General features: G+C 37.3%; 5 protein-coding genes across 6 annotated transcripts; 2 read left to right on the top strand and 3 right to left on the bottom strand.

Moving 5' to 3' along the window:
• Window positions 1-15548: 15548 nt before the first annotated feature.
• On the bottom strand, window positions 15549-17771 carry LOC141633129 (uncharacterized). Its single transcript, XM_074445606.1, has one exon. It carries the CDS (start codon window positions 17769-17771, stop codon window positions 15549-15551), a length of 2223 nt encoding a protein of 740 aa, XP_074301707.1.
• A 7307-nt stretch (window positions 17772-25078) lies between these two features.
• Window positions 25079-32914, bottom strand: LOC141642180 (telomere repeat-binding factor 1). Its single transcript, XM_074450895.1, has 7 exons — window positions 32759-32914; window positions 32106-32262; window positions 31280-31512; window positions 31047-31164; window positions 26917-27000; window positions 26397-26753; window positions 25079-25407 (listed from the first exon to the last, which is right to left on the bottom strand). Exons 2-7 carry the CDS (start codon window positions 32253-32255, stop codon window positions 25396-25398), a joined length of 954 nt encoding a protein of 317 aa, XP_074306996.1. The 5' UTR covers window positions 32256-32262; window positions 32759-32914; the 3' UTR covers window positions 25079-25395.
• Window positions 32915-39300: 6386 nt separating this feature from the next.
• On the top strand, window positions 39301-45464 carry LOC141642174 (bZIP transcription factor TGA10). The gene is made up of 11 exons (XM_074450890.1): window positions 39301-39433; window positions 39642-39760; window positions 40224-40348; window positions 40630-40746; window positions 40876-40944; window positions 41286-41345; window positions 41625-41705; window positions 41939-42011; window positions 42491-42762; window positions 42975-43214; window positions 45175-45464. The coding sequence occupies exons 1-11, from the start codon at window positions 39384-39386 to the stop codon at window positions 45334-45336; spliced, it is 1368 nt and encodes a 455-aa protein (XP_074306991.1). The 5' UTR covers window positions 39301-39383; the 3' UTR covers window positions 45337-45464.
• Window positions 45465-47892: 2428 nt separating this feature from the next.
• Window positions 47893-49115, top strand: LOC141642179 (polygalacturonase inhibitor 1-like). Its single transcript, XM_074450894.1, has one exon. The coding sequence runs from the start codon at window positions 47911-47913 to the stop codon at window positions 48916-48918; it is 1008 nt and encodes a 335-aa protein (XP_074306995.1). The 5' UTR covers window positions 47893-47910; the 3' UTR covers window positions 48919-49115.
• A 3484-nt stretch (window positions 49116-52599) lies between these two features.
• LOC141642171 (RNA cytidine acetyltransferase 2-like) lies at window positions 52600-70092 on the bottom strand. 2 transcript variants are annotated; one of them, XM_074450884.1, is made up of 26 exons: window positions 69879-70092; window positions 69692-69783; window positions 68750-68921; window positions 68517-68639; window positions 68224-68397; window positions 67897-68007; window positions 67642-67775; window positions 67413-67506; window positions 67230-67328; window positions 64228-64364; window positions 63821-63915; window positions 62978-63101; window positions 62782-62869; window positions 62596-62695; window positions 62444-62496; window positions 60627-60803; window positions 60498-60535; window positions 58210-58294; window positions 56174-56353; window positions 55393-55501; window positions 55241-55310; window positions 55022-55160; window positions 53497-53625; window positions 53171-53296; window positions 52814-52849; window positions 52652-52735 (listed from the first exon to the last, which is right to left on the bottom strand). In XM_074450884.1, the coding sequence occupies exons 1-24, from the start codon at window positions 69981-69983 to the stop codon at window positions 53177-53179; spliced, it is 2748 nt and encodes a 915-aa protein (XP_074306985.1). In that variant the 5' UTR covers window positions 69984-70092; the 3' UTR covers window positions 52652-52735; window positions 52814-52849; window positions 53171-53176. The 2 variants fall into 2 exon arrangements, with proteins under 2 accessions (XP_074306986.1, XP_074306985.1); XM_074450885.1 differs by lacking the exon at window positions 52814-52849 and having other exon boundaries at window positions 52600-52735.
• Between the last annotated feature and the right edge of the window lie 1997 nt (window positions 70093-72089).

Raw genomic sequence — 72089 nt, 5'->3', positions numbered from 1 at the left:
AACTTGATAGACCCTGGGGGACCAAGCCCGCCCGGAGAAGTCGTACAATGGGTTGGTGCATGGGCTAAGGTCCGCAATTTTCGTGCCGAGCCCCGTAAAGCACTCCCTGAACATGATGTTCGTGTAAGCACCCGTGTCAATCAGGCATCTCATGACCAGGTGGTTGGCTATGTCTAAGTGGACTACGAGTGGGTCGCTATGCGGGGCGATGATTCCTTCGTAGTCCTTCTTCCCTATAGTTATGTTCGGGATATTGGAAGCGCGGGCCGCTGTAGTGGGCACGAAGTTGACGGCCTGATACAGTTCGTTCAGGTGCCGCTTGTGCCCGTGAGCGGATCCGCCGTTCTCGTTTCCCCCGATGACAACATGAATTGTTCCTATCCGTTGAAAGACGGATTTTTTATCTGAGCCACCGGTGTTAGTCTTTTGGCCTCCGGCAACATATTTGCCGAGGCTCCCTTTTCGGATCAGCTCCTCAATGGCATTCTTCAAATGCCGGCAGTCGTTGGTTAAGTGACCGGTGTGGCCGTGGTACTCACAAGACAAGAGCTCGTGTCACCGTCCCCCTAGGTTTGGGGGCCTTTCCCACTTCTCGCCCCTCGTTTCGCTCGGGAGAAAGACCTCGGCGGCCGATACAACCGGGGGTGTGATCTTTGTACTTCTTATGGTAGTACGGACCGAACTCCCCGGCGTCCGCTGGTTCTCGCTTCGGCGGGTGCTTCGGTCCGCGACCTATTATTGTCACGGCGCCCTTCATCCGGCTTGTCCTCCCGGTGGCTCTTTTTTCGAGTGCCGGCCTCGCCGTGGCCTACCCATATTTTGTGATAGTCTTCGACCTTAATGGCCTGGTCGGCCAATTTCCTGGCGGACTCAAGGCTCGTGCCACCGCACTTGATGAGCTCGTTTTTCAAGTCCCCTCCGGGGAGGCCTTTCATCGTGCGAAGGCCGCTAGTTCGCTGTTCGGCTCCCTAATCTCCGAACCCCGGCATCGAACCTCTTCGCATAGCTTCGGAGTGACTCGCCTCCCTCCTCGCTCGATGGTCGGGAGATCCGATGTCTCAACGGCTCTCCTTTTATTGGTAGAGCATCTTGGGCCAAAAACGCGTCTCTTAGGTCGGAATAGGAGTATACCGACCCATCGGGCGATCCCTTGTACCGGCTTTGCGCCATTCCAACCAAGGTCGTTGGGAAAACTCGGCACTGACCTCGTCAGTTGCTCCCACACCGACATGTGAGACTCGAAAGCCTCGGCATGATCGGTTGGGTCGCCCTCTCCTTTGTATGATATGGACGGTAGCTTTAGCTTTGGCGGCACCTGGGTTTCTAGGACGAGGCACCGAGGGGTGTCGACCACGTGTCTAATGACACGCGGCGATCGGCTCCTCGCATCCCTAGTCTGGCCCCTCTCCCCGTGGCGGGAAGGGCTTCTTCTCCGACTCTGGTGAGTCGGACTCCTTCTTCGACTCGGTGAGTCGGGCTCCTTCTCCGACTCGGTGAGTCGAACTCCTTTCGCTCGTCCGGGGCATGCCTCGTGGGTGTCGCGGCGACATCGTCCTTCCGCGAGTGCGGGAAGGGCTTAGTTCTACCACCGACACTGGGCTCCCCGGCGTCTTGGCGGTTCGCCTCTCTCTTAGTGCTTCGTTCGGGTTTCTGAGTCACCTTTTGGGCCCTAGCTTTCCCGGACGGTTTCCGCCGCTCTTATCGGTGTGAGTGTGGCCGTGCGCGCCGACAATCAGTCCGAAGCGCTTCACTTGGTGCATCAACCACACGCCCCATGACGGTGACTGGTCGGCGGGCGGCGGCGTATCTGGCATTATTGGCATCCCGAACTCCGGTTGAATTATCCACGGTGGTGGAGGGCCGCACAACTCGAATCGTGGACGGTATCACCCGGGTGGAGGGCTCTTCGATTTACGAACACCTCTTGTTCTTTTGACATCTTCTTAGCTTTTTTGGGTGGGTTTTCTTTTTTTTTTTTTTTTTTTTTTTTTTTTTTTTTTTTTTTTTTTTGGGAATGACTAGCTTCTAGTATATCTGTTTCCCCACGACGGCGCCAATTGTTCCGGGTAAGAATTCGAAGGGTTTGTTTACCACGCTAGCTTTGTCGAATAATGCCTCTTCTAAGCCTTGATCGCTCTCCTCGGCCTCTCCCGCAACAATGAGCAACCGAGGGCTTGGCTTTGTGCCAAGCGTACTCACTCCGACGCTCTAGTCAGTGAACTTACTGTGATTAAGTAGGATGTAGCTTGATGACGTGTATTGTAGAGAGATGAGAGAGATAATACCAATTTGAGTGGTTCTTAGGTTAGATTCTGGATCCCTTCCTCAATGAGGATTGAGGAGTATTTATAGACTTTCACCTTTTGTCATGCGGCAAAGGCCAAGTAGGCCAAGTGGCATAGCAGGTGGAAAGATCGATCTACCCTCGGCCGAGGGAGCTATGGCAGCCGGCGAGCCTGGTTGACTCCATGCCGAGGGTTCTTGGATATGAGTACGCGGGTATGTGCCCTACTGGTAGGTTGCCATGCCGAGACCAGTGGCCGGGCAGCCGAAAGGTCATCATCGGCTGGGATGTCTAAGTCATTGGCTTGCTGTGGATATCTTTGACCTCGTTCAATATGTTGACTTGGTCAGCGGTGCAGAATATGCCCCATCACACGCGTTGGTAAACGTGAAAAAAGAAAGTGGTAGAGTGGAGTTGAATGGAGGAAGTATGTATTAGTGTTTGGATTTGTTTTTATGTTGTTTTTCCATGCTATGATTCATTACAACATATTTATAATGAGTAAATTATTTTTCTATTACTCACCGTCTCATTCATTTGTTTGACTTTGATTAAAATACGCCTCATAAAAAATAAAAAAAGGCAAACATATTATTGGGACAAAAAAAATATTTGTTTGTGAGGTATCTTTAAAGGGAGTAATTAGCACTAATTAAGATTACTCACTATTTACAAATTCTCGTCCAAGACAACGTAATCGTTTTGAACAATAAAACAGGTTAAATAGATACATGAAAGTGTATGAAACCAAAAAAATTTATTAGGGAATGACAAACCCTTTAGTCATGTCCATCCACTTACTTGAGATATATTTGACCATTTAAAACTTAAGACAGATATACCATCTTCAAATAGACTAACTGTTCTTTATTAGTTTTTCTCTATTTTTTGTTCATTTTCTCGAATATTAATCTACACAAACTATTTCTCCCTCACATTGACATATCCATTACCTGTAATTGTAACTGATAAATGAGAAAAAGAAACATACATCGGATGTACGACCTCAGATTTATTTGTTTTTGAGCATATGTGTATTTTTTCTGAGCTTATGACCTCAAACTTTACTTGTTTTTGAGTATTTGTGTATTTTTTCTGAGTTTATCCTAGTTTATAAGTATTTTTTTTCCGTCAAAGCTTAAATTTAACTAGACTTATATGTAATTTTTTGAGTTTTGTTGTAATTTTTTGAGTTTAATGTTTAACTAAATGAACTCAGAAACTTTATTGTAAAACTCATAGTGTTTAAAACAAAACTCAAAAATTTTAATATAATGCTCAGAAACTATAAAATTGGTGGTAGTACATTGGATGTATGGTCTACTTACTGCCGATAAATCCTTTCACGATGAAAATTGAACCATCAAAAGAAAATAAAGAGGATTTAAATTGCTTTAATTTTGTTATGAGATTTCGCGTAAAATATCATCACTCTATTTTGTTACTTTTAGTTTTTAGTGTATGGTATAGTTATCTCACATCACATTAATATTAATACTCACTAGAATCAATTCAATATTACTAAAAATAAACTCGGATTTTTTTTTTATGAAGTTCAAATTCTCTATCTTAATTTTATGTATCATACTCTATCACAGTATATGTAACATGTGACATTTAAGGATTAACCATCAAAAAAGTTGTTTAAATATCATAAAAGAGTATTGAGTCACAAGATTAAGGTAACAATCTAATTAACGGGACAACACTAAAATAATGAGATAGAGAATCCGCTCGCTACTTTATGATTACCCAATGACAGAGGTATAGGTGATCATAAGAATGAACCAGACATGGTCCCTCCTTAGCGGGCCAGACTAGCTTTAAACGTGGGTTGCATGCCGGAGTTTAGGCCCACGTTAAGCTGCAGACGTAATTAGCTTTACAAGCAGGTTTCCGTCTGTTATCATTTATCACAGTCTTCTGTCATCGTTTATCAAAATCAACGGCCACTATCCTTGCATGCTTTACAAGTTTACAACTTACAAACTTGCTTTATTTTTTGTTTCACACTCAACTTTTTTTTTTTTTTTTTTTTGGACGAGGGGATTGAATCCTCCCGGGTCCATACATTCCCGCATTACCCCATGGACCATGTAAGCCACCCTCTTCGGGGGTTGTAGTGGTCAAGCGATCATCGCCCCAGCTAGTAGTCGAACCCGAGACCTCTCAACTCCTGCATTTCTGCAAGGTTCAAGGTTTAACCCGATTACAACTGAACTAACACCACTTAAATTGGTTAGTGATGGGGCATATTCTGCACCGCTGACCAAGTCAACATGATTGAGCAAGGTCAAAGATATCCACAGCAAGTCAACGACTTGGACAATCTAGCCGATCGGCCATCGGCTGATCGTCACAAGATGGGTCTCGGATGGTAACCCGCCAAACGTAGGGACACATATCCGCGTACTCATATCCAAGACCCTTCGGCGGCGAGTCAACAGGATCCGGCCACCATAGGCCCTCTACCGAGGGGTAGATCGGTCTTTCCACCGCTAGCCACTTGGCACACTGGCACTACGTGACAAAAGGTGAAAGCTCTATAAATACTCCTCAACCTTCATGAGGAAAGGATCCCAACTAATCCACAACTAAACCTAAATACACTATTCATCCTGCAGTAATATCTTCCTTATCTCTCTACAATACACATTCACCAAGTAACAACTTATCTCTTAAGTTTATCGACTTGAGCGTCGGAGTGAGTACGCTTGGCACAAAGCCAAGCCCTCGCCTGTTCATTGTTCAGTAGAGAGGCCGTGAGGAACGATTGAGACCAAAGGAGAATCCAACTCAAGACATCATTCAACAAGCCACGGGTGGTAACTATACTTGATCTGGAATTACACCCGGAACAATTGGCGCCGTCTGTGGGGAGAGACACTAGAAGCTAGTCACATTCATTCCCAAACAAAAAAAAAAAACAACAAAAACCCACCCAAAAAGCTAAAAAGATGTCAAAACAACAAGACGCAGTCGTGACCGACGAAACCGCATTCTACCACGATGACACTTTCAACAATTCTGGAGTCGTGCAGCCCTCCATCGGCGGAGTAATCCAACCGGAGTTCGGGATGCCGATAATGCCGGACACGTCACTGCCAGCCAACCAGGTCACCATCATGGGACATGTGGTTGACATAGCGAAACTGAAAATGGTCCTGGACCTAATTAGTAATTCGCCTGCTCACACTGTCACGCCGACAAGAGCGGCGGAAAACGCCCAGGAGACCAGGGCCCAAAACGTGACTCCGAGAAATTTGAACGGAGCATTGGGAGAAGCCGACCCAGCCAAGTCGCCGGGGGAGCCCAAAGTGGGCGTGGTAGACCTAAGTCCTTCCCGCACTCATGGGAGGACAGCGTCCCCGCAACACGAACGAGGCTTACCCCGGAGGAACTAGAGGAGCCCGACTCAGCAGAGTTGGAGAAGAAGTCCGAGTCGGAGAAGAAGTCCTTCCCGCTACGAGGAGAGGAGCCGGATTAGGAATGCAAGGAGCCGATCGCCGCGCGTCGTTCGATATGCGGTCAGACAGCCCCTCAACGCCTACGTCCTAGACGTCCAGGTGCCAACTAAGCTCAAGTTGCCACCTCTATCATACAAGGGAGACAGTGATCCAGCCGACCACGCTGAGGCTTTCGAGTCTTACATGTCGGTATGGAAACAGCCCGATGAGGTCTGGTGCCGAGTCTTCCCGACAACTTTGCGTGGGATGGCTCAAAGTTGGTACAAGGGGCTCCCCGACGGCTCGGTATACTATTACGCCGACCTAAGAGACGCCTTTCTAGCCCAGTACTCTTGCAACAAGAGAAGGGCCGTGGAGACATCGGACCTCCTAACTATCAAACAGGAGGGGGGCGAGTCTCTACGAAGCTATGTGAAGAGGTTCGACGGAAAGGTCCAGCAGATTCGAGAAATTAATCCCGAATTGGCGGCCTTCGCGCTGATGAAAGGCCTCCCAAGGGGAGACTTGAAAAATGAGCTCATCAAGTGCGGAGGCCTGAACTTGGACGCCGCTAGAAAAATGGCCGACCAGGCCATCAAGGTAGAGGACTATCACAAGACCTGGGTAGGCCTCAGCGAGGCCGAGCACTCAGAAAAGAAGAGTCACCGGGAGGACAACCCGGATGAGAGACGCCGTGACAACAACGGGTCACGGTCCGACGAAAGACGCCGTGAGAACAATAGGTCACGGTCGGACAAAACGCCGGGAGAGACAGGACTCGACGGGCGCCGGGTGGAGTTCGGGAACGTACCACCAGAGGCGGTATAGTGATAAAACCCCTCTCGTCGTATCAGCCGCCGAGGTCTTTGCCCTGAGCAAAAGCGAGGGCCAGAAGTGGGAGAGACCCCCCAAGCCAAAAAGTGACGGTGACACGAGCCAGTACTGTGAGTACCACGGCCACACCGGCCATTTAACCAACGACTGCCGGCATCTAAAGAATGCCATTGAAGAGCTGATCCGGAAGGGGAGCCTCGACAAGTACGTTGCCAAAGGCCAAAAGACTGACACCGACAGCTCAGGTAAGAAATCCGTCTTCGAACGGATAGGGGTGATCCATGTTGTCATCGGGGGCAACGAGAACGGAGGGTCCGCTCATGGGCACAAACGGCACCTGAACGAGCTATATCAGGCCATCAACTTTGTGCCCAACACAGCGATCCCCGCTTCCAACATCCCCGATATAACCATCGGAAGGAAGGACTACGAAGGAGTCATCGCTCCTCACAGCGACCCACTTGTAGTCAATTTGGACATATCCAACCACCTGGTCAAGAGGTGCCTGATTGACACAGGCGCGTACACGAACATCATGTTCAGGGAGTGCTTCCTCAGCCTCGGCCTGAAAGTCAAGGACTTGAGCCCCGCACCAACCCACTATACGGCTTCTCGGGGGGCCGGCTTAGTACCACCGGGATCAATCGAGACTCCGGTGACGTTCGGCGAAAAGAATGCGGCTAAAAATGTCCTAGCTGAGTTCGTGGTCATCGACGGCTCGTCCGCCTACAACGTTCTCATAGGCCGAGTCACCCTGAGCGAGGCTGACGCAGTGATGTCCATCCGGGCCCTAACACTGATGTATGTCTCGGACCGGGGGGAAGCGCATAAGCTCGTCTCTAAAGACGAGAACGACGAGGTGGTCAACGTCCAGATAGCCGCCAGAGGATGCAACATGCAATCCCTCAAAGTGGCAAAGAAATCAGAGAAAGGGAAAGGTCTATCCTTACAACAGGAGGGCGACCTCATGGATGTAACTAGCGGCTAACTAGGACGTTGTGCCTTCGACAGGCCATTAGGACGCTGATAATCTCGGGAATAACCTATGTAGCGGCGGAGGTGTCCAAAACAGCTGTGGGCACCCCGACGCATGTTTTTACCTAAATGAAAAATCATCCAAGTCTTCCATCAAAATGGTCACTCTTCCCATAGTCACTAGGAAGCAGCAGACGCCGACTCACACTGTCATGCCGACAAGAGCGGCAGTCTTTATCGGTAAGCAGATGTCGGCTCACACTGTCATACCGACAAGAGCGGCAGTCTCCTTGAAGAAGCAGGCGCCGTCGCAGTCACCCCAAGTAGTAGACGCCACGGCAGTCACCCCAAGAGGTTGGACGCCGTCGCAGTCACTCCAAGTGGTAGACGCCACTAGCCTCATGAAGAAATAGGCGCCGTCGCAGATCACCCCAAGTAGTAGACGCCACGGCGATCACCCCAAGAGGTTGGACGCCGTCGCAGATCACTCCAAGTGGTAGACGCCACGGCGAGCCTCATGAAGAAGCGGTGCGCCGTCGCAGTCACCCCAAGTAGTAGACGCCACGTCGTCACCCCAAGAGGTTGGACGCCGTCGATCACTCCAAGTGGTAGACGCCACGGCAATCTCATGAAGAAATAGGCGCCGTCGCAGTCACCCCAAGTAGTAGACGCCACGGCAGTCACCCCAAGAGGTTGGACGCCGTCGCAGTCACTCCAAGTGGTAGACGCCACGGCAGTCTCATGAAGAAATAGACGCCACGGCAGTCACCCCAAGAGGTTGGACGCCGTCGCAGTCACTCCAAGTGGTAGACGCCACGGCAGATCCATGAAGAAGTAGATGCCGGCTCACACTGTCACACCGACAAGAGCGGCAATCACGACCATCGCAGTTGATACTCGCAAAGCAATCAAAATGCCTTAGAAGCGTTAACACGATTGAGATACGCGCTCTAGACTGCCTCGGCCAAGCCGAGGCGGAAGCAAAAGAGACACTCAATTAATAACGTAAGAAGACAACCCAGACGAAGACAGAGGCGCTAAAAGTACAGTTGAGGCTCAAACACTAGCGCAAGAAAAAGAGGTAAGGTAAAAATCTCGGCCAGGCCGGAGGCAGAAGAAACGAGCTCTTATTAAAAAATGTTCAACGAATTACAAGAAATTACAAGGACAAACCAAAAGACAAAAGGCTACGGATATCATCTCCCTATGTCTGCCGTTGCTCGCCATCAGCAGCGGTAGCAGCACCTTCTTCGAGGGGCAACCGGCAGGCTCCTTAGCGCCTCGGCTTCAAAGCGGCCCCAGCCTTAGCCTCGGCAGCCTCAACTGCCCTTGCCCAATCGGCTTCCGCCTTGGCCTTCTCAGCGATAGCTGCCGCCTCCTCGGCCGCTTTTTGCTCTATCTTCACTCTCGCCGCCTCCTTGACCCTCTCCTCCACGGCTTTCTCCTTAGCCTCGAGCTTATCGTCAAACAGCTTGTCATATTTGTCCCACGTAAAGGAACCTTCAAGAGGAAAAAGCTCCTCAATTACTTCCCGGCAATTTGCTTCGGCCGGATCCGGGTCGGAACACAGTCGGGGAGCATTTTGGTTTGGAGCATCTCAATGTCGTCCTCCTTTTGCCTGATGATGGCCTCCTTGCTCCGGATCACCTTCCCCTGGATCCGAAATTTGCCCCTAAATTCATTCCTCTCTTTGGAGATAAAGGTCGGCATGCCTCGAACAAGGTCACACTTCTCCAACAACTTTGCAACTTCGGCCGCAGCAGCCTCGGCCTTGGCTCTCTCAAAGAAGGACCTCCTTTTCGGCGTCCTCCCTAAGCTTTCTCTCGCCCAAGAGCGCTTTCTCGACATCTCCCTAAGCCTTCGCTCATTAAGGAGATCCGGCCTCGCCTTCGCGGCCACCTTCTTAGTGACATCAAGCTCAAGAGCGGATCGAGCCACGGCCTTCTCTTGCTCTATAATGCGAGCAGCCGGCCGCTCGTTCCACCTCGCCGACTCCTCGACCAACCTCGCACCTCGCGCCACGAGCCGGGAGGGGAAACCTTCCGGGGGATGAAGACCCAATGGCGACGTCATGACCATCTGCGCGGGCTTCTCTTCCACTTGCCGCTCAAGAGGAGCGCGACGATGGGCGATCTACAAAATTTAAAGAAAGCATCGTATCAACATACATCGACATGCCGAAGAGCTGTCATCGGCGGCCGATGAACCGGCTAAATCGAGCCACCGGATAGATCGATCGTGCTTGGCCTTCTTGGCCGAAGGGCACATCTCCTCGTCGGCAGCGAAGGCAACGGCGGCGGTAAAGGTCGTCCGCTTTCTCTTAAGGACAAGGGGAGACCCCTCCTCCTCGTCAGAATCATCCCCATTAGAGATGTAAACGATCTCCACCGTCTCCTTCGAACGGGGGGATGGGGGGTGGAAGCGATGTCGGCGCCACCACCGCCGAGGACTTTGTTCTTCGCGTACGGCGCGGCACTTGACTAACGACCCTCGCATGGGCTTCCACCGCATTCAAGCGTCTCGTTGCTGGTCCATAAGCTCGTTCGGCGACGTCCTGCGGTCATGGGTAAGAGCCTTGGGATGCAATTTAGCAACGGTCTTATCTTTGTGCGGCCCATTCTCCGGAGGATATTCTCGACAGTCCGGCCCAAAGCGGTCCGCAAAGGAAACAAAGCGGGAGTTAGGTGGAAGAAATAAATCAAAGTTCGAAGAACAAGAACATTGAGAGCGATGATGGGCCTTGCACCGACCTCACTCACCCCGCGCTAGTAAGGTGTATGAGACCGACATAGCAAAGCGGCTCATCCCGAAGAATGATCTGCGTCGGGGAATCCATCTTCTCGGCACCCCACTCTCATCCGTCTCAAAGAGCCTCATCGCGCCTTCTCATCCGCGTTAAGGTAGACACACTGGCATCCATCTTGAGCTTCTTGTATGAAACCCACTTGTCACGCTCCGCCTTAGTCTCGCACCGCAAATTAAGGGTCTTTGGAAGGAGCGAGGCGGCGGATAGTCATCCAAGCACCTTAACGTACACCCACCGATCCCTCCAGTCCTTGCAGGAGGTAAGTTTGTCAACAGAAGCATAACCATGCTCCGTTTGCACACTGTACCATCCGACACGGTTAGGTACTGATGGCCGGAGATAATGAAGCCGGCGGAATAAATTCACTGTCGGGGCCTCTCCCTTGAAGAGACACAGCCAAACAAAAGCAACTATGGTCCTCATGGCCAACGGGTGTAGTTGGGCAACGGCCACGTTCATGGCTCTAATGATAGCCATAACGTACTCATTTAGCGGAAACCGGAGACCGTACTCCAAATGCCGCATGTATACACCAGTATGACCCGGTGGAGGACAACAGACCGCCTGACCCTCCCTAGGAATAACGATCTCGTACCCCTCGCCAAAGGAGAAATGGTCCTCGAAAAATCTCTCGCCGGAACAACGGGCAAGCTTATGGGTCCAAGCACAGTCAAGGCGGACCTTACAAGCGTCGCCGTGATCCATAACACGCTGCCTCTCCTCATTAGGGCGAGCCTTTTCAGCATCATCACCAAAATCGTCATCAACCTCATCGGAATCATCCCATTCCTCCAAAACTCGAGGATCAACTTCAGGAGAAGGAGACCTAGGACCCCCCGGTGCAGAAGTACTAGCCCCGGCGTCGACGTAAGACATGATAGCAATAGTTACTTAACAAAATAAGAAGGAAGTTTGTTTGTTTACCTTGAAAAAACGCTCACGGAGTAACAACTCAAGATTAGAAGACAAAGAAAACCCTTGAAAGTTTAGAGGAAAATTTTAGAGAATGAAATTGGTGGCCAATTTCACGGGATAATCGCCCTATTTATAGGGAAAACCCATGAAGAAGGACCAATCGAGAATGACCCATGAAGCGTCAACCAATCGGCGTGCGGACACGTGTCGGACATGCAACCACGGGATGTCAATCGTTGCAACGATTAGACGTCAATCAATGCAACAGTGACCAAGCGTCTTCAACACGCCTATTCATATCTCCTTGCCTATTCACCTTCCTCAACAAATTCCCAAGCATCCGCTCTCCGCCGCCACATAATCAACCAAGCTAAAAAGCGCGGCCGGGGCAATCAAAAACAACCTAAGCACTCTCAACCCTGGTCTCGGCCAGCGTCACTTTCTTTTCCACATCGGATGCCCTTTACGCATCCATGTGGAGGGGGGATATGGTACGGCCTAAGAAAGACCAGGCCGAGGTAAAAGAAGCCGCCGCAGAAGAAGCCGATGCAGAAAGCTTTTTACAAATTACTTGCGCAGAATATACGCTCAAACATACATCGGAGCCCATACCACGGCATAGACTACGCTGGGGGCAAATTGATGGGGCATATTTCGACCGCCGACCAAGTCAACATGATTGAGCAAGGTCAAAGATATCCACAGCAAGTCAACGACTTGGACAATCTAGCCGATGCAGCCCATCGGCCCGTCAGCATGGGTCTCGACATGGTAACCTGCCAGCCGGGACACATATCCGCGTACTCATATCCAAGACCCCTCGGCGGCGAGTCAACAGGATCCGCCGGCCAGCCATAGGCCCCTCGGCCGAGGGGTAGATCAGTCTTTCCACCTGCTAGCCACTTGGCCACTTGGCCACTACGTGACAAAAGGTGAAAGCCTATAAATACTCCTCAACCTTCATTGAGGAAAGGATCCCAACTAATCCACAACTAAACCTAAATACACTATTCATCTGGTAATATCTTCCTTATCTCTCTACAATACACATTCAGCCAAGTAACAACTTATCTCTTAAGTTTACTGACTTGAGCGTCGGAGTGAGTACGCTTGGCACAAAGCCAAGCCCTCAGTTCGTTCATTGTTGCAGGAGAGGCAGTGAGGAACGATTGAGACCAAAGGAGAATCCAACTCAAGACATCATTCAACAAGCCACGGGTGGTAACTATACTTGATCTGGAATTACACCCGGAACAGTTAGTTTTATAGTCTCACACTCAACTTCTCAACTTGTTCTAGATAATGTTTTATAGTCGTGGCGGAGTAGAGGAGGGCCGAAACGCTCGTCCTCGTTGAAGAATAAAAATTCAAAGTTTTTAGGCAAAATTTGCAAACCTTTTCTGTATTATAACCTATTTGGTTTATTCAGATTCAGAAAGTTATGATACGTACAACTACTCAGATGAGGCTTTGAGAATTTAATTATATAGTAGTATTTAAAACCTAATTACAAAAAGACATAGAAAGACCCAAAACAGAACCCTACAAGGCACAAATCCAACATAACTAACTCATGGACGGGTTATCTAGCTCAATATCGTTCGTCTATGAACCGGATTGAGTAGAAGAATAAAGGCAAGTAAATAAAGTGCAATAAAGAAAAGAAAGAGAACAACACAAGGGAAATCCTTAAATGGGAAGAAAATCACGGGCACAAGGCAGGATATGATATTTAGTAATATTTCGTATTTCAAAGATGAACAATTGTATAATTCTAAATAATTAGTATTGCTCCTTATTGTTGGAGTGTTATTCGGATTTAGAAAGTTATGATTCAAAGTGGTTTCTATTACGGAGTATTTAGGAACAAACCCCTAGCTCGTTGGTAACTTCCTTGTGACAACTTAGCTAGGGTTTGTGACTTTGTGTGGTGGTAACTTTTGTGTATTCAATTCAAATAGAGAGGTGAATTGAAGTCTCCCTTATAACCAAATAAAACATGCATGTGTTAGTTAATCATCAACTCACTCTTCATAAACAATATTTTCATAATAGTCGCCCTACGACATGAGCATCATTCCTAAACGCTTATCATAACCTGCAATGCGATCATAGGCAGTCCTGACCTTCGTGGTCAATCCTTAAAGTGGTGAACATTCGAGGCCTAACAATTGCATGAGCGCACAAAACATTTGAGCATTGACTTTCATAATGTGCGTGACAAACAATTAGAAGGGCCTTCATTTTTTTTTAAAAAAAAAAACGTCAAATTTGGTATATAATACCCGATATCATGATAAAGGAACTTGGAGGTGAGGAGCCAATGAGTCAATTAAGATCCTCTCCATTTTTTTAGGGAATGAAGAGTCCATATTCTCTCACAAACCCATTTAATATTGTTTTTCCCTTTAGACTGTATTAATCCTTTGTACAATCGTTTGATATTGACGAGATGCAATTTGGACCGTTGATTAGACTAGCAAATCAGTTATAGTTAGTTAGACTAGGCTATTAGCTAGTTATCTTAGTTACAAAGCCTAAGGTCGTTTTAAGACTCCCTCTGTCCCGATCAATAGTTATTACATTTAGACCACGTAAATCACATCTCTCACTTACACATTGAGAGACCTACAAAATCTGCTAAAAATAAAAAGATTATTATTGACTGATACACCCAAATAAAGAAATAAATAACTATTGACCGGGACGGAAGGAGTATAGTATGTTTGACCTAGTTTGCTTAAAATGAGTTTCTATTTTTTAAGCTTAATTTTCCAAAATTAGTTTAGAAACAGAAACATCAAATTGATGCTTCTATTTTTATGGGCAAAAACATGGTATTTGAGCTTTTGATGATAATCTATTAGCTTTTAAATTTATGATGATGTTTGGCCAAAAAATGTTTTTCAATTCAAATACACTTTAAAAAACAAGGCAAACACACAGTAAATATCATATCGGAAACCACTTTTAACAGACTACAAACATATTCTTCATCATCACATATTACAAATCATCATTGCAATCAAGCTCTTTAATATGTATTAGTGAACCGATATATTATGTAAATATTCGGTGAATCGTAGATATTGTATTTATTATATATTTTGTATTATGTTCACATTGTAACCGACACAGTATATATTCTAACGTAATGGAATAAAACCCTCAGGGATTCAATCACTTTCATGGTATCACTTTCAATATGAAATGAAGTAAAAATCTACAGTTTATAACTATAAACCATTATAAACAGAAAATAAAGAACTATACATACGTTTAGTCGTTTATGTATATAAATCGATTTTACATATAATAAAATGGTTCGTACAACATACAACGGCCACAACAATGATACAATTGTGGATGCTTCTTGGTAAGCTAGCTTCCTTGCTTGAATATGCCCGGCAGATTAACTATCGGATGGAAATTGCAGATGCGTCTTTGACACTCGACACTTTGAAGCCAATGTAGCACATGGTTAACAAATAACAACTTAATATCCCCTACACAACTCAAATGTTTGTATCTAATTCGTAATACACAAAAAAAATAATAAATTTGTTATTATTTAAAAGTTTTTAATGCATTGTTTAAGACTGAGCTATCGTGAGAATAAGTCACGGAGTTAATCCCCCTTCCCTCTATTTAAGACCATTTATGGAGTTGGTTTGTAAACCGGATCATTTTACAACTAGTTGCACGTAGATTAGTTCAATTTCCATAAATTTAGTTCAATTCAGGTTAAGTTTACTCTTCGCTTGAGCTCGATTAGTTTAGTCCAGAACAATTTATAAATCTATAAACTATATTCAGTTCAAAAAACTTCAGTCCAATATATAACAATAATAGCGTCAAAATAAAATTAAAATAGGTTGACAATTTATAAATCTAATGGGTTGATATATAATACTCCATACGAGATTAGTACAACCTTTCTTGAACATGCATGATCTGTTCTATAAGCTCGTACTTCTAAATCCTTGAGATCTATAGAAACGGGATAATATATGATATGACAACCTCTTACAAACGTGCACGTAGATCCATAATACAAGCTAGTTTCATGCAAACGTACGAGGATGGAACATAAATCCTACCACAAAGAAATTGTTGAATCAACCCAATTCTTTACAAGTATTAATTAAGTAATTTTTGTTCATTGGTGAACAAATTGTGATATCGTGTCGACTTTTGGTTGGACGATGATGCGAGTTTTCACACGTTCCATGTTATAAATTTTGTTTTGTGAATGATACCATCAAGTGTGACTAATTAATCTTTTACATCATATAGCATATAGCATCAAAGCCCTGGAGGTTTCAATGAGATGTCGGTGCTTCCTCTCCACTCGGCCATTTTGCTGAGGAGTATAAGGAGCACTACGTTGATGACAAATTCCCCTGGATAGAAATAATTGGGTACAGGTTTCTTGAAAAATTTCTGAACCATTATCACTTCTAATCACCTTAACCAGTTTGCCAAACTGAGTATGAACTTGTTGAAGAAAATGCTTAATGATAGAACTAACTTCAGTTTTGAATTTTAACAAAAATGTCCAGGTGACTCTAGAGTAGTCATCAACAATTGTGAGGAAATAGTGTGCACCAGTAAGAGAGGGTGTCTTATAATGACCCCACAAGTCAACGTGCACAAGATCAAAAAAACTTTGTGCCCTAGAAACACTTCTATTAAAAGGAAGCATATGCATTTTTGCCAAATTGCAAGTTTCACATTGATAACTTCTTAAACCAGTACAATTGACATCCTTTATATGATGCATCTTGGCTAAAGATGTATGGCCTAGACGTGCATGATACAAATCAATCTTAGCACAAGAATTATTAGCAAGATTATTACAATGACCAATTTCAGGTAAACTACTATGGTTCTGGAAACACTTATTCTGCTGATTGCCAAACTTCAATTTATAAAGACCAGCTTCTCTGTGACCGACTGCAACTGTCCTTTTAGAAGCAGGGTCCTGAATAATGCAAGAATCCACAGAGAAGTGAATTAGCATGTGAGAAGTAGACAATAGTTTTCCCACAGAGAGCAGATTGAGCTTAAAGTCAGGGATAAAAAGCACATCATGCAAAATCAATAAAGGATGTAACTGAATATCCCCTATAGAATGCACTAATTTCGTGGAACCATCAGGGAGACCAACCACAATAGGTTTGGATAAAATTCTCAGAGAAGAAAAATACGACTTATGAGCCGTCATATGGTCACTAGCACCAGAATCCACTATCCAATCACACTCAGTAATATTGCAAGTAGAATTAATAGCATTGGTAACTAATGTTGTACCTGCAAAATTAACTGATGCACTGGTGTGGTCTGCTGAACTGGTGCTGGCAGCTTGTTTATTTTGCAGCATTTGCATTACTTGCTGAAACACAAGTTGAGCAATGTCAGAATTAGAGGAAAAATGTCCTTGATGTTCTGTGTGAGAAGAACCTGGTGAACTTGGATGAATATCCATCTGCATATCAGGAATTGCAAGAGGATGCTCATCTTCATCATGAACCTGTGCATTACCAGAAAACCTGGCCAGATATTTAGCTTTCAGTTCAGGATGAAGAATAAAACACGTATCTCTGGTATGTCCAGACTTAACACAGTGTGTACACCACCGTTTATCAGCTTTAGGCTTCTTAAACTCCTTCTTTAAATTCCCTTGCTGATTGCTAGACTGATTCCCTTGTTGTCCCGAATAGGAACCTTGATTAGGAAACTGAGCACCTTGTCTATTGGAGAACAAAGCACTCATTTCATGAGTTGTATTCATGACATTAGAGATCTTCTTTTGAGATTCAATCTGCTGCACTATAGAATAAACCTTGTTAATAGGCGGCATAGGCTCCATGGACAAGATTTGTGACTTCAAGGTGTCATAACTGTCACTCAATCCCATCAAGAAGGTAAGGACTTTCTCAATTGAAGCTCTTTCAAGCATCTTCTTCAAAAGACTGCAAGTGCATTTTGCAAGGACTCCACACGTGCAATCAGGAAAATCTTCAATCTCTTCAATTTCATCCCAGTATCTCTTCAGCTTATTGAAGTATTCAGCAACCGAGCTTTTGTCCTGTACAACGTTCCTGAGATCTTTCTTGAGCTGAAATAATAACGGTCCATTCATCTGGCCATATCTCTCAAAGACTTCAGTCCAAAGTTGTTTAGCTGTTTTGCATGTCATGAAGCCTTCTCTGAACTCAGGTTCCATGCTATTAACAAGCCAACACCTTACTGTAGAGTCACACCGCCACCATAGACTGTAGCGAGATGAAGTAATCGCAGGAATAGCTGTCATCCCGGTCAGAAAACCTTCTTTATGTTTTGTAGACATTGCGAGCATCATACTCTTGCTCCAATGGCAGTAATTACGTCCATTGAACAGAGTATTAGCGAAATTGAGTCCAGCATGATCAGAATTTGCGAGAAAAAGAGGATCTTCAAAAGGATTGAGTAAAGTAGAAGTATTGCTAGCTACTGCAGAATCAGGCATTTTGAATTTTTATGTAAATTTGTTTATGTGAATGATGAATTTGATGAAAAAGGAAGAAATTTGTGTTTTGTAAAGAAAAAAGATGAAAAAGTAAGCTAAAATTTCAGAGTTATTGTAATGAATGCGGAAGAATGACGAGTATGCAGAGACAGGTTCAAAACCTGCTCTGATACCATGTAAAAATGTAAATTGAGCGACTTGAAGACGCCATTAATGGAAGCTTGAAGCTTTGATGAGTATTGTATTTGATTAAGAAATCAGAGAATTATGTAAACAAGCAAAAGGTAAATAAAAGTTGTGATTGAATTAATTACAAAAATGAACTATACAACCTATTTATATACAAATGTATTCTAGAAAGTTCTATGGAAAATATCTCTAACAACCTCTAACTACCTTCCTGAATTTATGGAATCAGTTACAAGATGTAACAGACTCCTAACAACCTGAATCCTACATGGAACAACAGACTATTCTAGACTGTTACTATTTACAGTGAAGAAATCATCCTGCAGATGCATTCATGCTTTGTAAGCGTCTGGTTTTGGCAGCTCTGTCTTGAGGCTCAGATGTGGCAGTTGTGTCAGCATCATTGAAGGAGGAGCTTGCCAACTCATAGTTTGTGACTTTGGCTCCGTTTGGCACGACATTTCAGGTAGCTTATTTGACCAAAGTAGCTTATTTGACCAAAATTTCAGCTACCTGTTTTTTTTTGCACGTGTTTGACAAGTAGCTTATTTAGTCAAATAAGCTACCTGAAATGAAATGCTACCTCAGGTAGCATTTGAGATTTCAGGTACCTGAAATGAGATATTTCCCATCTTTTACCCCTTTAATTTATAATATTACATAATTATTATATCCTTTTACGTCATTTTACCAAAATTAGCTACCTTTTCAGCTAGTTTGCCAAACACATTTTTATTTAATCAGTTACCTTATCAGCTCCTAATTTTCAGCTACCTTATCAGTTACCTTTTCAGGTTTCAGTTACCTTTTCAGTTTTCAGCTACCTTTTCAGGTTTCAGATACCTTTTCAGTTAGTTTTACCAAACAAAGCCTTTGTATGGTGGTAGCTTTTGTCTATTCAATTCAAATAGAGAGGTGAATTGAAGTCTCCCTTATAACCAAATAAAACATGCATGTGTTAATTAATCATCAACTCAGTCTTCATCAACAATATTTTCATAAAAGTCGCCCTACGACATGAGCATCATTCCTAAACGCTTATCATAACCTGCAATGCGATCATAGGCAGTCCTGACCTTCATGGTCAATCCTTAAAGTGGTGAACATTCGAGGCCTAATATTTGCATGAGCGCACAAAACATTTGAGCATTGACTTTCATAATGTGCGTGACAAACAATTAGAAGGGCCTTCATTTCTTTTTTTTTTTTTTTAAAACGTCAAATTTGGTATATAATACCCGATATCATGATAAAGGAACTTGGAGCTGAGGAGCCGATGAGCCAATTAGGATCCTCTCTATTTTTTTAGGGAATGAAGAGTCCGTATTCTCTCACAAACCCATTTAATATTGTTTTTCCCTTTAGACTGTATTAATCCTTTGTACAATCATTTGATATTGACGAGATGCAATTTGGACCGTTGATTAGACTAGCAAATCAGTTATAGTTAGTGAGACTAGGCTGTTAGCTAGTTATCTTAGTTACAAAGCCTAAGGCCATTTTAAGACTCCCTCCGTCCCGATCAATAGTTATTACATTTAGACCACATAAATCACATGTCTCCCTTACACATTGAGAGACCTACAAAATCTACTAAAAATAAAAAGATTATTATTGACTGATACACCCAAAAAAAGAAATAAATAACTATTGACCGGGACGGAAGGAGTATAGTATGTTTGACCTAGTTTGCTTAAAATGAGTTTCTATTTTTTAAGCTTAATTTTCCAAAATTAGTTTAGAAACAGAAACATCAAATTGATGCTTCTATTTTTATGGGCAAAAACATGGTATTTGAGCTTTTGATGATAATCTATTAGCTTTTAAATTTATGATGATGTTTGGCCAAAAAAATGTTTTTCAATTCAAATACACTTTAAAAAACAAGGCAAACACACAGTAAATATCATATCAGAAACCACTTTTAACAGACTACAAACATATTCTTCATCATCACATATTACAAATCATCATTGCAATCAAGCTCTTTAATATGAAATGAAGTAAAAATCAACAGTTTATAACTATAAACCATTATAAACAGAAAATAAAGAACTATACATACGTTTATGTATATAAAGCGATTTTACATATAATAAAATGGTTCGTACAACATACAACGACCACAACAATGATACAATTGTGGATGCTTCTTGGTAAGCTAGCTTCCTTGCTTGAATATGCCCGGCAGATTAACTATCGGATGGAAATTGCAGATGCGTCTTTGACACTCGACACTTTGAAGCCAATGTAGCACATGGTTAACAAATAACAACTTAACATCCCCTACACAACTCAAATGTTTGTATCTAATTCGTAATACACGAAAAAAATAATAAATTTGTTATTATTTAAAAGTTTTTAATGCATTGTTTAACACTGAGATATCGTGATAATAAGTCACGGAGTTAAATCCCCCTTCCCTCTATTTAAGACCATTTATGGAGTTGGTTTGTAAACCGGATCATATTACAACTAGTTGCACATAGATTAGTTCAAATTCCATAAATTTAGTTCAATTCAGGTTAAGTTTACTCTTCACTTGAGCTCGATTAGTTTAGCTCAGTTCAATTTATAAATTTATAAACTATATTCAGTTCAAAAAAGTTCAGTCCAATAACAATAATAGCGTCAAAATAAAATTAAAATAGGTTGACTATTTATAAATCTAATGGGTTGATAATACTCCATACGAGATGACTGATGAGTACAACCTTTCTTGAACATACATGATCTGTTCTATAAGCTCGTACTTCTAAATCCTTGAGATCTATAAAAACGGGATAATATATGATATGATAACCTCTTACAAACGTGCACGTAGATCCATAATACAAGCTAGTTTCATGCAAACGTACGACGATGGAACATAAATCCTACCACACAAAGAAATTGTTTAATCAACCCAATTCTTTACAAGTATTAAGTAATTTTTGTTCATTGGTGAACAAATTGTGATATCGTGTCGACATTTGGTTGGACGATGATGCGAGTTTTCACACGTTCCATGTTATAAAATTTGTTTTGTGAATGATACCATCAAGTGTGACTAATTAATCTTTTACATCATGTAATAACAAAGAAAGGGAGATGCTAATACCAACGATTAGTCGATAAGGATATCTTTTCTGAGAATCGATTATTGAAATGAGTACAACACAAACATATATACATGTGATAAACGCATTTTATAAGGTCGTTTTATACAAGAATCTGACGTAAAAGCAAGTTAAGGGTATACCATATACCGGGTCAATAGCGATATACTCTCTATTTTAAGTCCTAACACACATTTGTATTTTTACTCTTAGGCCACTTTTTAACCTGTAAAATCCGATAATCTATCAGGTAAATTCCATTTTTTTTAATTAAGCTTAGATGAGAAGATTAGAACGTACCTTCACATGAAAATCCCATTGTTAATGATCAAATGGCGGATACGTCTTTCGCACTCCACTATTTGAACCCAATATAACATAGCTCTAAACATCCCCATGCATAGAACCCTAATTTATGAATCACTATGAATAATTTTTATGTGAAACGGTTTCGTAGTAGTCTTAATATAAAGAATTAAAAAGTAAATCAAATCAAATTTACAAATAAATGTTCAATCTCAAATTCTCACGTTATGTTATGATATGTAGTGCAATAAGTAGAGAAGATTAGAACTAACTTACCTTCACGGCTTCACATGAAGATATTTAACGGGTAAATAATTAATCAAAATAGATCAAATATCGGATGCGTCATTAACACTAGACGATTTGAAGCCGATATAGCCCAAGCAAGGTTACGTAGTTACACTCTACATCAACTTAATGGATAGATCCGCTAATCACGAATCGAATTCTTAACCACTTATTTAAGAGATGATAATATTTTGGATGCAATAGGTAAAGAGAAAATTAGAAGTTACCTTGACATAAAAATTATTTTGACGAGTAAAAATATATTCAAAGCGTCTTTGGCACTCAACACTTGGAAACCAATAATATAGCACAGGTTTTAACAACCCCCATCAAACCCAAATTTCGATATTAGTCCTTATTAAGCTACATGTTATTCTACTAATTTTTATTAAGACGATTTTTCAATAATATTAATATAAAAAATAGTTACTTTTATTGTTATGAATTTATTTACTGAAGTAACAAGTAGTCTAATCTCAAATTTTCATCACTATATTAACATAAAACCGTCTTTTAAAATCAAAATTAATAGAAGCAAAGAGCAACATATATAACTATATACTTGGGTGATACACCAATGAGAAGTTGGTGCAATTAACTAAGTATTAAACGCTAGACTTGAATATTGGCTTCAAATTGTCGAGTGCAAAGGAGGCAACCTTGTCTTCATTAAGTTTTCATGCTTCCTTGCTAACCCTAATTCTACACATATATGCAGTAGTGTTTAGATTTGTTTTTAGTAGTAGTTGTTCCATGCTATGGTTCATTGCAACATACTCCCTATTTATAGTGAGGAAAATATTTTTTTATTACTCTATTAGTCCCGGTCATTTATTGTTGTACTATTCTATTTTTGGATTCTTGGTCAATTATTGTTCTTTTTATTAGGTTACTGATTACATTTAATGAACAATTTGATCATTCACACTCAATTTGGTCAACTTGTCATCTTATAATTGCCCTCATCCTCTTTCCTTGATCTTTGTGCCAAAATCAAGAACAACAATTAACCGGGATGGAGGGAGCATTATTTTTGAGAGGTTTACGAATTGAAGATTTTACATAAAATTTAGATCTTTTGTCTCACTTTTATGTCTTATTACATTTATTTTACAATAAATTATCCTTTTACAGAATTGGCAGCCATCTCTATTAAACTACACCAATGATACCAATTATATGTCATAAAGAGGTGGAATGTAACAAGAACCTGAAATGGGATATTTCTCTTCATTTCTAATTCATTTCTTCTAATAGTTTTAACTTCTAATTCACATTATCATCCATTACTTGAAATTAGTATGTAGATTATATCACTCGTTATACTAGAACGGGTGGTATAATTTATGAGTTTATTATAAAATTTAGTGTTTTCTTATTAGTGTATTGTATTGTTATATTACAACATTAATAAGACATATTCCCTCAAATTTCCTATTATCTTTCCTTTTTTCTTTTTTCATACAAGTTTGATTATCTTCCCTCTTTCCTTTTTTTTGATAAGTTTCATTCATTTTTTATTAATTTCTCTCTCCTAAAAAATCAACAACTCCCATTACTTTATTTATAAGTATTATTTATTCATTATTCATTCTTTATTATTTTCTCTACCCTATAAATTTCACAACTTACAATACTTTATTCTACTTTATTCCTTCTTTCTTTCCCTTTCTTAATTTTTGTGAAAAAAAAAAGGAGAAGATAAAAGAAAATTGGATGGAGTAGTATTTTATGAATCTAACTGTAACTCGATATTAGTATAAATATAAGCTTTTAGTGGAGTCTGGATACTCTATCTCATTTTCGTCTCCTATCTTATATCATAAAGTCTGTTCGTATGACACTTAAGCATTAATTATTAAAAAAGTCGTCGGACAATTGATTGAAACAAAATGTTTATTAGATATTGTATCAGAAATGTTTACCATGTTTTAAATATAAGAGCAAGCTTTCTACATATTTATTCAAAATTCTTTCATATAATTTAAGGGTAATGATAAATACAACCCAGTGGGTTGATTTGATTTCCCATAATTTCATCAAACTTTTGAAAATGGCTTAAATGGTTGAAGTACTCATATTTTAAAAATTAAAAACTACAAATATTTTGTGATGTAACCATGATACAAAAAAAACTGTTTTTCTAACGTAAATTAATTTATTGAACTTTTAGCCAGAGATTTTACAATAATTTTAACATATTCAAGTATGTCAGTCATGATCATAAAATATCAAAATAACGAAATAATTATAATGAAATATTATTAATATATTAAGTTATCTCTTGTCAAATTTTTCAATTTTAAAACAATACTCCCCGTCCAAGTCAATTGTTATCCTTTGGTTTTGGCACAAAGACCAAGAAAAGAGAAGAAAGTCAATTACTAAATGATAAGTAGAACAAATTGAATCTAAATGATCAAATTGGGCTCATCAAATTCATTTTTAAATAGAAAGGACAACAAATAAACACCCAAAAATAGAATAGAGCAACAAATAAGAGGAACAGATGGAGTATTACACAAAAATTCATGTTATCTTACCTCTTTTTTTTTTTTTTCTTTTTTAAAGTTATCTTTTCCTATAAAAAAAAGGTGAGATAAATCTTGACATCTAAAAAAGTCGACTGAACCAAAGATGGTCCATATTTAGCGGGCCAGAGTGCATGTAGACGTGGGTTGCATGCCGGAGTTTAAGCCCACGTTAAGCTGCAGACGTAGTTTGCTTTACAACCTTGGTTTCCGCAGTTCATCATCAGTCTTTGGTCATCATTTATCAACATCAACCGCCACTATCCTTGCATGCTTTACAAGTTTACAACTTACGAACTTGCTTTATTATTTGTCTTTCATTCAAATGATAATGTTTTATAGCCGGCGGAGCTAGAGAAGGGCTAATAGGGACACTCGTTCAGCTGAAGATAGAAAGTTCAAAGTTTTAGTTGAAATTTGTGAACTTTTTTCAAGTTTATCTTATACTATAACCCATTCGTCCTCGCTGAAAGTTTTCGCCGCTGCTAATTTCAAATCTTGGCTCGGCCACTGTTTCGTGTAAACTGTTATATCCGAGAGTTTATTTGAAACGAATTTTTGTAGGGGTGTTCAAGAATTGGCCCGGACTGACAAATCAGATTTTTTTTTTTACAAGAAGTTACAGAGTTGGTTGTTGTCATTTTCGCACAAATATCAATGTCCCAGGACGAAATGTTGGAAGTAAATCACGGTGACAATCACTAGTACCAGGGAGAGGAGAGCAGACGACGACTACCATCAAAAGCTTGAGGAACGGTGTATCGCAATACATGTTTTAATGGCGACAATAAAAAGATCCAAACATAAGCCTATTGCTCGGATTGTTTTAACATTATGAAAATACCAACAATTAGTCAATTATACCGTTCAGAACTCAGAAGCCTCTGTTCGAATCTTGCAAATAACAGTCTAGCCCACCATCAATGCGCAATATATAATTTACATCAGATAAGAGAATTTCACCGCCTCTGAAAAGATAAAACATACAGTAATTACTACTGAAGGACATATATCCATCGGAAACGCAGGTGATCACCTGCAAGTACTCCTTAGCTAGAAGAGGATCAGATAATTTCATACAAACGCAGTTGTACAAACTACAAACATACGCCAAAGGTGCATTTCTGACAGGTATTTACGACAACAAAATGTTGGTCACGAAGTTTATTGTGAAAGGAATGTCGGCCAATTTTAGCTCTCGAGAGCCTGGTATCATGCACGCATCTGCAGATAACATAATATATCAGACGTTAGCTTATGTATGCTTACGAAATTGACAAGCCTAATATTGTAGCCATAAGATTATATCAATAATTTGCTAATAGAAACATAAAACCTTGCAAGGATTCCCCTTAAGAAGCATAACTATAGGATCGGAAAGAAACACTAATCCAGTACGTGTTTAGATTGAAGGATACAATAAATCTGAAAGTTCATAGCAACAGTTTTGGTGCTTCGAGGATTGCGGCACAAACCCAGATGTTGGAATATAGGGTGACTACGAGGCTGTTGTCCTGTTGTTCTATGAGATGGAGTTTCCATCTTTGATAAATTTTTCACCGATGACATTGAACTAGGGCATGTTCCAACAACCATATAATCCGACTGCCTTAAAGGCTTCCGTCTAACTAGAGGTAAAAGGGGGTCAACGAAGTCTAACTTTATTAATGACACAAAAAGACTGACTAATAATGGAAACTGCATCGAGAATTATGACTAGCTTCTACTACACAACTATTCAAAATCAAACCTAGAAAAGAGGATGTTCGGGTTAAGTCATTTGGGAATGAACGTATGAGTCACTTCTGCTTCAAGTCATTTTGGGTGGACCAGATTGGGTTGTCGAGATTCTGGTTGTGCAGGGTCGTGATTAGAAAGGTTCCTTTCAAATTATTCATTTATAGTATTTTTTAATTTCATTAAGAATTGGGCCATTTTCGAGCCAGATTGTTTTGGATTGTGTCTACTTCTAGGTCGAGTCAATTTGCTAGGTCCACAATCTCACTAAAAGAAACCCTTAAGCGAGTAATTTCAATTCCGTCATATTCCTAGGCCAAATACTAATGTCTTTGGCTCCATCGAAAATGGAAGTAACATGAACCGCTTAAAAATAATGGAATTTGAAAAATCATGTTCAACTCTTCTCATTCTAAGATGGATGGCCTTAACACATTTCGATATGCAAAGTTTGTGTCTTAGGCATGTTCACTTACCATTTTAGGCATGCTTCTTCCTCTAAGCATCTTTGTAGCAGCTGCCGCAAATGATTGAGCTGCTTCAGCATCGGCTTCAGCTTCCTCAGCCTCCCTTGCGGCCTCTTCGGCTAATGCTATAGCTGATTCAGCCTCGGCAACTGCACGAGCTGCAGCTGCAGCAGCCTCTTGTGGGGTCATGCTCCTCATTTTAGCGAGTTCTAGATCAATCTGGGATTTAAGTATACTTAAATCCTCCCTATCAATCTTAGGGAAGCTCATCTGCCTGTTTTCATGAGTCATCATCGGAATCATGGGATTTCTCCTCTTCTCTGTAAATGCAGGATACGGAGGAATCTGATAATTTCTTTTATTAACCTGAAAGATAGCTTATAGGTTAAGGACGTCATCTACAGAAATCTCACATCAGCTCGATTCATGAAATTGGCTTGCATGTTAATTCATTAAACACCTGACCTAATCCATAAAAGGGTGGACACTAGATAGACTAGGTTCTGCATTATATCTACTTTCTACGTACCCTGACAAGCTTTCCACTTGACGTTAAAAACTTCAATTTTGCTGACAGTACCCGTTTGAAATCAGGAGGCGCCCAATATTGATCCTACAAAATTAAAACATCAGCATTAACCCTTCGTTTGAACAAGGGAGATTTGAAGGGAAGGGAGGGAGAGAAAGAGACAGGAGCGATTTCCTTTGTTTGTCTACAAAAACTGAGTTGAAGGGAATGGAAGGGAGGGAAAATGGATCTATCCATTTCCCTCTTAAGGGGTAAATTAAAATTCGTCTTTGGAGGCAAAATGACATTCGCTCCAGTCCCCGCCCCGTCCTTTCCTTCCTCTTTTTATATCCAAACAATAGGCAAGATTTATAAGTTTATAACCAAACAGGTCTCATCTCAAGCAAGTTAGGAAGCTGTAAAGATTATTAAAAAAAACACGGAAAATGGGCCTCAATAGAAAGAGGATGCAAATTTCAAGTCAAATGGAAATATTTGCCATTATCCGCAACAAAAAAAAATCCTGATCTAGTAACATCCGACTTCAACCCTTTAAGCATTTAGCACAATAAATTTTGTTCTGCAAATAAATAAATAATAATAATAATAATAATAACTCGGGATAGCAAGTACTATAATACATGGCCAGGAAGATAAGAGACAAGAAAACGCAGTAAACAAATCACATTTCACATAACTGAACGACAATCCCCACAAAGACCCCTGACAGTATCGACATTGGTATTTGCACTGGTCATTACTATTGTTGATTTTTAATTTTTTTTTTTTATCGGGATTAAGAATCAACTGGTCATCACAAGGCTGAAAGCTGAAACACGAGAAGTACTGTAATAACATATGTATATGACACTATGAGTATATGACCCTTTACTGTGAAAGTAAGGAGGACTTTGCATATAGGCATACATACCCAATTCTACAATCTCAAATTGAGGAAGATGCTGATAATCTCTAGGAGGAGAATAAACATGGCATACTACTACACCCAAAGAGTCAAAGACCCAATATTGATTACGTATCCTTGTTTGAAAGGTGAGATTATATGACAACTGAATAAGGATTAAGGCATTTGATAATTTGATAAAAGATGCTGAAAAATAGAAGTCGATATCATAAAACAGTCGCCATTATTTCAAAGTTGTTTTTAAAATTCAGGAAAAAAAACTTCTTCCATGACATTGCGCCGAATAGATGTTACTAGGACTCGACTACAACTGACGGACACACGGACACACTAGACTGTGATAAAGAATGGAAAAATGATCACCAAATTAGCAAGCAGTGTCAGAAAATCTGAAAAGGAAGTAATAGCAAAATTTTAGCAGAGTCGAAGTCTCAAGATGTAGTGCAATCAAGCTTAAAGAAAAGCACAAACCATGAAAATTAGTTAGAAAATGAGTTAAGGGATAACAAAAGATGCAACAAGCACCTCTACGACCCGTAGATTGTATGATATTAAAGATGCCATGCCAAAAGGCAAATTTACAATGTAAGAGAAACAGATGAGCTGCCTACAGGCATAATGCTCAGAGCAGCTAAAGAAATTAAAATTTTGTAGACCTCGAGAACACTCTTAAACCAGAATATCATTGTTTCAACTCCACCATTAAATTGTGTTGAGCTCCAAACATGTTCTTATCTTAGTTCAAATGGAGAAGTTTCCATAAAGATGACAGCCGAACACTAGGTGCATAAAGGTCAGCAAGCCAATAATTTTCATGGCAAATGGCTTCACCCATTGGCCATTGCTCAAAATCTACATTCCTACTACATTCGGAGTTCGGACTTCTGTAACACAAAGACAGAATTACTAATCTTTACATCTTACAAGAAGATCATCAAATATTTGGACTCCTCAACCACAGTTTGCTAGGAAAATGTATTTCCATTATCTCTCCTCCCGATCATCAAATATGTGAACTCTTTTCCTATATATTGATAAATTAGAAAGTTGGTTCAGTCTTAAAGGCTCTTTTACAGTTTTATACGAGAAACAGGCAAACCCAATTACTAAACCAGCCCTATGTGGAACCTTGGGAAACAAACTTCACTATAATTTTTTTCATTTAGTCACATCCATGCATCTTTCTCCCTCACCCACATATTCCTGAAAATAATACAACCACAATTGAGAAGAGTTCTTCCTAACAGTTGCAGGCGGAAAAAGACTAGTAATGCGGCCATTGCAATTTGGAAGAGATTAACAAGGTGTTTCCCAATTCCCAAGATACATCAAATGAGAACCCTGACAGCAATAATGCATCTAATTGATCCCCAAATTCATATAGCCACCTTCAATATCCAACTTGAGACAGAAGAGAAATGCTTTAAAAAAAATAAGTAGAGGTAGTGTGTTAATCCTGCTTATTGATATCCATAATCATTCAATATTGTCAAGGATGCCACGGTTAGGATGCAAAGCCGGAATTCCATACGTACCAGATTGTGCAATTAACAATACAACCACAACAACGTTACTACAATGCCTCAGAACTAAGGTAGGTCGAATGCACACAAACAAGTATGAAACATGAATTGTTCAGAATACTTCAAGCTGACATCAAGGAGTAGCATGGTACACAAGTGCCTCAGGGTTATCTACGAAGATAGAGATTTTAGCCTTTCACTATAATCCGAGGTCAGACCTACCATTTTCAAAAACCTTGGTATATACGGAGTAATATAGAAGAAATACACAACTAGCAGGGTTTGAATCTGACAAGAGAAGCACAGAGGGAGCAAGTGGTTTACCATCCTATCTTCCACTCAGATTTTTGAGTTCACTTTTCATTAGAGGATATTGTGTACTCTCATTCAATCATCTCAGTAGTATTAACTCCTAATGTGCAGAGCAACAGACAAAAAATCGTGTTCAACTCCAGTGAAGTCTCTTCCACTTAGAAGCGAAGGAAGACGTTCATTGACTTTATTTGACGGACAAAATTTGGCACCCACTAAAATTCTTGCTCCACCCAAATCCCTAGCAACAACCACGAAAATCTCGTCCCTGACATATGCTCCATACTAGGCCTTATTGAAGAAATAGGTTACTTAAGCAGCATTGTCCAGATTAAGGACAGTACCTTGGACATGTATAACTAGTGACGCAGACACCTTTGAGTCATTTCAGTGTTAAATAGGTGTTACCTCAGAAATTTCAGCTAATTTTGATTTTTAGTTCAACATCTACTAACCTGATGATACATCATACAGTCTCTATCATACCATGAATTGGTTATTTTATCGATGAAACACTGAATTATATAGAATATTAATTGATGCCTATGTTACTTCGACATTTTACTTGGGCTACGACCCTACGTGTAGTGAGTCCAACAAGCTGTCACTCTAACACGCTACCTCGACACTTCATTTTAGATAAAAGAAAAAAAAAACATGTACTCCAATACAAAATAGTAGTATATGACAATCTGACATTGTTGCACCAGCCACCATCTGAGTAACATAGACTAATGCAACATTTATACTCAATTTGCTAGCTAAACAAAGAATTTCACGTCACTCCCCATCCTTTTCTCTCCAAATCCCTCAATCCAAACACACCCTTAATATCAGGAAACATTTTATCCTCAGAATATGCCCCAGCATGCTACTCTATCGATCCTAAACTAGCACACTGCCAATAAACCAACTTTTTTTCCTATCTTACAAAGAGGAACAAAATTTCACCGTGGGAGTTTTTTAAATAACTCGAATTGGGCAGCCCAATGATAAGACCATCCAAACTGATGGGCTACAAAAATACATCAATGAGAAAAGACCACAGAAAACATGTAAAACCAGGGCCTGTTCAGTATGGTACATTATCCGCAAGAAATGAACCAGATTACCGAGGTGAGAGTGGTTTACCACCAAAACAAAAAGGTAAGTTTTGCTTAAAAGAAGTACCAGCTAAATTGTAGAAGCTTGAACTATATCAGTAAGGTAAGAGTTAGTTTCACTAGCGTACACAAAAGTATAGCCTGCGTCAAAGCTTTCAATATAAGCAACTGTTCTAGCATTAGTAAGCAACAACTTAAAAAGGTACCCTATCAACCATAGGACAAAATAACTCTATGAACAAATCAAGCAACATCATGGATCAAGCTGAAAGATAAGTGAAACTTTACCTCTATGTATGAGGCAATAGCAGTTTTATTAGAACCCTCGGGTTCCTTCAGGTTTGTTATAGCTTCCAGAATAAGGTTGTCCAACCTGCATAGACCCGACGGACTGACTGGATTGTCACTGGATAAACAACAACAAAAAAACATAACAAGTTATCTTCAGTGATAAAAACAGGGTGACCTTAAATATCCAAAGCCAATGTGGATAATGAAGCTCAATGAAGTGGGGGTCTAACCTTCCAACCGATCTTTTAGGGGCCGATGAAACCGGCACAGGAGGACTAGAAGCAGCCATAGGCTTGTCCACAGGAGACTCTTCATCACTCTGAGGTCCATCACTAGTACTAGTAGGGTTTTCTTCTTGCTTAACAACAATTGGGTGGGCCACTGGTACCCTTTTAAGAGGCGTCTTGGATTTTTCCCTGGACCCTGAAGTAGTCGGCATCACACACATGTTGCGCCACTTGTCCTGGACAATCAAAAACACAAAAGGAGCCTCAACTACAGGGGAAAAATACTTATCTTGACGACAATAATGACACTACCAAAGTCATGGTACTAAATATCTGGTCTTGACCCCTGAATTGTGACCGAGTTAGCAAATTTCTGAAGCTTATCTCATTCACATTTCTGAGGATGTATAGGCTACATTTATAGAAGACCTACCAAGGTCAGACCACGAAAACTAATCCCGAGCTCAAGTCCCAAAAAGAGACCTAATACCTTAGAGATAAATCATAATGCCTGAATGCCTCACGCAAATATTGGGTAAAGGGGAAGTCACATGTAAGTAGCCTTAGCCCGTGTTGTTCAATACAAAGAGTCTGTTCTCAATTGATTCATAAAAATGTGTTGAGAATGACTCCATGAGCCAAAACATTGAACCATGAGAACTAAACCCTTGATTACCACCGATATCCTCCTCTCATGCTCGGACACATAACTAGGGCGCATTAGAATTTGACTTATCGATTTATACTAATATGCAACAATAGACAATTCTAGCTGCATTACAACAACGCAGGTTCACCAAATCCTCATAAAAATGAAGAAAGGCATTACCTTTAAATCAACATTGGATCGTGAATACAAGATACCACTAAATTCAGGATCTTTAAGAATAGTGCGCCATTTTCCGGACCCATGTTTAATAACCCCAGCTTTCAAGGCGGCTTCTTCTTCCGCAGTCCACTTCTGCTTCGGAGCACCCATTGCCACTCTACCACAGAAAGTGACACATTCCCTTTAGTCTTATTATTATGTTTACCATACCATTAACCAACTCCTAACCCCATTAAATCAATATCAAACCTTTAACACACAAAATCTTAAATACTAATACACAAAATTAAAACTACCCATCAATTAGATTGCTTTAATCTACATTTACGACGAAACAATTACGAGATTTCATGGGAAGAGAGCATCAAAAGGACCACCTACAATCACTAATTCACTATAAAAACTTATACAGACCAAATAAAAGATGCCCAATTGATTCATACACGGTTTCATCAACATTCAAACATGAAATTCTTGAATTTATCAACAAAGGGTACAAAACAAATCAAAAAAGAGATGAAATTGGAACAATATCAAAAGCCCTAATCTTGAAGAATAATATATAGTCATGTGATAAGAATGTAAATGGATGTAATCAACATGAAAAACCTGAAAGCCCTAAAATAAAAAAAGAAAGGAAGAAGAAGTTTTACCAGGTGAATTAGCTCAGCAACGCATGCAGGAGATGATGAGGAGAAAAGGAAGAAAGGGCCAAGCAAAAGGGCAGAGATGTGTGAAGGTGATGAAGTTACGACTAGTTTTCTAACTACCGTTTTTCGTTTTTGTTAAACAAAAAAAACATGGGTGACTTTTTATTTTTTTTTTTCAAATTGACCGTCTTTATAGTCTACTAGTATTGGTGCCCGGCTTCGCCCGGGCTACCTCTACTTACCACTAAATTTTTTTTTCATTAAATAAAATTAGTTAAAGTTGCACAACGCATAAATTTATCATTAATATATTTTTCTATGACATATCCTAAAATTACGGTGAAATAAATTTTGAGACAAATTCACTACTCCCGCTATTAATATTTTACTCTTATTAATGAAACAATAGTAATAACATTTCACTTGCCCGTAATCATTGTTACTTTCACTATTCTCGCTGTAATTATTGTTATTGTCACTACTGCCACATTAATATTGGTAATTTCACTACTCCCACCGTAATAATTGTTATTTTCACTATTGCCGCATTAATATTGATTATTTCACTACTCCCGTTGTTGTTTCTACCGCTTTCACTAATCTCGCTGATAATATTGTGACTTTTACTATGCAAATGAGTGATTACCATCATATAACTATATCCAATGTTAATACAATTATTTTTTTTACTGACGAAATTACTTTTACTATTTAGGCATGCATGCAATTTTAAGAGGATTATATATTTATATAAATATATTACATATATGCATTAAATTAAATCGAAAGATTATGCAATATTATATATTATGGTATCTAACTTGAATTATTTATAACCTACCTATATTATATTTTTATATGTTAAATAATTAACATCTCTATACATCTAATAAACTATAAAGTTTAATAATAAAATTGCATATATTTTAAATTTAATATATAATTTTATGATGATAATAATTAATACCATAAGTGTGCATGTTTATACTAATTAACTATTTTATTTTCAGGAAATTTACCATCTTCTAGTTTTCTATAAATATTTAGGAAAATTACCAAGATTCTATATAATTTAATTTTAACCCAAACTATATAATATTTGCATTGAGATCCCTTAATCGGATCCATCACACGGTGCTAGTGATTTAAAACTATATAGTATAATTAATTTGTATAACTTTCTTTAATTACATTGAAGTCCCTTGGTTTCTGGAATTAATATATAGTATTGATTGATTGATATGTGATCCGTATAAGTAGACACGAGCAGATTGGTTGGGTTGGGGGGGGTGGGGGGTGAAGATAGGCCAATTGGGGTGAGTCGAACCTAACCCTAAACCGATTCCTGAAAAATGGCGAACTAATCCGGCTGCCGAGGCAGAACTGATTCAAAAAATGGTCGATCCAAAACCAACTCTTACGGCCTTAGCCGGTAAAGGGTCGGACGGGTCCAAAAATCTTGTCCAATTTATTTTTATGCGGTTCACAAGGTGGGCCGGGCTTAGAACTATGAACCCTTATCTGCTTGAGTGAACAGATGTTAATTTTGTCAAACCTGCTTATAAGAGAGGATTCGAGTGATGGGTCTAGTTTTAGGGGCCGGGTCGATCCATGCAATTTGCCATCTTTGGTTTGAGCAAATTTATCCTTGTTTCAACTCATAGCCAAAAGTTAAGACGATAAAAAAAATTTTATTTACAAAAAGTAGAGAAATTGTCTAGAAAACGAATTAGTTTAGGGTATAAGTTTAAAAACTGTTCTTTTTCCAAAAAATTCTTTTTTGTTGGAAATATTATTTTATGAAAGACTTTTTTAAAATTTATGAAAAAACTTTTTATAACAAATATCAATAAACAAGTGACAGTATTTTAATTTTGGATATTTTCTAACAATATACGTTAGATGTTTGGAAGCTCATACATCAAAATAAACAAATGCATCGTTTTGATTTGAAAGGAGACAGTATTAGTGTAAGTGGATGTGAAACAGAAAGTATCAATTACGATGGGGACTTGACGTGAGAGATTTATTCGAACAAATTATCAAAGGTTTTAAATTAAATTGTTTATTGTTTTAGGCCAAAGTTGAAATTATTTTCATAGATAGGTTTATATAGAATTGAAGAAGTAATTGTGTTGCACGAGAGTGAACTAGTGGTAAAGAAAATGGTTGGTTGAACGAACGACTTTAGGTTTAGTTGCTTTAAGTTATAATGCTACCCACCTATTGTAAATGAGTTGCTGAACCAACAACTTTAACGTTAGTATCTTTGTTTTTGTGAGTGGGAGACTGAGAGTATTCGCGTTTGTTTATGCCTCGTCGAAGGCCTTTTGAGTTTTGATTCAACAAGCGACTCTGTTTAATGCCACTGCACAAATGAGCAACACCTTTGTTTAAGTTACCTTCAGTATTTCGGGAGAAATTGTTCCAGCTATCGCCTATCGGTAGAAGATAGTTTTGATCAACACAAAAGAACAAATGAGCAACACATTTATCAATTCTTAAATAGCACTATCTATGATTTCTCAATTGCTTGATGCGTGAGATTCGGCTAAGACCTAGACCGGCCCAATAAAATCATGGGCCAGATCAAACATGGTTTCCAAAAGGCTGGACTGGTCACAACTCATGAAGTTTCATTCAAGTTAATGGATTTTAGTTCTAAATACAACTAAAAAACATGAATTGCGATTATTATATTATGAACTTGCTTTTTCGTTAATATTTTATATTTCTTTTGTGTCATTAAATGGTATACATTTGTTTTTTTGGGCGCTATTCATAAGTGAAGAGAATTTTCAATACAACTTCTAATATATAACATAAAAGATAGTCATGTTGTCTAAATTGTTTTATCGAGTACATTATGAATATCAAGTTTTTTATAATTTTTAGTAATACGTAACTGAAAATATAAAAAAAAAATAAGCATTGATATAGGTGTATAAAGCAAACATATAATACAATTCATTGAAACTAAGGAAGTGTTCGTTAAGGAGAACTCAAATCCAAGAACTCGTTCCCTAAAAAAAAATCTATAAGAACTCGTATCATGTAGTAGAATCATATTAGATATCGATTATCTTATGAAATAAGTCAAAGAGATCTATTTACTACAAAGTCTACAATCAAATAGATATCGATTATGTTATAAAATAAGTCAAAGGATCCATGCATGCTATTATAGAATCCCATATGATTTGACCTTCTTGCTTTGGCTTTGTCCCTTGCTTAGTCAAAAATTTCTACGACACCAATTCACGTAATCTCCATATCTAAACTCTTGTAATAGATCCTTTAGTGAATCAGAATCCATAAACTACGTTCACGTACTAGTCGCTAACTCACTACTACGCATTTAACCAAGTTGAATACAATAATTTATGTAGATACATTATAATTCTTTCGTCTTAATTATTTACTTTATATTCTAAGTGAGTAATATTTTTATTAAAGGTGAACAAATAATTAGAATGGATGGAGTATTTCGTAGAGGCTCATTTTGCGATGTGTGTCATATTATTTTCGATAACAATTAGAATTAAAGAAAGTACTCTGTGGTTAAACAGTGAACAAACAAACAAAAATAGTAACCTATCATTTTCTAAGAAATGATAAGAGAATTAGAGTGAATAAAGTGGTGTTGTTGATATATAACTTAATCGATATGTTTACCAAGCCAACCAGTTTCGTATCACAAGGTTTAATTTAACACAGTTTGGACTTGCTAAATGTTTGAAGCATCTGATTTCCCCTTATGTGCAATATCTAAGGGAGAAGGGAGAAGAGTTTCTAATCTGGTACATATATTTGGCATCTATGGAGGTGCATTAGCCGGCCTGGTATATATGTCTGATTATTGTGAGAGGATTCTAAGTCAAAGTGGAGATTTGTTGTATTTATGCCTTGACTTAATTAGTCGTTGCTTTGGACGACTATCACATGGGTCTCACTGCTTGATCAGCGAGTTAGATTTCAGGGTGAAATGTGTGTGTGTGTGGGTGGGTGGGTGGGTGGGTGTGTTAGGGGCAATGCCCTCTAAACCTAAACGGTATTATCTGAGATCTGTTTGGGTTAAGGTTTTCTTTCGGTCTTTCTAGGTTATTATGTATTGGTCTTAGAGACTTAGAGAGTAGGATATAAACTCTCTAAGGCACACCCTAACAGTTATGCATATAATTATAACTCTCTGAATTTGAATCCGAAATCTGTAATCTCCTTAATATCAATAAAACTCTCCTCCTTTCTGCCATGTGAATGTAGCTAACACATTATTAGTGAATCACGTAAATCCATGTGTTATTTTAATTATTTGTGTTTGTCTTTATCTTTTATCACTTCAATTATAACAAATTCAAATTAGCTCAAGCTTAAAATTGTCACGAGCGATAAAACTAGGTTTGTGAAATTTGCTTTGACTGAACTAATTTTGAAGCCTTGTCAAACAAATTCATCTCATTTACATGGTTACACCCTTTGCCACATGATTAAAGCTAAGATTACAGGTGAATTTTGGGACAAAATTCACTCAAAACTATCAAAAATCTATTAAAGTCTTGGTAAAATCTTAAGTCGTGTCTTTAAAATCTAAGACTTCCACTTAGGACTCTATATAGGCCTTACACAACTTTTTAGAGATGTTATCCAATAACATTTGTTTGATGAACAACATATTTTAATAGCATATTGATTGGAATCTAATGTTTTTGAATATGCTACTCAAGAAGTATATTGTAAAATTTATAACAGAACAATCTATTTGTTCTATAATATGCTAATTACCAGGCTAAACAACGCCTTTCTTAATTCTGTTAATATAATTTGATGGTTAAACTTTCTTCTAAAATCAGTTAGCCCTAATGAAATAGGGCCTTAACGGGCTTAACCAACTTCTTTAAATCCAGATTCCATTAATAAAGACATCCAAAAGTTCACTCAATACTGAAAATTGTTATCCAATTTAACATTTCTTAAAATACACAATTTTTTGTTTAACATAGACATTTATCTTAAACTTAAAACGGGTGGAATAAGATTAGAAAAACAAAAGCATAATGCTTAAAAATTATCAAAAGAATTGTCCCATCTAATTAAGTAGAATATATTTGACCCGTTATAATTTTATGACGAATATATCTGTCTTAATTAAGATTCTTTAGACACACATTAGAAAAACTCTTCCCCTTATACTAAAAGAATAAGGGCTTTCCAATATTTTCCCGCCTAAATGAATTTGGCTATAATTGGGCTTTTATTATGTCATATCCGTAATTGTGCTTTTATTATATCATATCTGTTATTGAGCTTTCATTATATTATATTTACATCTGGATTAAAGTGAACTCTCCATTTTCTACTGATTAATTCAAAACATTAATAATAATAAATTTACAATTAAATTTCAAATTTAGTTAAGTATTAGTTTTATAATTATTATTTTCTTTAATATTCTTATCCAAAAAACAAACCGCGCATTCGCGCGGGATCTATGCTCTTAAAATATTAATCGTATTACATACTGTATTTACATGCATCTTAAAATAAATCTTGCAACAAATACTAATCTAAGGACATGTACGTGTGGTGAGATAGAGAATCCACATCACTTGTGTTTCATGGTCCCAGACAAAGATTATAATCAAACTCTTAGGATTTACACTGATTCCTTTTAGGTTTTGATCTTTTCATCATATATACGTTCAACTTTATAAAATTATTGTTATCAATTATCATATTCATCTCTTATGAAAATGAAGAAATTGTGATGATATTGTCAAAGATTTACCATGTAAATCATAATCCAATCGATCCATTGACTAACTATTTGTATTTATAATATATTTCCACGTAGTTTTCACCTACTAGTATAAAAGTCATGCATGACATTCGTCTACTCTTCATATCATTGCATGCTTGAACCCATACAAAAAAAAAAAAAAACCTCTAATAAATTGCAAATTTCTACGTCCAAAAGGGCATTTTCGTCATCTCAAATTTAAAATCAAAATTTCTTTCATTTAAAAACCTTTTTTTGTTAGGTTCTTCGATAAAAGAAAAGTCAGAACAACTCTGTTTTTCATTTCATTAATAAAAAGTTATACAGCTATAAAATATCAGGCTTACCTGTTATTTACGTACACTGTAATTTTGAATTTGTCTATTCAAACTCGATTATTTTTCAGCACCGCTCTCTTCCATCTCTACTTGTGTGAAGGAAGAAAGTCTTGTAGTGTGTAAGACTAGGGAAAATACACAAAAGAAAAATTCAATAAAAAATATCAAATAATTTATTAAAAATTGAAGAAGTTGTTGTCTTTTATTTCTAAAGCATTGAATAGAATCCAAACTTTTTTCCATTTTATCCTCGTTACCAATCACTCTTTCCAAAACCGACTCAAAGCATTCACATACACTTTTTTTCTTCTCTTTTCATATGTTAATGGGTTCTTTAGGAGTTATAGAACAAGATCATATGAAGCAATCTACACTAGGAGAATCATTCATGGTGGCCAATAATATTAATAATAATAGTACAAATAATAATAATCAAAGTTCTTTATTTCAACATCAGCAAAACCAGCTTCTTCATCATCATCAACAACAACAACATGGGAATGTTCCATTTAGCATGATGCAATCGAGTCCATCATCATCTTACCTCCTCGGGAACCATTACATGTAAGATATATATATCTACGTGTTTTACTTAATACTCTGTCTGTCTCAGTCGATTAAATTCAATACTTATTTGTTTTTGAAATGGTTAAAGATGCTACTTGAATTTAATTCACTGAAATGGAGAGAGTATTAATCGAAACCCTAATGATATTTTGTCGAGTTTATTTATTTATATTTTATATATTTGGAATTTGTTGTGATTTTGTAGGGGAGGAGGAAATAAAAATCATGAGATGAGTAGTAGTACTACAACAGGAGCATATGACCTAGGAGAAATAGATCAAGCTCTTTTCCTTTTTCTTGATGAACAAAATAATCAAGAACCACGTAAGTTTAATTTTATCTTCTTTGATTTTATTTTCATTTAATTGTTTTTGCAAGAAAATTACTTATTTGTTAGTCATAGAAAAAGCATGATCAATATTTCTGACAAACAAAATCTACCGTACTTCTCAAATTTTGACCAAATCATAAGAAGAAATATAATTCAACAAATAATGATTTTTTTTAATCCATTTAATTTTTATTTATTTTATAAATCTATTGAAATATTGTTTTTTTCTTGGTGTCACAATAATTAACCTACAAATGCATGTCTACTTTACCCCCATACACATTTCATCATCAACTTCTCTAGCTTGCTAATTATTAGATATAATTAGCACCATATAAAGTTTTGTCATAATTTGCATCTCATTTTATACAAAGTTCATTAGATTTTCACTTGTTTGAGAGTTTTAATTTTATGTTTAGCTTTTGATAATTGGTCGATTTATCGACATTTATACAGAAGATCACCATTCATCATCATCGTCACCAGGTCGAGGCGGAGGAGGAGGAGAAGATGGAGGAATGAGACCACCAACTCTTAATATTTTTCCATCCCAACCTATGCATTTTGAGCCACCTTCCAAGGTTAGTTAATATATTTTAGCTTTATTTTTTTTCTTCTAATTCAAACCCTTCAATGGTTTAATCATTTTTTCCTCTTCATATACCTAATCCTAAATTTTTTATTAATTTTGGTGTTTAAATTGACTTTAATGTGCATAATTTAATTAGTTCTATATCTTCTACATTATTGTTAATTAAAAAGTTGTACGAACCTACCATAGTCGCGAGCCTGTTTATAGTCGATAATATTAATATTTTTGGGTGCTTATAAATATTAATTATTTTGTTGTTTATATGTGTAGACTAGTGGTTTGAAGAGATCATTAGAACAACCACCAACAATGGATTTGCCTAACAACATTATTAATAAACATAAGGTTCAATTCAAGGCTCCTGCTGAACAGTCTAAGTCTATCAAGGTAAGTAACTCCAAAGTTTAATTATATATAATCAAATGTTTCACAAGTATTAATTATCCGTCATAATCAACTCGAAATAAAAATTGATTTTGAGCCTAATTAATTGTTCTTTTTCTAAATGAATTTCAGCGTGAAGGAAATCGTAAAGGTCCGACATCAATCCCAGATCAAGAACGGTCTAAAAAACCCGACCCTAAGGTTAGTTAAACATAAAACTTTCATATTTACATGTCAACTTGCTTAGCTGGTAAAGTTATGAGTTGTAATACTCATGACCTGAATTCAAACATCGTCAGCGTCATATTTGCCTCTGTGGCTCCCTCTAGACTAAAACACATACTCTCAATATAAACCGTCAAATATACCATAATTTTATAAATTGTATGTCTCATACTTTCTGTTTACAAGACGGTATCTCAAAAGACTAACTCGATAATATTAAACAAACTATCATGATATATGATTATATTATGAAGTAAAAAAAAAATGACATTTTGTTAATAATTAATTAAAACGTCAACGCTTTTGCTTGTAACTAGGTACTTAGAAGACTTGCTCAGAATAGAGAAGCAGCAAGGAAAAGCAGGCTTAGAAAAAAGGTTGGTCACATTTAGTTATTTACCAGTTTTTCGTAAACTAATACAAATTCTTGTGTACGGCGGTGTCATACAAACAGTTTGTATAACCGATTTATTTTGTAATAACTAACTCTTTACTTTAACGGATCATTATGTTTGTATAAATTAAATGGGTTCGTTCTGCACAATGTTTATATGAAACGGCTATACATGAGAACAATTGACTAATAAAAATTAATTAGTAGATGTACATTATTTTTCCTTAAAACAATTATTAATTGTCATTTTCACAACCTGCAGGCTTACGTTCAGCAGCTAGAATCCAGTAGGATTAGACTTGCACACTTGGAGCAAGAACTTCATCAAAGAGCTAGATCTCAAGTAAGTTTATCATAATTAATTAACTAATTATACACCTTATATAAAACATTTGTAACTAAATTTATTACCGAAACATAAGTTATGTACTTTCAACGTCCCAGTCATTTTACAATGAATAAAAAAAGATAAACAAATGAATGAGACCGATAAAGTGTTACTTTGACAGTAAGTTTTTTTTTTTTTCCAAATCGTCTTACTGAAACTTAATTATGGTAAATTCGCGTTTTCTTTAGGGTATATTTTTGGGAGGAGGCGGCGGTGGCGGAGACCAAGTACTACCAGTTGGTGTTACCAACATTAGCCATGGTACGTAATGCTTCATTGTTTTAATCATACAAGTTAAGTACCAAGTTATACGTAGGTTTTTGGATATAAAATTAATTTTGAATTAATGTACCCTTTGAAATCTTGAACAATCAAAGAATGAATGTTCCAAGTAATCAAGTCATACATAACTTTAAAATAGTACCACTGAATTTGTCAATGACATAGTTAAGTTGATAAGTTGACACCTTTTTTTTAATAAGATTTTAATTAGTTGTATGATTACCTAGTAATACCTCATCATCGCTATCGCTATCGCTATCGTACAAATTTAAATGGTATCGAAGAGGACTTATTAGTCTAATGGTTAAGGTGAAGGTAATGTAGACAACAGGTGATAGGTCTCAAGTTCGGATTCCCTTAGAAAAATAACATTAAAGTACTGTAAAAATATAAATCAAAATAATTCACTAAACTGTATTGTATATTTTTTAATTAATCCGTATTATATACTTTTATAGATGCCGCGGTGTTTGACATGGAGTACACAAGGTGGCTAGAGGAGCACCACCGGTTGTCGTGTGGGCTCCGTGCGGCCATGCAAGAACACGTACCCGAAAATGAGCTTAAAATGTACGTGGACAATTGCCTAGCACATTATGATTTGATAATGGACCTTAAGAGCATTCTTGCTAAGACCGACGTCTTCCACCTTGTTTCCGGCATTTGGAGAACTCCTGCTGAACGGTGCTTCTTGTGGTTAGGCGGTTTCCGGCCATCCGAGATCATCAAGGTAATACGAGCAATTATTATGCTACATGGTTTATAGATAGTTGATGGAATAGTTATCTCTGTTTGAATTTCCCTTCACGAAAAAAAATACATATTAATATATAATTATTGACTGAGACAGCGGAATAATGATTTTATCTAATTACTAGGGATAATGATTATTGGAATTTTTTTGGCGGATTAATTAATTATGATTGACATTTTTTTTTATAGATAATTGTTCATCAAGTTGAGCCATTAAATGAGCAACAAGTGATGAGCATATGTGGTTTGCAACAAACAACACAAGAGGCCGAAGAGGCGTTATCTCAAGGACTACAAGTGTTGCATCAAACACTGTCGGACGTGATCGCGTCCGACACTTTGATATCTACTCCGAACATGACTAATTACATGGGTCAAATGGCTCTTGCAATGAGCAAGCTCTCTACAATGGAGAACTTTTTGAGACAGGTATTCAAAAATTATTAGCATTTTGATTAATATTTCTTCTTCATTTATTATTTATCTTTTATATTCTTTGTGACCGATATTTTAATTAAAGCTAAACAAAAAAGTCAATTATTTCCTAACAAGTTAACAAATCAAGTCTTTTGCTAGGGCATGAAGGGACAAAGTCCTAATCCATGGGTAATTGTGTAAATAACGTTTTCATTAAACCCTTGACGACTTAATGAATTTACGATATTGAAACGATATAATATATATATACTCCGTAAAATGGTACAATGGAATGAAACGAGGTCTATCGAGTATAACCTGTCTCGTGTAAAATGGTACTCCGTAATCATTTTTATGTATTGTTACACCATGATAATTCATGATAGAACGTGAATGTGGTAATAATAGATGAAGGTATAGACTTGTAATTTTTGGGGTAGAAGTTCCCTGAATTAGGAACTTGTGTGGGACCATGGATGGAGGTAAAGAACCCTGGTTTAGCTAAGGTTGGAAACCTACTCCAATCAAATAACCTACTACAATAATCCACAACATTAGAAGTTCGTACTGTAAATAATGATATATGCATATATACTCTTAGTAAATACTTTTCGTTTCAGCCATTTATTTACTTACGAAGTATTTTATTTTGAATGTCTTATTTATTTGTTTATATTTCAATATAAAAATATTTATAATTTAACGATAATTCGCTTATCATCTAATTAAAATAAAGCCTACTATTGATAATTTTCTCCATTTTTATTGATCTTTGTGTCGAAACAAAGGGAAACAACATACGACTCAAATGAAGGAAGTCGACCCTAAAATTAAGGGCAAATAAAAAACAATTATTAAACCCTAGTGATTTGGTTATGGAGTAGGACATTCGCATATGGACAGCTCCATGCATATATTTATGATTTGTGTACGTGGATTTTAGCTCGATATACTCTCACTATACCAACTTATTTGAACTTATTGATCTAGTTTATTAATCATTGGAGCTTGATTGGATTTTTTTTGCATCTCAACTACTATTTGGTTTAATTTGAGGACCATTTAGGACGGTTTGATCAATAAATTATTTTTTTGTTAGGTCAAAATAAAAATAATAATTCTAGTTACTTTCAATAACAAACATGCTTGTTTAAACTGTATGATACTCCTATGTTCTTGTCATTTGTTGTCCTATTTTATTTTGAGGTGTCTCAGTTAATTGTTACTCCGGATTGCATGCATTTGATTGAGTAATTTAATCATTCACACCCAAGCAAGTTGGTCCACTTGTCATTTTATAATTGGCTCCTACTTTTTCCTTGGTCTTTGTGCCAAACCCAAATGACAACAATTGACCGGGACGGAAGGAGTAATTTTTAAAAGAAAATGATGAATTTATTAGATGACAAAAGTAAGTCAATTATTCATTTCTGAAACTGATACAATAATCATATAATGAAGAAATTATGGTTTCACTAAATTGGCATATAATATTAACAAATCCATTATGTAACGGTTTTATATGAGTTTTTATCGTCAGAAGATCTCTCTTTAGGCCATAACTTGCTAGACTAGATATAGTAACTTTATCTTTTTTTCTTTTGACATGGCCTTTTCATTCCATTTCTTTTACTCACTTAAGTAACATAATTAATCAATTTTCGAATTTCTTGAATTTCATGTTTTGTCCATACCTTGTAACGTAACATTTCAGATCAATCAACTTATTAGCGATTTTTATCATTAATAGGGTGTTGTTTTAGAAATATATTAGCGATTTTTGTCATTAATAGCTACGTCTTATATAAGAATTTGTATAACATATTTTGGCTCGTTCAATGTTATAGGACAGTTTGCATACGATAACATTTCTCGTAATCCATTACGAGTATATTGCATAACAGAAAATTAATAGTAGAGAAACATAAATTGGAAAATGATTAAGCTAAAATTATGTATGGTGATTTTTCAGGCGGATAGTTTGAGGCACCAAACATTGCACCGGTTACATCAAACTTTGACGACACGTCAAGCAGCACGGTGTTTCCTGGCGATCGCTGAGTACTTCCACCGGCTCCGAGCACTAAGCTCGTTGTGGATGTCAACACCACGACAAGAGATTAACTTGTCATGAAAAATCTCAAAGAAAGCTTTAAGGTTAGCTTAGCTAATAGTACTTGTACGTAGAAAGAAAAATTGGCCAATATACTCCCACTTGTATAATTTTCTTATATTCTATAGCTTATTTATCAACTGGTTTCATTTGAGGTTAATTATGAGTTAAATTAGGGTTATTTGCCATGATCGTTTTAAGATATGTTTAGAAATTACGCCTTCTTATATACCAGTTCGCTAAAATAATTGTCTTTTATAGTTTTTTTAAAATTATTCCCTTACGATGCATTTTTGTCAAAAATTGCTTCAAACTCCAACTTACATCATTTATTCCGTCTGTTTATGAACTTATTGCGTTTGTGGCTTAGCCAGTTTATACTTTGAATTTTGAAAGGTATAACAATGGATAATAAGTTCAAAACAGACGGAATAAGTCACCTAATTTGGTGTTTTATTTTGAAGCAACGTTTGATAAAAGTGCATTTTAAGGGAGTAATTTAAAAAAAAAATTATAAAAGGGAGTTATTTTAGAAAATTGGTATGTAAAATGGAGTGATTGTTAATTGACTCTTTTTCTAATAAATTTATTTTACAAACTTTTTTTCTATAAAATCGTCTTATTAAAAAAATTGTATTCTAATATTATTCCCTATGTCTCGCACAAAGACTAAGAATAAAGGAGGAGGCGATGACAAGTGCACCAGATTGAGTGTGAATGATTAAATTGCCCATTAAAAGCATTCCTAAAATAAAAAGATAAATACTCCCTTCAAATCTATTTGTTCTACCCATTTACCTTTTTGGAGGTCAAAGTATTGAAACTTTTACCTTAAATACATCACAAAATATAATAATTCATAATAAAAAATCTTTCATAAAAAAATATTTTTAACCGAAACAAATAATGTATAGGTGGTTAAAATAACGGTCAAAGCGTCGCATAAGAGACCGTGTATAAAATAAATGGGTAAAACAAATAGATGGGCCATTAATGTCATAACAGGTAGTATCTGATTTTCGGTCCTGCTATACGTCGTCGACAATTTACTAATTATCGTCGACAATTAATGTAAATTTCCAAGTTTGCCCTCACTAAAATGCAATTTCCGTCTCACTAAAATGCAATTTCCGTCTCACTAAAACACAAGTCAATTTCCGTCTCACTAAAATCTTTCAAACAAAAAAAAAGACGGTTTTTCAAAAAAAAAAAAAGCGGGATTTGTAATTAACAACATGAACGAGAACTTAGCGATTATCGATTACCGCACCAAAAATTAATCTAAGTCAGAAAATGATTTTTTTTTTCAAAAAAAAAAAAAAAAAAAAAAAAAAAAAAAAAAAATCCGAAAAACGAAAAACATTTTCGTCCGGACAAGGTCCGGACAAAGAAAATTTTCGTCGGACCATGGTCCAGACAAAAATATTTTTCGTCCGGACCCAGTCCAGACGGAAAATATTTTCGTCGACCAGTCCAGACGAAAAATATTTTCGTCCGGAATTTTTTTTTTTTTTTTTTTTTAAAAAAAAAAAAAAATTAAATTTTTTTTTTTTTTTTTTTTTTTCCGGATGAAAATATTTTTCGTCTGGACCTGGGTCTGGACGAAAATATTTTCCGTCTGGACCTGGGTCTGGACGAAAAATTTCTTTGTCCGGACCTTGGTCTGGACGAAAAATTTCTTCATCCAGGCCCTTTTTCAACATTTTTTTTTTTTTAAAAAAAAATTTATTAATTTCCGTCTTAAATTAGTTTTGGGTGCGTGGATCGATAATCGCTAATTAAAATAAGTTTCAATAAATTTAAAAATTAAAATAAAACCAACTATCCCCGAACGGGGTTTATTAGTAATTATTAATTATTTTTTTACGAAAACAAAACAAGACGGAAAAAATACAAGGGGGAGTGTGAGGGAGGGGTAGTTTTGGAAGTTCATTAAAATTGTCGACGATAATTAGTAAATTGTCGACGACCTTTAGCAGGCAGGCTGATTTTTGTTCAACTCAACATGAATACGGAGTAGCACATAAGTTGGGCTATTTGTGTCGTAGCCCATTATCACTACAGAAATGGGCCAACAAAATTTTGGACCAGACGATACGTATGTGATCCAAAAGGTGGGGTTTCTAAACTCAGCAATATTTTTTTTTCAAATCCTAGTTCTCTAAAAGACGATTAATTTTTTTTTAAAAAAAAACCTCACTTTTTTAGCTTGTACATACGAGTTATGACCTTTTAAAGTTTATCGAATAAAAAAATTGAGTATTTCGGGCAAAATGTCAAACTTCAAGAACGTACATCTTCCGAAAAAAAAAAAAAAAACTTCAAACCTAGTAACTAAGCGTGTTGACCAATATGTCAAAATCAACCCTACAAACTTGACCGTGACTCTTCCAAATTGGATAACGTCGTACGCATTTCCGTATAAGAGATCATGAGGTGGTGGTCTTATTACAAAATTTATCGTCTTACTAATTCTTCATCCAACTTTAGTCAAATAACACATACGCCTTAGCAATTAAATGTACCTTATATTTCCCTCTATATATACGTTTATCTAGCAACATTTGTAACAATAGTACAACACAACTACTTAAAATGGAAACTCAACTCAAATTCTCCCTCTTTTTAACTTCTCTTATTGTTTTCTCATGTCTATTATCCTACTCTAGCTCGGCCGAGCTTTGCGACCCTAAAGACAAAACCGCCCTCCTTCAAATAAAAAACCGATTAGGTCCTAACACGACGTTTTTCGAGTCATGGCAGCCTAACACTGATTGTTGTAAGTCATGGATCAATGTAGGGTGCGATGATAAGACCAACCGGGTTAAAATTCTAACTATTGGCCAAAACAATGAGCTTGAGGGCCAGATTCCTCCGGTTGTGGGGGATTTAATCGGGTTAGAGCAACTCTGGTTCAATGACATGCCTGGCTTAACAGGTCCAATTCCCACGTCCTTGTCTAATCTCATCAACCTACAAGAACTTGCCTTAGCTAGAACCAACATAACCGGTTCAATACCTCCCTTCTTAGGTCGATTGAAGAAGTTGACAACTCTCGACCTATCAGAAAACCGGTTATCCGGTCCAATCCCACCTTCTCTTTCCCTCCTAACCAATCTCCAACAACTCTTGCTATTCAAAAACCAACTCATCGGTTCAATCCCTGCCAGTTTCGGTTCATTTAAAAGTCTAGTACTCATCCAAGCATATGAAAACCTACTCACCGGTCCAATCCCAAATTCATTAAGCAAAGTCGATCTGACCTGGCTCGACCTTTCTAACAATAACCTAACCGGTGATGCATCATTTTTGTTTGGATCAAACCAAAAACTCATTTTATTAAACTTGAGCAAGAATGCACTATCATTTGATCTCTCAAAGGTGGTATTTCCTAAAAAATTACAAGGCCTTGATTTGAGTCACAATATGATATATGGATCATTACCTAAACAACTTGCTCAATTACCGTTGGAGTTGTTTAATGTGAGCTACAACCAACTTTGTGGACCGATTCCGACTGGAAATTGGCTTAATAAGTTCAAGGCCGACTCTTTTGCCTTTAACAAGTGCCTTTGTGGTGGTCCATTAGCTGCCTGCACATAAATTACAAAATGAGATGTACATAAACTTATAACTCTCTCTGTCCGAATCATTTAGTTACAAATGATCCGGATGAAGGAATACTTATTAGTGATTATATATGTATGCTTGTACTCCATCTAATTTTCTATGTATATCACTTTTACATTTCGAAATTTGCTCCAGTTATGCTGAAACAATGTTAAATAAGTACTCCGAATAATTGAACACTTCAATATTATGTTAAGGAGAGCTTTATATGACCTTACCATCAAGTAAAGGTCGTCACAAACTATAACATTAGACCCTCTTATCCTGTATGACTGTGCATTGGATTTCCTATGCCTTTTACCCGTTCACTTCTCTTGTTCAAGCAAAGAAAGAAAGACATTTAATACCTGTTCTTGATTCAACACACTTCCACTGCAGGGTTCGAGTCGATACGGGCGGGTTAGGACTTAGGATCAAGGGTCTGGCCCGACTTTTGTTTATATATCATCCTAGTAAGAAATCGGTTATTTTATTGGCTAAACAATTTCTAATACTACTAGTTTTAAACCCGTGCAAATTGCACGAGAATGCTATTTCAATTTTCTTTATCACAAAAATTATATATAAGATACTTTTTCTTAATAGTTAATTATCTCCTTCAAAAGTTGACTATCATTAAAAATAGAGTTATAAATAAAAGCAATAACCTCTCTCCACTTCTTGTTTAATATTTTTAAATAACAAATGTAATAGTTGAGTTATAGACTTGTGATAATCGAGTTATAAAGTCATATTCCTATTTAAATTTACCAATTAATGTAAATGATGCATTAGAGTCAATTGGCAAGTAGTTATTGCAATATAATATACCATCTTGTTAATTAAAATTTGAGTTACTACTTTAACTTGTTACTCAGACGACAAAAAAATCTAACTTACATAAATTTATTCAGCTAAAAATAAATCAAAATTGGTAAAAGTGTATCGGTCTGAATAATTCATGACCCGTGCAAATTGTTAAATCTGTTTTTCATTTAGTCCAATTCGTGCACCTTTGTACTACCCGTGCAAGTTTAAAATGAAATTTTGACCCGTGCACATTTGAAATGAAAATTTTGACGGTGAACATTTAGATCGAAACTTTTGACCCGTGCACGCTTAAAATGAAAATTTTAACCCATTTTTGTTTTAATATCGATTTGATTGTTAGTTAATGAAACATGACAACATGAAAATTTTGACTCGTGCACGATTAAAATGATTTAATCGAGGTATTAAATATTCAACTCATGATATTATCCTATAAATATTTTGTAACTAAAAAGTAAACAATAATGATATATACTTCATAAATTTTATTAAAATATAAAACGCACAATTATCGCTCTCTAAAGGGTGGTTGGCCTAATGTATGTGGTTTACAGGGTATCATATACACCCGGGGTTTACTCAGTGCACAACTGCACACCAAAGGTAGCAGCTGCCCTTCCCACGTTGTCCAAAAAAAAAAAAAACGTTATTAACAAACAAATATTGTTCTTTTATAAAAACATCACTTGTAGAGCTGACAAAATTAACCTGACCAGACACCTCAACTCAAGACCCGAACCCGAATTAAGCCGACCCAATATAAGCCGAATGTTTATTAATGCAAATTGATTATTATCCATAAATAACTTGATACTAGTTCACCTGAACCCAAAATTACCCGAACCGAACCGATATCTACAGACCCCAAAAGACCAGATTCGAACACAATCCGCCATTTAACCCATCACAAACTTGCAAAGAATATACCCGTCACAAAATGAGAATTTGTGATTGACATAAACCCAAAAATGGGCCTTACTATAAACTCTTTCGGTAATTCTTATCTTCCGTTAGCCCTCTACCTAATCATGCCATTTCACCCTAATCTCTCTCAAGCTCCTAATTCCTCTCCACACTCCATAACAAGTATGCGTCCATACTCCTCCTTCTACCATTGTTTTGACTCTACATCTGCAGTTCTATAAACAATTGTATCTAAGTCACCCTATTGTTTAAAAGGTAATGTCAAATTTACTTATTTTTTACATTGAAAATTTTGTTTTTGAGTAATAATTTTACTCTTTAATCATTACCTATATTATTTTTTTCATTTTTAATTATATTTTCACTTTTCTTTAAATTATTTTTGTTGGCACAGTTTTTACCTTTGTAGATTTGGTACTTTCATCAGTATTGAAGTCATCCCTAATTTTTTTCCACTTTTTATTAATTTGTTTCTTGTATTTTAAATATGGAGTAAAAAATATTCTTTTAATTATTTCCTAGTAGTTTTTTATTTTAAATAAATAATTGTCTTTAATAATTTATAAGCAAAACCCTTTTTCACAGTATTTTTTGCTCTATTGTAAACAAATTTATGTTTTTGGTAAGCAAATTATTCTGTACTAAAGCGACTATATTGAGCATGTTACTGTTTTTTAGTTTAGAATATGACCGTTTTAAATGTTTTATTTTAAATGTTTTTTTCATGTATTGTAAACAAATTTATGTTTTATTTTTATAAATGCTTGTATTTTTTACCCTTCAAATTTTTTTATGGTCATGTTATAAACATTATTAGGTCTACTATTAATGGAATATACAATAATAAAAAAATGTTTTTAAGCGAAATGGATGCAATTTTTTGAAGCAAGCCTTGCGGCAATAGGTCAGCAAAACGGTCCCATTTTCACCCGTTTTGTTCGCACCACATATCGCTTACCGTATGTGGGCTGAAAACTAAATGGAGCTGAATTGAACTGAATTGAGCTGAACTGAATAGAGCTAAGTTGGACTAAACTGAAGTGGGCTGAAAATAAGTCAGAAAGAACAAGGCCTTAGATGCCATCTAATCCTACCATTAAACCTTTCCCTCCAAAATTTGGATCAATACCCAAAGAATCATCCTACACTCTCAGAACGAAGTATTAAAACAACACAAAATCTCATTATAGACGGCACATATTCGTTTATAACTAAAGACGGACCAAATACAATACCACATTCCTAATAGGACAAACAAGTGGGGGTGGTGAGGGTCAAAAATGTCACCACTTTCAAGCTATTTGACCCGTCTTTAGTTATAGACGAATATATCCGTCTATAGCAAGACGAGCCGTTAAAACAAATAGAAGCCGGAAAATAAGAAAGAGGAACAGAAAAGAGACAAAATGTTGAGGAAGAAGAGGGGATGGATCAAATCCCCAATCATCCCTGCATTCAGAGAATAACTCACAACAATACTTGTGCCTTTCGTTTCTTGTTAGACTTTATTGTTGAGGAAGTTTCTTTTACTGTTGACAAAAAAAAAAAAACAGTGCAAGTACCAAATTTCAGTACCAAAATTTCACTCATACTGGAAGACAAGATAAATAGCCACAAAATTTCAGTACCAGTTTCTACAATTACAGGAGGCACAAAATTTTGTACTCCGCACAAAGTTCCTGAAACATGCCTCTAGGCACAAAAGGATGTTACTCCTACAAACTTCGTGCGCGATAAATGATTTACCTAGGACACAACAGCCTTCATAAACCGACATTAAACGAGGCAGTATTATTATCTATTTGTGTATCTTTCTGATATGACCCAGTTAGGATTTTCTCTTCTTGTTAGATTTGCTGCCTCGATCATCCTTGTTTCGTTTCTTCTCACTCTTACTACTTCCAGCCTTGCTTTTACTTGATTTCACACTGATTAAGCCGCTTGAGGATATCTTCCCTTCACCATTCTGAAGAGCTGTTTCAAGATCTCCCCCAATAGAATACTCTTCAATCAACTTGGAGTCCAATAATTCCTCTGCCTTGGCTTTCATATCATCCTGTGAGAACAAGCAAAGTCTCAGTGCCTCGGTAAATAAGAGTAGTTATGTGAAAAATACCAAGTTGCTCCAAACTACCTTCACTTGCTTTGCAGCATTGTCTAAATCTTCAAACTGCATATAAAGGACATGGAAATAATTAGTACTCCGTCAAATCTCCGCGCTCAAGAACTCACGAGAATGTCATACATGTGACGTTGATCCACCAACCCAATAATTAAATGAGGAATAAATGTGAGACCATTCATTACATTCAAGACTCCCTCATACTTAAAACTGAGTAACTTGTACCAAGTACTTAGCTTGGCCCATGTATTTATTCTCAGATAACCAAAGACAGGCACGCTTTGAGGATTTGGTTTTAGTGTTCAAAACAGTAATAACAGTATATAAATTCAGAAATATTCTGCATTTTCTATTAAGTTTTGCACTTACCGCTTTTTAAGGAGGTAGGGTTGATTCAATCTCCTTCGAAGCAATCTCATATACGTATTTGTAGAATTTCTTCATAGATTTTATGAAGAATGACAAGATCTGAGTTCTTTCTAGTTTCATTTGCCCCTGAAATGACGATCAGAACAAAAATCAGACATACTTTAAAGTCAGAACTCAGAGGGACCTGGCGACCAAAAGTTTGAGATTTAACAGCCAGTCTTCCATAAAAGATGCACATCAAATGATCCTCAAGATATGGAATATAAAATTTATTAAAATAAAGAAGAAACCCTGCCGGTTTCAGAAAAAGAAAAAATATATATAACCTCAATGTATGAGAAGTCCTGCTTCTGCAAGCCAAAGCAAAGCAAAATAGACGCTTGAATATATGACAGTTTCACTGGTATTCTTTCTTGGAAGTATAAATGTGAGAGGACTGGAACAAGGTGCTTGATCTGTCAAAAGAGGTAAAAAACATATGCTTGATTACACAACAGCAAGAACTTTTTGTAAGAGATCGTCAGTAAAAAGCGAGTAAGAAAGTGAATGGTGCGTGATAAAGAACACATGATGTACAACAATTCTGAAGACTGTTCCATTAAAACATATAAAAGAGAGATGGTTTCAGAGTTCAGATCATTGGTCTACAAACAACCCAACACTATTCTATTCAAATCGTTCTATAATGCTAGCAGGACTCCTCATATAGTCTATCCATCAAAAATTAGGATCCAACAAATTGGAAAAATGCTACTCCAATCACAAATTAGGGTAATTAAGTTGTCCTGAGTTAAATTCTAACAGCCATTAGAATACAAAATATTAGGGTGTCTGCAAGGCCACTAATTGACCCATCAATGATCAAGGTAGGCCCAACACTTGTGATACCTTCCGTCCAGCGGAAATGTATTTGATCATATGTCCTAACCAATACGTAAATCTAACAGAACTAACCCAGCCCTGAATTGACCTCGCCAAAATATGGCATGAACCTAAATATGAACAAAAACCTGAATTAATCCAAACCAGCTCAAACTTCACGGGTCCCAAAGTTCACCCACAGGCTGAGATGTGTAGACAACAACACACTCAGAATACACCTACCCATAATTACCCGAACCAGAATCCAAACATACCTGAGATGACGCAAATGAACAGACCTGAGCCGAATTACACGTTTTACAGATCAGCTAATACAAGAAACCAAACAAAAAGAAAAAGCTTTTTTATAGAATTATCCTTGGGCGTCATAAAACATCCCGTGTTGATCATCCATTAGATCTGCTTTCCTGACTTCCTATAACACCTAATCAGTATTTCATTCACATGCTTCACTTTTACAGGACTAGTTAATTCATCACTCTAACCAATAAGAGTGCTCCAAGACAAAGCAACTCAAAGAGATCAAACTTTGCTGGGTAGAGGATTCAAAGTCTAGAAAACACAGCTCCTAATTGATCTCAATAGACATAACTTAAGCGCATAATCCTTTTAGCTTAACTGCCAAAAGTCCAGCAAGTAAGAATTCTTATACTTATATACAGCAAAGTAAGACGAGTCACGAATGCCTTAAGGGTTCCTCCAAATGGAAGGTAGTGGGAGGGAGTTGGTTGTACGTAGCATACCCTAGTGTTGATCACATATACAGGTTGTATTCGGGTGACCCATAATGAGAATAGCATCGACAATTGGATCGATGACAACTAGTTCGTTATAAAAAGAAGCGCTTGTAATTCAGTGAGCCATTTTATCCTACAGATTCTAACGTTAACAATAACAACACAGGATAAGCCTACCGCCTATTAAAAAAATAATGGTTTTAGAAATTGGAAAATGAGTCACAATTCATACCAGGGTAAAATCAGACAGATTATCAGTATATGATTGCAGAAGCTTCAAGTCGAGAGGACATATGTACTCATTTACAGACTTCAAATATCTATCTGCGGTAGATTCTGCTGCTTCAAAGTTGATTTCAGGGTCCAACACACTAAAACAAAAGAATTGCGAGACTGCATCAGAAACTTGAAATATGTGAAAGAACATGAAGCTGCAAATACAAATACTAACCTCATGGCAAGTTTATACTCCATGGAACGAAAGCTAGAAGAGAGCAGTCCGCAAAATCTTTGCTTAAATACTATGGACAAAAAAGGCAATGAATTGAAAATATTTCAACATAATTAAGAATGGATAGGACCACTGATAGATTACCAACACACCTCGATAAAATGGCCCCAAATGGCCCCGCTCATCGCCCGGATCAGCTTCAAAATCATCATTACGCAATGCCTTCAGAACCATGCAAGTATGTTCTCCCGTCACCGCATTCTAGTTTAAAGAGGAAAAACCCACGTACAAACAAACAAAAAAAATACCATCAGTAAGTTAGTAAAAGAGCATATGTTACTGTAAGCCCTGAAAGGCCTTAATAAATGCCTTGGGCACCTTAACTACACCGTGGAATGAATTTTTAACTTCTGAAACTGAAAGGAGACAGCAATTCTGGATGTCATGTCTGAGTCACACAAAGCTGACAGAAACCAACTGTTTTTTAAGGACACATCTCTAACTTCTACAAGCTGTCAAGCTCTCAACTAGGTACCATACTTCCCACCATCTAGAATTCTCGCAATCCAAAATGTTCTGTCATTTCTTTCTTTATTTACTTTTGTTGAACTCGATTTATAACCATTTTTTTCTGAGCTATATTGTTCACTTGAGTGTTTCATAGGTGACTTGTTTGACCTTATTAAATTTCTTTTCAGTGTTTGTTTGACTAAACTGAAATCAAGGAAATTAAAGTTTAAGAATCAAGGAATTTAATGAACAAAGCTCTGGTGTTTGTCCACTATCTCAGAGCTCCAGAAAAATTTGTGCATCAATAAGAAAAGTCTGTCTAGACATCAACCTCCGAATAAACAAAGGAGTTAAGTCCATTTAAGAAAGCATTATAATTGAAGCCAATCAAACAGAACACAAGAGAAATGTTGAAAAACTAACAGGGATCTGGCCAATATAGAAAGGAGCAAATTTGTGTTTCCTCCAAAACCGAAGTAGATCCAGTGTAAGCCCAAACGATACACCCATGTAATGCAGCTTCTCAGGCCGCCTTTCTCGAAGGTGTAAAAGCAAAGGCGGCAGGTTTGCTTTGGGCTTAATACTTTCTTCTAGAAGTGATACCTACATACAGTCAAGAAGAGCACTACAGTTAGACACCATTCTGCCAACTATACTCTCAGAATATCACATGAACGGGAATAACCAAATTTGTTTAGATTGAGCACTTATCACATATTCAGAATATCAAAGGTAAATTTTGTTTTTTTTTATATTTCGAGACGGTTCCAACTTGAGGGCAAATTAATGGATGAGACTCTTAGTTTAAAAAAGTGCGCCTAGGATAAGGTGCGCCTTTTAGACAAGGCTCACCTAACAAGGCTAACTAATTTGCACTTTCTGTATCTATTAGACAAGGCTCACCATTACTTTTCCCCATTATTCCTAACTTTACCCTTTGACATGTTAGCCAACTTGGAAACTCCTAAAAAGGCTATTGTTGTCCAAAATTTTATTTGGAAATTACAATTTTTTTATGAAAAATAAGGCGCCTCACTTCCAAAAGGCGTGCGCCTTCGCCTTGCGCTTCAGCCCCTTAGCGCCTCTGTGCGCCTTGCGCATTTTCAAACTAAGATGAGAATTGAGAATTTGCAACTAACTAATCATCAATATACAGCCCAAAACAAATAATAGTAGAGTGAAACATAAATTTCACCTTTTTCAACAAAAATAAATAATCAACACAATGAAGATTAATAGGTGAAAAGAGCACTTTTAGGCCTTGTGTAAGGAGCCGCATTTTAACCGCAATTCCGCCTCATAATCCCTGAAATTGCGCGCGCGGTCCATTCACTTCGAACCCTTAGATTTTCATTATGCACTTATGTATTTTCGATTCTGTTTTTATATTCTAGTAGTACTCCAAGATTTCGAATCTTGGAGCTAGTCGTTTAGTTTAAGATACGTTTTTAGGCGTTAAGAAAACGTATCGCTATTCTGCACAATCAATGTTTCAAGCTACCATACATGTAATATCAAATTTGCCTATATGGGAGGTACTAGTCAATCAATCTGCTTCCCATCAAAAGCTTTCTTATTTACTCGTTGCTTGCATTCTTATGAACTGTTGCCTTCATGCTTACTAACGAGCATGTGTGTGTCGAACGTTGATGATCGAGACTAGGATCCCAACACACGGTTTCGCTGCGAAACCGAGACCGATTACGAATGCACTAGTGGGCGGTCCCTCACTAGTGCTTGACGCTCTCGCTTGCATTCTTGTCGTGAGATTAGACAAGGGTGCGCACCACGTTCCGGCTCAAAGTACCGTGACACCTTGTTTGGATATCAAATTAGGAGGGAAATGGGAGGGGAGGGGGATTTGGATACGATTTCCCTCCAAATCTTTCCTATTGTTGAGAGATTTTTATTTGCCTTTGAGGGGGGGAAATGGATCCCTCCAAATCATCCCCCCCCCCCCTCTCATTTCCCTCCACCGTTGCTATCCAAACAAGGGACTTTAAATCCCCCACTCTCCCACCCTTTCCTTTTCCTTCAAATCCTTCCATCCAAACACACCCTTAGATCATGAATGCGGCACGTGATGGGTGGGTTCTGTCTTTTATACTATCTATCTTGTTCAGTAAGTCGAATATGGTGGTTCTTCTAGCTTTGAATTTTGTTCAGCTTCATATTAAGTGGTTATGTTCCCAAATAACAATCACAAGGTGTTCTGGACCCAAAAAAAAATCATTGGTTCTTTGAAAACGGGTACTTAATTATTCCTCCACAGTATTTCGTTTCGCATTACCAAAACACTGCAATAAATACTGATAAATAAAGAGCCATTAAGAAGCCGTTTACAAACCCAAAAAGTCAAAACAAAATAAAGGTTACCCACCTCAGCACCATGTTAACAACCACAACAGTATCACACGGATAGAAAATTAAACAGAATTCATTTACTTCACCAAACTAACCTGTTCTCCAGCTCCCAAAGTTGGCTGTTCAACGTTGTCCTCCTCATCTGATTCAAGGATAGAAGTCAACTGTCCTTCATAGTACCTGAAGGCTGAAAGTCAGTATATCTATGAAAAAAATGATTAAACTGTGTCAACACAGACAGAAGATTATGAAGACTAGAAATAAATGTCTGCATTATATAAAAAGGCAGAAACTCTGGCATCACAAACGCTGAAAACTGCATGCTATCAGTAAAGCAGTACTATACTCTAAAGTGTACATCCCACAGCAACTGCATTACACGAGCTAATTTCACATGAAATATCTCACAAAAGCACCAACCCCAATCCAGCCCTAGTAGAGTAAGACAAACAACAAAACTACCTCATTCCGACAGAAATATATAGTTAATTTACATGAATGGAGGACGTAAGATTTCTGACGTGGAAGGCACAAGTTTTTTCAGTGATTTCCGACGGTATCATACCCTTCACGAGACCGCATTTTTTTTCCATTATGATTAAAGAGCATTGACGGATATAAGAATTCAGAACAAATGTTTGAGAAAAAAGCACAGAAGTAACATAATCAAAACTAAACCACAATAATTTAAATTACCACACAAATCTGAGAAACCATTAAGGGTTTGTTTAGATAGCAAAATAGGAGGGAAGGAGAGGGGAGGAGGAAAGGAAAAGGAGGGGAGAGAAGGGAAAGGGGAGTGGAGTATGTGTGTTTGCATACAATTTCCTTCCAAATCTTTCTTATGATGGAGGGATTTTGGTTTACCTTGGAGGAGGGAAAACGGATCCCCTCAAATCCCTCCACCCTCGTTTGCTAACCAAACAAGGAATTTTATATCCTTTACTCCCCTCTCTTTCCTTTCCCTCCAAATCCCCCAAACTAAACAAGCCCCAAGAGAAATTTTAATTATTTTATTTATCGAGGAAAAAAATGTTGCGGGAACTTTGTGATCAAATTAATTTTCCATTTAACTACAAAGATTTTTCATCTTCAATCAAAATAGAAATTGCCTACGAGTACTTTGGCTCTTATCGCTGGAACAATACGATTATACGGAGTAGTTAAAAGCACGGGCAGAAATAAATTATCTGAAAAAGACTGGAACTTATGAAACAACACCACTTTTAGGAGTCGAACCCGGTTACCCACTATAACAACCCGACCCACTACCGTTGTAACATAACCCCAATAAGATGGGATGAGCACCTTTGGTCCCATTATTTGTCCTCACTTAAGCCCAAAAGCACAAGGCCTTGTTACTAAGTGGTGGGTGGAATCCTTTATAAACATATCACAAGCTCCATATTTTCCCGATGTGGGACAACTTACTCTCTCTCTTGGGGTGTTACCCCACGATGTATCTCATCCAACATACCTGACTTGGCGCCCAGTACATGTTCATGTTTTGTTTCGAGATTCAGTCAAATAAGGGTTTTTACTTATCAATTTCTTTGATGTGAACCCATGGGTAATGTTGTTTTGTAATAAGTTTTTTTTTCAAAAACTACCTAACATTTACCTCATTTCCAAAAATACTTCCCAACATTATTTTCTTTTGCTTTTTACTACCTCAGTTTATAAGAAAATTGTCATAGCAATACCAACTGCTGATTTACGACCAATTTGGTCAACATTCCGGCGTTGACTAGCCGGAATAATTATTTTCGTTCAAATTTTGCCGAAGACTACCAAATCTCAATTTTTTTCAAATTCATTTTTAATTAAATTTACCTGATTTCCTAACAATTGATAACGTAAATTTATTAGGGGATTAAAAAAAGGAAATAGACTTTTAAGAATTTTTAGAGGATAAAAAATTGAATAATGTCATATAACATTTTTACGAGTAAATGAAAGGATAACTAAATTTGGAGGAAAGTGGAATTAGGGAAAAATCAGTAGGTAGTTTTGGGGCAAATGGAAGAAAGTAAGGGAGTTTAATAAAAAAAAATACAAAAGTTTGGTAGCTCTTTACAAAATAAAAGTAAGTCAATGTCGGAATATTGACTTTTTTTGCCGGAATAGTGTCTTTGGTAGTTTCCGGAAAAAACATATAAATGTTAAATAGTAAAAAGCAAAAAAAAAATAATGTGATAGTGTTTTTGGAAATGAGATAAATGTTCAATAGTTTTTGACAAAAAAAACTCTAAAAATAATAATAAAACTTCTATGATAAATAATACTGTATGAATAGTAATACTATTATAATACAGAATGGTGTAGTTCTACCTACACTTGAAAAATAGGAGAGAATATTGTTTCAATTTTTAAGGGTTTTTACCTTGTTAGGAGCTTCACTGCAGCTGACCCATATCCAAGCTACAGAAAGCAACAAAATTAGAGAGGCCAACTGTGATAAATTGTAATTGTCCATATCAAGGCAATCAATTATGATGGAAGGTATAATTACCCTCATGGCACTGGGATGGGTGGCTATTCGCACGATGCGAGCACCAGAAAGAGTAGGGAAGTTTGTGTCTAAAAATTGCTGACAAAATTTCCAGGGTATTTGGTCCCCATGAGGAGATCGACCATCTCTAAGGCTTGTTTTAGCTGAATCACTAGATATTTCTCCTTCAAGACAAACCTACAATAACAATTTCAAATCTTCATTGAATATAATAATAAGAAGCATGTAAAAATTAAGATGGAATAAAGTTTTGTCGGAGAAAGAGGACAAATAATGTCATTAACCGAATATTTACTAGTGCCCTCTAGCCTCCTACTAGCCTCCTACTACAAGTTTACTTGGAGCACTCAACCATGACAAAAAGCAAAAAGCATTTAAGTACAAGATATGGTAATTTTAGGAACTCATTTTGGGTACCCAAGGTTTAACAAAATACATATCCCCTCTCGGGAAATATCAATGACATATCAATGACAGGAAAAGGTAAATGTAAATGAGATACGTAAAAAAGGCAACTTCTCACAAGTTATCACTATCTCCCCTGATAAACACTAAAACTTTGGAGAGACATCTCTCACTGAGTTATTGAGAGACCTCTTTTATCGTACCCATTTATGTACTTTTCGTACCCCTTTTATTATTGATTGTGGTTCAAAATGTATTTTTCATTTGGTACATGTTTTCATAATTATCGTACCTATTTTATTATATATTGTAATCATCTTTATTAGTACCTCATTTAACAGTATTCATATTGATATTGATTTTGTACCATTTTTTCATCAATTGGTAAAGACAGTCACTCAGGAGAAATAGATTTAGGTTCAGGTAAGAGCTAGAGTAATGCATGTATTTAAGTATGAACGCTTGTTTTTTTTAAGGCAAAGGGTTCAGAAGAGATATCATTGATAGCAACAAACATGTGGCCCAACAAAGTGAGTGACCATAGGTCCATAACATTTTATTAAAATAAACTTTTGACGTAAGCACGAATGACACGACAGACCTGATAAGAACAGCGCGTAGGCTAGGGAGGGCAATGGATCGGGTTGGATCGGATTTTGCTAGATCCAAACCTGATCCACGTATTGGATCCCCAATCCATATCCAAACCCGATCCATATCCAAAACCTTAAAATCCATACCCGATCCATTATACCTTTTTCCAAATCCATATCCGGGCCAAATCCATACCCGATCCACCATATAATCCAAAACCCCACCCGAAACTTGATTTGACTACATAAACTATTTTATTTATATGACAAAATTGAAATTTCACGTTTAATAAATGCTAAATTTTCAAAATATTTGATTGGATCGGGTTCGGGTATGATTGAATCGGGTTTGGATATGGTTCAGGTTTTTCAATAATGGATATGGATATGGGTATTTAAATAGTGGATCGGGGGTATGGGTTTCTAAACGTTGGGTTTGGATCGGATTTTTTCCTTCGGGTCGGTTCGGTCTGAGCCACAATTGCCATCCCTAGCGTAGGCATGAGACATTGATGAAACACACATTTTAACAAGGAGAGGTTTATGAAGGATAGTTAATGCTTTATAAACAGAATATGCACCTATATATAATGAAGGGGTTTTATTTAGGACACGTTTGAAATATGCTCGCCATGAAATACCCATCGTAGAATGGTTATAGAATCAATAGTATTAATGAATCTTATTCTACTTAATTACCACACACCTAAAAGTACCATCGAATTGCTACTTAAGTTCATCGAATTAAATTCATAATGTTAACTCTATCACTACCAATAAAAATGCTGTAAAACACAGGAAAGAAGAGTTTAAACCAACCTGAACAACGCACAAAATATCAGGAAGGTGGTTCTTTGATTCATCAACGGGACCTACGCAAACGATATAGTGATCAATATATAAGCTACCGTGAGAAACACAAGATTTCATCCAAAATAAAGATCACTAGACACATAAAACCACAAATATACCAAGCAACACAAATAAGTGATGAGCTGGAGCATCCGCCATTAATTGCAGGTCATTTGGAGAATTCTTGTAGTGTGATGCAACATAAAGAGCCATCATCCTCTGCAGGTTCAATACATATTAGATTCCTAGAGATCAGTGAGATTTTCTTGACACATTAAAGATAATATATCTAAGATAACATTTACCTGCAAAAATAACTCGCTGTCTTTGTGATATGAGAAGAGGGTGTCACGGTTAACATAATAGAGATCACAGTCACCAGGAGGGGGTGGCCTGATTTCAGAAAAGAAAGAAAGGACATCAATTATTTAACTAATCTCAGAGGAAAAGATTTTGGCCAGTAGGATGAAACGAAGACCTTATCATTCTATTTACACTAACCTGCTAATATTAGGAATGTAATTTGCAGCATCCAAACACAATAATCCGTTAAGCCATGATTCAATAGGGTCAGCTGAGCCGTATCTAATAGACTCGTTCAACTCAATCTTCTTAAAAAGCCGGCCTGCAGAGAAGGACATTGAAACTAGATCATTTAAAAACCCAGAAAAGGATGAGTCAATATTGTTCTTCTCAAAATACGAATCAAACCAATGTCATATGTAGTATATTACTAGTGTCATAACTTCACTAATCCTTTACTCATCTAGTAACTAATTAGTGTTCTCATGCAGCCCTTCTAGATTCGGAATGATAAAAGATTTCACTGAAGTCTCCTCTCATCTAGCAAACAGATAGCAATAGCAAAATGAACCAGTCTCACAAACAAATTCATGATTGTCATGTCCAGTGAAACACTTTCTTAAGGGTATCGAGGGACTAGGTTTGCTTATGCTTGTCTTGAACTTTTATCCCTGTCACAAATGATATGTTTCAATGTTCATACCAGGTCTAAAAAACTAACACAAATTGATAATTAAACCCAAAAAACAAGAAAGGTGGTATCTACACCTCCATAACATGCCATCTATTCAGACAAGGAGCATTAAGACCCGAACCCATCCCCAAGGTGGTATCTAATGAATGTTTCCATGAGCCCCTCTAGACTTTGAAGGGTAAATGATTTCATTAAAGTCTCTTCTCACAGTTTTAACTGGTAGGACGTATTCCAGTATGAGATAACCCATTTTGAACAAGATTTAATCAAAGTAAAAGTCTTCAACAAAATGAAACTACTTTTTAATGTTTACTAGATAGTCCAACCAACAATACATAAACACATACCAGACAAAGAACTATCAAGATTCTTAGACAATTGACTCTGCTCCTCCAACTGCTGCAGAAGCTTCAGAGAGAGGGATCGTCCAGTACCTTCATAACTGCACAAATAAAGGATGATAGAAGAGTGATTCAAAACATTGGTATTAGGCTATTATGATTTAGAATAAGAATTCAAACTCAAACTTATAACCCTAGCCTAACAAATATGAAAGATGATGAGGAGTAAGGGCAAGGTCAAAAAAAAAATAAAGAATCTGGAACCGTAAACCAGGAAACATTGAAGAGTTTCATGGAATAACAGATAAGACACATGACACATAGCAAAAGAGGGGAAAAGAAAAAGGCAACAAAGATCCACACAAAAATAATATCAATCTTATCCTTAAATCTCCATACAAAATGAGCCGTACCCATTCACAGTAGAAGAAATGAAGACGAGATATGGCCCTAGAAGAGATTTGACCATAGGCAGAGGAATTGCCGCTGCCTCATCAATCACTAAAAGCTCCACTTGAGTCAATTTCTCATGTTCATTTGGTTGTATATACTGTGAACAAAAAATGGATTTCAGAGATAAGCAGCAAATAGTTCTTCACACAGGCAAACAATGAATTAAATTGCTAAACGAATCTCTGGATCAAATAAGCATGTCGCACATAAGTTGCGCCTCTTGGTGTAACTATTGACACACAAAAAACTCAAGACAAATGCGCATTATTTTATGGGATATTTCATAGGAATAATCCATACTATTACCCATATTCTCAAATTAAACAGAACTATATTTTAGCCTAAAATAAACCCAATTTCGGATACTCCCTTCTCGAAATACACTATCTTAATTTTGACCTGCTATATCAAACTCTTTTTCCCCCTTTACTGCCTCCCCCACATACTTCCTCACTCATTTCCACATCACACTCCACCGCACATCACCACCCCCACACAAGCACCACCACAACCTATCACCGCCTCCTCACCACCTGACCTACTAGCCACCACCTTTTTCTCCGCATCATTCATTATCAGCCATGGAACTTTCGAAAAAATACTCTGGTCGTCATCACAGAAGAAAAGCTTGTCATGGTCATTATAATCATGGCCCAAATGAAGGTACAGATACGGCGTTGTTGACTCAGCCGAAGCATTAAGATGTTTATTTTCCAGCAGATGAGGGAAAACCTAGCGCAGTAGAAGTAATGGTTGATGTGGATGAAGGAGCAGATATAATGACGGGTGTCCAAGTCAGAGAATGGAATAGCAAAGCAGGGCAATTCAGAAACAAACTCATCGAAAGCGGCCTTAGTAGAATCGGAACTGGCGACAAGGACCATCTCAAACTTGTCGCAAGGTAAGGAGGTATTGGTAAACATCCATGATGGAGCGGAAAAAATGATATCAAGTAAATAGAGAGGAGAAACAGCAAATGATAAGGTGTTTTCGGGGTACGACATCGAAACCAACAAGCTCACCAGTAGAACAACGGACCAATGAAGTGATGTTGCTATTATCTGAGCTTGTAAACATGTATATATGCTTATTCCCTAATGATACAGATAACAAAATTCAAATTGATTATTCCCAAGCACATGTTCAGGGTGTGGTTAATTGCTCAACAAAGGCTCTTAACTCAGGATAGGCCGCAACTAGACCTGTCAAACAGGTCGGGCGGGTTGGGTCGGGTCGGGGGTCGGTCATACGGGCCTTGGGTCGGGTTGGGGTCAAAATACGGTCAGAAAAAATTTATGACGTCTTCTATTTTAACATTTTTTAGTCGGAAAAACATACTTTTTAAAATAAAATTTCATTTAACAATAAAATAATTATATTCACTACTTATCGTACATTCGTACTTATATTAAAAGATCTATAAAATAAAATTATTATAACAAATAATTTTATATAAAAATATTATAAAATTGATTTTTTAATTAATTTTTTCATTTAAATTATTAAAATAATTATTTTTCTATTTATTATTTCAAATAAAATATAATATAAAAATATTAATATTTTAATAATATTATTGATTTATCTTTGACCCATCTGGTCGAACGAGTCAGGTCGGGTTTTGACCCTAAAATAACGGGTCATTTCGGGTTCTGGTCGCGTTCAAGATTTACGGGTCTTTGATCCCTAAAAATCGAGTCGGGTCGGGTTTACGGGTCAGGGTAGGTTTTGACAGGTCTAGCAGCAACGTATGCAGATTGTGCACGCAAATCTTTGCTTAGTGTGGCTTAAAGGAGGAGAACCATGATCGTTTGTTCTAACAATGTGTTTTTTAGCAAGTATTGTGTGAAGTTGTTTCAGCAGCTGGTGGCTGCATCTTTGATTGAGATCCATGCTTATGAAGAAGGTTATTGCCATGAAAATGGCCAGCCTTATGTATCATCTATGGATGAATAGAAATAGGGGCAGATTTGAGGGTAGCTTAATGAGACCAGAAATGCTAGTCTTATTAGTTCAGAATGATGTGCGGACAAGACTTAGAACTTGTAATATTCAATGTAAGAATGGTCGAGTCTTAGCATGGTTGGATGACATTAGAAGTACTAGGGGCTAGCAAGTGTTGCTAATGCCAAGTCAATGTTTGTATACAGCTTACATTTTCCCAAAAAAAAAAATATTTGAATTGATTGTTCAACAATAAATCTCCAGGAAGAAACCATGAGTTACTTGGAAATGGCTTGCAAAAGAGATTTCAACCCATAACATCGAAACCCACCCTTCACCCACGGAGCCCTACCGGCCCATAATTTCGATACCCTGGACTACCGCTCCTCCACCATCATTTGAGGCAATTTTCCAAAACCCCAGATCCCCATTTCAATTGGGTGGTAAACGTTAATTTCGGGTTAGGATGGTTGTGACTTGTGAGGTTGTGTTGTTATGGTGGCTGTGGGGGTGGATGCGTGAGTTGGGGTAGCGGTTGTGGTGATGGTGATTGTGGGCAGTGGCGAGTCCAAGATTTTGATTTCGGTGTAGCAAAATATATACTCAAGGTAAAGTGTATAGATAAGTAGTGTGAAAGTAGTAAATTTTGGTGTAGCAAATCACAAAATTCTAACCGAATTTTTCGCAATTGGTGTAGCGGTTGCGACACCAAAGGCCTTAGTGGCCTCGCCCCTGATCGTGGGTGGACAATAGCAGCTGTGTTGGTGGTGACATGGCCAGGGTATGTAAGTAACTAAGAAGGGAAGGGGTTTCTTATCACAAAAACAAAGCAAGAATGGGTTTCTTTTCACGACTAACTAAAAATTTGCTTTAGAATTATTAAATTAATTTCACGACTGATACAGCACCACATAGAATGGCTTCGTGAACAGGGCCAGGAAGCAGAAGAAAACAGGGGGCCTACTTTCAGTTATAAAAACAAACATGTAAAGATTTATATGATATCCAACCAACAAACCTGGATGGTTTGCCTATGTTGCTTGTAGATATTGATTCGAACTGTTGCTTTCTTAAATTCCGGATCAGAGCTTTTGATAACGTCATAGTCGATGTGCTCCTACAAATGAAACAAAAATATGTTAACATTCTTAATTAGCTACAAGGTGTTCTAGAGAAATCCAAACTTAAGAAGAAATTCAACCTTATACTCTAATGAATCAAATCCTTTGCGAATAAAGTCAAACAATGTCTTCAGATTGTCAGGACTCGGTGCAGTTACAAAGATATTAGAATACCTGCAATGATCAACTTCCAGGATCAAAGTATGCACAAATAAATAACAACGCAAACAACAGTTTCACCACTCTTGAATTTTTCCCTTTACTTATATATAGATAGGAAGAAGAGAAGAGGAAGAATTGTGGTAATACCCAGCAGCAACTGCTCCAGCAATAGCTAAACCAAGAGCTGCAGATTTACCACGGCCACGAGCAGCAAGGAGAGCAACTGTGCTGCGAAGTGTTTTATCCAAGATGGCATCAAGAAATGAAATGACTGCTTTTCCCTGAGGTAAAGAAAGGCAGAAATGAGAAGTCTAGAGCGGCTAATAGTGATATTGAATGAATAGGCACTTAGTGACATCAGCCCAGGAATAGAGACATCTAAAATTCACAAATTACCAGTACCTGATCAAGAGTGCAACATTTCTTAATCAAAGGACCAACTGGAAAGTCCTCATTTAAATCCTCCTTCAAGTTCTTTAAACTGCGTTCTGCCTCTGAAAGGCCTTCACAGTCCTTAAATCCAAACCGAAAAGATTGAGACAGATACCAACATTAGTTGCTATAGTTATATTGAGGTAGTACATTACAAAAGAACAGCATAATTGCTTTAAACCCCATCCCATTTTGACAGGCGAAACTAGATTTTCCTCAACCATTAGTTGAGGTAATTGACTGCGCGTCAAATGTTATAAGTTCTATGGGGCATAAAGGAAGAGGGTATAAAAATACCTCTTCAACAGGAATAGGAGTAATCGTTCGTATATGAGAAGAAATAGGTAATATGTTCAGCTCATCGTCCATGACTACGCATGCTTTGCAGGATGCAATTGATAATAAAAATCGTTCATTGAAACGTCCGGCAGCCTCAGAATGGGATTCTGTGCGATATCTTTCATGAACGTCCTGGATTAAGCAACAGTTAACATAGACGTAACCATGTATAGAGAAGCAACAATGTGCAAAAATGTATTTCATTGCATGACATAGGGCATTTGCAGAAACTAGTGAGAAGTAATCAATACCATAACCATGGTGCACAGACTTGTGAGTGAGTTAATTGAACGTATAAGCAGTAAAATTATTCCTCCTCCCTCAACGGTTTCTATAGTTCTTGCAAGGAGATTTGGAGTCAATGCTTCGAAGTCCTTCATGTAACCAAACAAAGAAGCTTAGAAAATAATCACGGGGATCGAGGAAAAGGAAAAATGACAACAGCAAAACGCACAAAAACCAGCTTATGGACAAATGGAGCTACCTGTAATATGCACATGCCAAATGTATTGCCGAGCACTCTTTCTGAATCTTTGTACTTGCAATGTGTTATGCCTCCACTTTCAAGGAAAAGTGAAAAAGGATCAACCTTTTCAGGATCCAGAAGTCCTCTCGTCATAAATTTCTTCACCTGTTTTGCACGCTTTCTCTTATGGCTGAAGAGTTCCAAAAAAACAGCAATTTTCAAGGTTAACTACTTTGCGCATCCAGAACAGAACAAGTGGCTGATTATGTGAGACAGTCTTATACTAGACTCACTTACAATTACAAGAAGGTGATCATGTATTCATGTTCAATACACAAAGAGTAACATCAAAACATTACTCTTCAAATATACACAGAATTAGACAAACTGATTCTTCTAAATAGCCTGAACTTTACTTTCCTTAATAACCAGTATCGGCATTCCAAAGTAGCTTTAACTGATAATTGGTCTTTGACGACAATAATGTGTATAACAATCACATATTTCATGCTAAAGACCTCCAAACACATCAAAACACCCAATCAGTTTCCTCTCTTTTAAATCTTACACATTCAAGCTTATCTGAAATACCTCATTCCTGATATATAAACCCTACCGCCACTAAATTCAAGCTGAAAATTTCATGTATCCCAACCCCACAAAATTGAGTATTCACCACAAAGCTTCAGAATTTAGGTTTAAAGCTAAACTCAAGCGGGAAATTTCATGCTATCTCGAAATCCCTCATTCCAATTCCTAACTCCACAAATCAAATAATTTGCCACGAAACTTCAAAAATTGGGTGCCCCCTAAACTTAAACCCAGCAAAATCATTCCAAATAGCAACATAATAATAATAATTCTATAATGTTTCGGAGCCTCGTAAAACATCAAAACCTACACAAATATACACATGAATGATTAACAAACAAAGATTTAAGTTAAATAAGGAAATAGAACCTGCTGAGCTCAAGTTTGTCTTTATAGCACCAAAGAACAGACGGTCTAGCCTTAACAACAGCCTTACTAAGCATATAGTGAAGATTAACAATCTGCATCAATATAATTCAACAACCCTAATTGAAGAACGCAATTACAGCATTAAGTTATGATTTACATAGATAACAGAACAAGGAGGAGAAAAAACCTGGTCACGAGACTTGTCACCAATGATAATGAAGAGTGAACGATGCCGAGTTTTGACGCCATTGTCGATTACAGTTCTAATGCGGTCGTCAACTTTTTTCCTCATGATTTCTTTTGTAATTCGGAGAAAGGGGAAATTCGGGTTTAGGGTTTATGGAGACTGCATGTGTTCAAGGACTGAGGTCACTTATACTTTTAGTTAGGGTAAAATTGACGGTAAAATCAAGTTTTTTACCATTTTTTAACTAAAACCCATTGTTTTATATCATAAAAACTATTATAAATATATTTCTTAAATAATTAAATATAATATTTACATATTCAACGAAAAATGCGAAGCAATTTTAGTATAAACAAAAATCTTGTGGAGCATTCTTGGCCTGAGTCCATGCCTATTAGACTTCGAGTCTGTCACCCTCAGGTGGTTTACCTGCTATACGTGGTTTGCAGGCTATCACGTACACCCGCGGGTTTACCAGTCTGCGCACAAAGGTAAAGCGGTGGCTGGGTTCCTCGTTACCCAAAAAAAAAAAAAAAAAAAAAAAAAAAAAAAAAAATTGGTCATGTAACTTTTCATTGCAACATCATTAACAATTCTCATATTATGAACATTTTTCACCAAAAAAAAAAAAAAAAATTGAACATTTTTTTTAATAATCAAGAATTTTAGCATTAAAATCTAATCCATAATTTTGATTTTCAATAATCGTAAAATATTTAATTAGCAAATTTTATTCTTAAAAATAAGATATGTGGTTAATTGCACATTAAAATAAACTTATGGGTTGATTTGCTACATTTATAAGTTAAGGGACTTGATTACACATATTATCAAACTTATGGAGGTAATTTGCTATATTTCCCCTTTTTTTTGGTTAAATTAATTTTTAGCTATTACATGGGAAATAGCAACTCCAAATATATCCTCCAAAAGGATAGGACGTAAATCATTAAAAGGAGTATCTAAATTCTAAAGGCATAGGAATAGTACTAGAAAAAATTCCTCTATCAGCTAGTAAATCAACGACTCTGTTTGCTTCTCTGTAAGTATGTTCCAGCTTGACCATCCATTGGTTGCCTCTGATTAGATCCCAACATCTTTTAACTATGAACTTTAGACTATTGCTCACTAAGTCCTCTTCGCTGATAATATTGACACAAGAGGAGTTATCCATATGGATAATTAGTTTCTTCATACGAAGTGTTTTTGCCCTTTCCAACTCGGCTATTAAAGCAAGTAATTCGGCCTTCATAGACGTACAAACTCCGCGAGAAAAATAGTAAGCAGTAATGAAATTACCCGTCGCATCCCGAAAAATACCACCACCTCCTGCTATGGGTGTTAACGAGCCGAGTCCGAGCTTGGTCTTGCTCAGCTTTTGCTTAAGAACCAAAACTCGAGTTCGAGCCGATATCGAGCTTACCCGAACTTGAAAAAAATGTGCTTGTTATAAAGCTTGCGAGTTTTAACGCGAGCTCGAGCCCAAATCGAGCCTATATAAAGTTGTATTTTTTTTTCATTCAATATATTTTGAATAACAAGGCTCGGAGGTTATATGTAAAAATATTTGGCAAACCAGCGAGAAATTTGATATATGTGATACAAAAATATAATCATAATAAAATATTTTTATAAAATATGAGCAATATTCTATGTAATCACACAAGTTCGAGCCGTTCACGAGCTTTTCGAGACGAGTCGGCCTTTGCTCGGCTTGACTCGTTAAGCTCTCGAGCCGAGCCCGAGCCGAGCTTTGACCGAGCCGATCTCGAGTAGCTCACGAGCTGTCTCGTCTCATTAACACCCATACCTCCTGCTGCACCCGGGTTTCCTTTAGAAGCTCTATCAGTATTTAATTTAACCCAACCAAGTGAGTGTGGGAACCATCGTACATAGATTTCGACATTCGGATTTTTTGGATGCGATATGAAAATATCAAAAAGATCAAAGGCTTGTTTAGTAACTTCGAATTGACGGTAAAGGGAAGCACGCACGTCCAATGAATTTTCGCTATCCCGGCCGAAAACTATATTTTTTCGCCATTTCCAAATCCACCAACATGTGATAGCAAAGTAAATAATTGTTGAAGGAATTATTAGAGGGAGATATACCAACCAAATCCCAAATTTGACGCGATATAGGGCATGATCACAAGAGATGTTCCATAGTCTTCTCGTTATCAACACAGCGTGGACGCATGGGATTCTCTCC

Source organism: Silene latifolia, chromosome 2 (assembly GCF_048544455.1).
Source record: "Silene latifolia isolate original U9 population chromosome 2, ASM4854445v1, whole genome shotgun sequence".
NCBI lineage: Eukaryota > Viridiplantae > Streptophyta > Magnoliopsida > Caryophyllales > Caryophyllaceae > Silene > Silene latifolia.
This window is presented reverse-complemented; position numbering and strand designations above follow the sequence as displayed.

What these genes read in the sequence shown, in the direction of transcription:
- LOC141642180 (XM_074450895.1), bottom strand. Translation starts at nt 32,255, where the DNA reads ATGGGTGCTCCGAAGCAGAAGTGGACTGCGGAAGAAGAAGCCGCCTTG. An exon ending in CCTAAAAGATCGGTTGGAAG is followed by an intron (nt 31,165 to 31,279) that starts GTTAGACCCCCA and finishes TTGTTTATCCAG; the next exon opens with TGACAATCCAGTCAGTCCGT. An exon ending in CTATTGCCTCATACATAGAG is followed by an intron (nt 27,001 to 31,046) that starts GTAAAGTTTCAC and finishes TTAATTTTGTAG; the next exon opens with GATCAATATTGGGCGCCTCC.
- LOC141642171 (XM_074450885.1), bottom strand. Translation starts at nt 69,983, where the DNA reads ATGAGGAAAAAAGTTGACGACCGCATTAGAACTGTAATCGACAATGGC. An exon ending in CTTTGGGAGCTGGAGAACAG is followed by an intron (nt 56,354 to 58,209) that starts GTTAGTTTGGTG and finishes GACTGTATGTAG; the next exon opens with GTATCACTTCTAGAAGAAAG. An exon ending in GAGTATAAACTTGCCATGAG is followed by an intron (nt 55,161 to 55,240) that starts GTTAGTATTTGT and finishes CTTTTGTTTTAG; the next exon opens with TGTGTTGGACCCTGAAATCA.
- LOC141642174 (XM_074450890.1), top strand. Translation starts at nt 39,384, where the DNA reads ATGATGCAATCGAGTCCATCATCATCTTACCTCCTCGGGAACCATTAC. An exon ending in TGTTACCAACATTAGCCATG is followed by an intron (nt 42,012 to 42,490) that starts GTACGTAATGCT and finishes ATACTTTTATAG; the next exon opens with ATGCCGCGGTGTTTGACATG. An exon ending in TGGAGAACTTTTTGAGACAG is followed by an intron (nt 43,215 to 45,174) that starts GTATTCAAAAAT and finishes GTGATTTTTCAG; the next exon opens with GCGGATAGTTTGAGGCACCA.
- LOC141633129 (XM_074445606.1), bottom strand. Translation starts at nt 17,771, where the DNA reads ATGCCTGATTCTGCAGTAGCTAGCAATACTTCTACTTTACTCAATCCT.
- LOC141642179 (XM_074450894.1), top strand. Translation starts at nt 47,911, where the DNA reads ATGGAAACTCAACTCAAATTCTCCCTCTTTTTAACTTCTCTTATTGTT.